This window comes from Eriocheir sinensis, chromosome 33, assembly GCF_024679095.1.
Source record: "Eriocheir sinensis breed Jianghai 21 chromosome 33, ASM2467909v1, whole genome shotgun sequence".
Classification (NCBI taxonomy): Eukaryota; Metazoa; Arthropoda; class Malacostraca; order Decapoda; family Varunidae; genus Eriocheir; species Eriocheir sinensis.
This window is the reverse complement of record NC_066541.1, coordinates 9113374-9185462: the sequence shown is the minus strand read 5'-3', so window position 1 is coordinate 9185462 and position 72089 is coordinate 9113374. Positions and strand designations below refer to the sequence as shown.

Genomic DNA, 72089 nt, shown 5'->3' with positions numbered 1-72089 from the left:
CACTGAAGCATTATTTACTTTTATTTAATTCATCCTCACAGGCATATCCATCGACTTATAGAAGTATCCCTTACATTTAAGTCTTCACGGAGAACGTTATTTTGCTCTAGATATCTTTTTACTACTCTATAGACATTTTTTTTATTCTGTAGAACGTTCTTTTCTCCTACAGAACGTTCTTTTGCTCTACAGAAAACATTCCCATCACTACAACAAAAATGTCTCCCCTACAGCTTCGTCCACAGAGAACGTTCCTTTGCGCTACAGAAAACGTACCTCGCTTGCAGGGTAATACAAACTTAACACTATTTGCTCACTATCGTCTTGTATTTTCAAAGGCCCAAGGGAAGGTTTATGGGTGCGGTAATGGAGGATAGGGAGGGGAGAGGGCATGTAGGCGGTTGGCGTGACAGAGGGAGATAAAAGGGGCGGGAGAGGATGGAAACGGATAACCCACTGAAAGGATCGCAACATGAACAGACGAAAGAAATGCGAATCAACTGCTATGCCTTCTTCTTCTTCTACACTAACTTAATTCAGGATATGTTTGTGTAGCCTAGTAGGAATAAGATAAGATTAATAAAAGAAAAATATTTAACTCACTATCTAAATGTTTTTCCTAGTATATTTAGAAAAGCCAGTACGAAAAGCAGGGTACGCCCATTGCACTTAAATAGAGAGGGGAAACTTAGACATGCAAAAGAAGATTATATATTAAGGAGAGAGAGAGAGAGAGAGAGAGAGAGAGAGAGAGAGAGAGAGAGAGAGAGAGAGAGAGAGAGAGAGAGAGAGAGAGAGAGAGAGAGAGAGAGAGAATAAATACACCAGTAGTTGATATAGGTTATGCATACAAAAATAAATATATATAGGACAAACTCGCAAACACACACACACACACACACACACACACACACACACACACACACACACACACACACACACACACACACACTAACAAAACAAACACGCAATCCATATTCCTACCCCCCATTCCCCCCCTATTCCCATAACCCATTTCTCCCTTTTTTCCCCTTCCATCCCCTCCTATGTTCTTTCTCCCCACACGACCTGAGTTGACGCCATTACGAATCTCTCTCTCTCTCTCTCTCTCTCTCTCTCGATTGCGTGATGTCTGTTTTCTCAAGCAACTCAGCGAAGACGATCAATGTTGCTACGAGGAGGAGGAGGAGGAGGAGGAGAGGGGGGGGAATTGAGAAAAAGGAGGTGGTGGTAGAGGAAGAGGAGGTGGTGGCGGAGGAAGACGAGGAAAGGGGGAGTTGGTGGAAGTAAGAGATGGGGGAGGAGGAGGAGGAGGAGGAGGAGGGAGGAAGAGGAGAAATATACTTAGTGAAATAAACAATAGTGATAAATTGCATTACGAAGAAAGAGAAACAGACTGCAAGGATAATAAACAAGGGGAGAGAGAGAGAGAGAGAGAGAGAGAGAGAGAGAGAGAGAGAGAGAGAGAGAGAGAGAGAGAGAGAGAGAGAGAGAGAGAGAGAGAGAGAGAGAGAGAGAGAGAGAGAGAGAGAGAATACCAGACAGACAGAGATAGACAAAAATTTATGGACAAAACAAGAAAAAAAGAAACAAAGAAAAATGCAAGAGATAAGAGTTGCATAAAATAGGAGAGAAAATTGAGGTGTGACATGGGAGGTCAGAGAGAGAGAGAGAGAGAGAGAGAGAGAGAGAGAGAGAGAGAGAGAGAGAGAGAGAGAGAGAGACTCCTTCCCTCTCTTAGTCTGTCTCTAGGGATGAATATAGGTAAAGCCCGTAAATTATTGTGTGTGTGTGTGTGTGTGTGTGTGTGTGTGTGTGTGTGTGTGTGTGTGTGTGTGTGTGTGTGTGTGTGTGTGTGTGACCTTGTGGACGGATCATAAACTTTACATGTGACTGAATCATTCTTTTTCTTTTTATTTATTTTGTTCTTTCTCTCTATTTTCTTTTTCCCTTTTTTCTTTCATATCTAATACGTTCACTTTCTTTCCTTTTTCCTCTCTTCTCTTTTCTTTTTATTTCGTCTTTCTCGCTTTTCTTCTTTCACATTTTCTTTAATTTCTTTGATCTCCACTTTTTTTTCTTTTTTTCTCTTTTGTTCTTCTTTTTTTCCTTTATGTTTTACTTTCTCGTTTTTGCTTTCTCAATTTTTTTATTTCACCTTTTTCCTTTATCTGTTTTACTATCTCCTTTTCTTGCATCTTTTATTTCTCCTTCACTCCTATTTCTACCTCTCTTTCTTTTTCATTATTCATATATTTTACTCATTTTTTTATTTTCTTTCTTTATCATTCTCTCCCTCTCTGCATTATCATCTAACATCGCTTCTATTTCTCTGTACACTTTTATTTTCTTCATCATCACTTCATTTCATTTCTCTTTTTCATTATATATTTATTTTACTCATTTTTCTATTTTCTTTCTTTATCATTCTCTCCCTCTTCGCATTATCATCTAACTTCGCTTCTATTTCTCTGTACACTTTTCTTCATCCTCACTTTATTCCCTCCATTTGCAATCACATTTAACATTGCTTTTCTCTTTTATTGTAGTTAATTTCTCTTGTCTTCTCTTCACTGCATTTTCTTTCCTTTGTATTATCCTTTGACTTTCCATTTATTTTTCAGTTCGCTTTACTCTTCTTCGTCCTCACTTCATTCTCGGAACCTAACTTGCGTGGATTGCTTTAATGAGAAGCAGCGTTCAGTTTAGCTTCCCCATAAATTTGTCTCCGCCTCATTATTCCTCCTCTTCCCTCTCATTTCCCTAATGGCCCCAATAGGAGAAACTAGAAAGAAAGAAGGAAGAGGGAGTGAGAAGAAGAGGGAGAAGAAAGAAGGAAGAAGGAAGGAAGAAGGAAGAAGAAAAAGAAGAAGAAGAAGAAGAAGAAGAAGAAGAAGAAGAAGAAGAAGAAGAAGAAGAAGGAAAAAAATAAGTTAAAGTAAAAGAAAAAGAATAAGAATAAGCAGAAAGATAAAATGAAGAAGAGAAAATGAAGAGAAAGAAAAAGGAGAAGAAGCGGAAGAAAGAAGAAGAAAACGAAAAAGAAATAAAGGAGAGGAGGAAGAAGCAGAAGAAGAAGTAGAAGAAAAAGAAAACAAAAACAAGGAGAAAACAAGGAAATAACGAACAAGGAGAAAAACAAGAACAAAAACAACAGCAAGAACAAGACAAAAGAGGAGGAGGAGGAGGAGACAGAAGCAGAAGATGAAGAGGAGGGCGAAGAAGTAGAAGTAGGAAGAGGATTACAAAGAAAAAAAAAACTATAGAGGGAAAAAAAACGAAAAAAAACGACAAAGCATTAAAGAAGAAGAGAAAGAGACACAAAATCACACAAACAAAACCAAACACAAACAAACCAACAGATAAACAAACCCACCAACAAAGAGCAAGATAAACAGTAGAGCCAACATGACCCACGACCACCCTTCCGTAACAGCTGTGTGGGAGATAAAGCATGGAGGAGGGGAGACTGAGGGAGAAGATGAGGAGTAGGATGATGATGATGATGAGGAGGAGGAGGAGAAGGTAGAGAGTCAGAGAGTAGGAGTTGACAAGTAGGCTATGAAGAAGAGAGAGAGAGAGAGAGAGAGAGAGAGAGAGAGAGAGAGAGAGAGAGAGAGAGAGAGAGAGAGAGAGAGAGAGAGAGAGAGAGAGAGAGAGAGAGAGAGAGAGAGAGAGAGAGAGAGAGAGAGGTGGAAGTAGAAATATAGAATGTTAAGTAAGAGATAAATCGTGGGAAAAGGTGACTGAGGAAGAAAGGGGAAGACGTGGAGGAGGAGGAGGAGGAGGAGGAGGAGGAGGAGGACGGGGAGGAGAAGGGGAAAGGAAATAACAAAAAGGCTTGGATGAGAAAAATGAGGAGGAAAAAATAATAGGACGAGAAAATGCAGCTTACGAAAATTAAGAGGTAGAAAAGGAGAAAGAAAGTAATAAGTAGGCTAAAAAGAGGAGAAAGGAAAGAAAAACGGACGAGGAGAAAGACGAAGATAAGGAAAGGAAGAGGTAGAAAAGAAGGGAGAGAGACCAACAAGCAGTCTACGAAGAGAAGGAGGAGGGAAAACAAAACGAGAAGAGGGCGGTAACAAAAAAGGGAGAGGCAGAAGAAGCAACAGAAGAGAAGGAAAAAAAAAAAGAGAAAGAAGATGATGACGAAAAATGAGAAGTTTAAGGAAAAGATGATGTAGAAAAGGAATGGGAGTGAGAGAAACAAACAGACTAAGAAGAGAAAGAGATAGGATAAGAAGAAGACGAGAGATAATAAAAGGACGAAGATAAAAACGATGCGAAAGAGGAGGTTGCAAGAGAGAGAGAGAGAGAGAGAGAGAGAGAGAGAGAGAGAGAGAGAGAGAGAGAGAGAGAGAGAGAGAAGAGGTGCGTTTCTTTGATATTTTCTCAAGTGTTGCCACGGCACCTTGGGAACTAAACAAACCTTCACTTTTATAAACCATCTATTTTTTGTTTTATTTTTGTTTTCTTTGAGCGACATGCAAAAGTTGTCCTTGTGTGTGTGTGTGTGTGTGTGTGTGTGTGTGTGTGTGTGTGTGTGTGTGTGTGTGTGTGTGTGTGTGTGTGTGTGACAACTATTCGTCTGTCTGTTTTTCTTTCTGTGTAAGTGGGTTTTTGTCTGTCTGTCTAGCTGTCTATTTGTCTTTTGATGTTTCTTTTTCCGTTTGTCTGTCTTTTTTAAGCATATTTTTTCTGGCTTTAAATGTTTGCTTACTCTCCCACTCTCTAATTCAGCTATCTATCTTTCTTTATCTTTCTCTTTATCTTTATGTTTCTCTTTTAAACACGTATACAACCCTCACACACACACACACACACACACACACACACACACACACACACACACACACACACACACACACACACATTGTCTCAGTCCCTCTTCCTCTGATATATGCTGCCATCCTTGACCCAAATCCTACGTCCACAAAAAAGGAAAAGAAAACAGTGGATCCCAAGACAACGGCGTCCCATAACTCAGCCTGATCACAGCTTTCCGGACTCACCTGGCAATCAACACCTGGCCATCCATCCACCTGTACGGGGCTTATGAAGTGATCCAGGTGAGTAGCATGAGGTTTGGTTTACTATGATTACACCAGTTTCACACATACGAAAAAAAAAATCACCTAACCTAATCTATACGAAAGATCAAACTTACCTGACCCAATTTTTCATTCATCCAAGTTTGATTTGACAGGTGTAGGGTTACTGTGTTTGTATCAGCAAACAGTAATCTAACTACAAGGAAATTCAACCTCACCTGACCCGACCTTTCATTCATCCAAGGTTAAATGTTTGTGTCAAGTAATAAATGGTATAAAGCTCTTCAGTTTATATAGTTGATTAAAGCCTTAACCTGCCATAACCTAACCTAACCTGTATAAAATTCAAAGGAACCTGACCCGCCGCACACTCATCAAAGGTTAATTGTGAGTGTCAGGTATGGAACAATAGGTGTGGGGTAACTCATTCATATCATTGAGCAATAGTCTAACCTAACATAACAACCTATACGTATATTCAATGTAACCTGACTCAATATCCACACACTCTATCCCATCCACACTTCCTTCCCTACCACTGTGTATGTCAGGGAAGGAATAACAGGTGTAGGATACCTTAATTCATATCATTAAGCATCAAACTAACCAAACCTATCCCGTATTTGACCTTGCTTTTGGACACCTCTTTTGTTTCTTTTTTAGGAGCAGCGAGTAGCGGGCTTTTTTTATTATTGTTTTCTTTTCTTTTTTGTGCCCTTGAGCTGCCTCCTTTGTTATAAAAAAAAAACTGTCCTAATGTAGCATATCACAGCCGCCATTGACCTCCCCGGGATTAATTAAGAAAAAAACAAAACAGGTGTATGGTTTCTCCTTTGCTGCCATTAACACAACGACCCTGAACACTTGTCACTAATTGCTACCGACATGAGGCCAGGTAGATCTATAGCACACCTGGGCGGAGAAAGTGTGGTATGGCGTGTGTGTGGCTGTCACTTAACCTCGCTATGTGTTTGGAGTGGACGGTGCAGAACAGGTAATGTATAAAGACATATTTATTTTATTAGTAAGGAAGATTTTGTTTCTCTTTTTATCGCGTTCCTCTTTTATCGCTAGTGTGTTCCTTTTCTATCTCCAGTGTGTTTCTTTCTTATGTGTTTCTTTTTTATGGAAATTGTGTTCCTCTTTTTATCTGTAATATTTTTTTTTCATCACCAATGTGTTCCTCTCTTTATCTTCAATGTGTTATTCTTTTTTCGTAAATGTGTTACTCTTTTTTTATCGCCAATGTGCTCCTCTCTTTATGATCAAGCTGTTTCTTTTCTTTTTGTCCCCATTGTGTTCCTCTTTTACGCCGATGTGTTCATTTTTTATTGCCATTGTGTATCTCTTTTTATCGCCAATGTTCCTCTTTTGTCCCCAATGTTCCGCTTTTATCGCCAATGTGTCCCTCTTTTCATCCCATTCCTCATTTTTTCGTCATTTCTTCCTCTTTTCATTGTTAATTCCTCTCTTTATTGACAATGTGTTTCTTCTTTATCGCCAGTGTGTTACTCTCTTTATCGCCAATGTATTTCTCTTTTTTTATCGCCAAACTGCTCCTGTATTTGCGGCGCGTTGCAAGGAGTTTCAGCTTAAGTTGTGGCACATTCTCCCTCCTCTCCCTCACGGTCTCCTTCACGCCGCCCTGTTACGAGGCCCGTTACGACGCCAGACACCTCCTTTATGAGTCATAACTAACTTTGAACTGTTTCCCGTATGTGCGTATGAGCTTCAGTGTTCCCTTCAAAGGCTACGCCCCTCACCACCACCACCACCACCACTACAACTTTTTTTTTTACAGTATAGGAAACAGCTCAAGGACCATAAACAAAGAAAAAACAAAAGAGCCTGCTAGGCACTGCTCCTGCAAAAGCTAATACTACTAAGGTCATTATTAAACAGTGCAATAGATAGATTTGGAAGAATACAAATGACATAAGTTGAAAATTCTGTAACCCCGAAACACCTATGACACAGATAATTAAGTATAAATAGAATATATATAAAGTAAAAGATAGACAATTGAAATCAAGGTAAGAGAACTAGCAGGATCAATCAAGAAAAGAGCAGCATGAAATAGAAATACGTGAACCTCATTAAACGTGATTGATTTTCAGAGAGCAATGCAGGCTGGGGGTTAACTGCATATGATTAATTCACTTTCGACTTACAGGTGTTAATATTCTCTGCGCGCTGCATATTTTAAGAAGCAACGAGTTCCAGGCATGAGGCAAGTGTGAATAAATGCAGGAAAGGGAGAGACAATTGTAATAGGAAGAGGTAAAGAGAAAGAATAGAAGTGAAGAAGGAGGAAGAGGAAGAAAGTTTGAGTCTCGAGAGGAAGATGGGCATATGAGAAAGAGGGAAGAAAAGGAGGGATAGAAGACGTTGGTAGAAGAAGAAAGCGAGGATAAATGAAAGAAAGGGTGTGAGAAATAAAGAGAGAAAAGGTGTAAGAAGTAAAATTAAAGAAGATAGAGAAAAGACAAAAGGGGAGAAGAAAGAAAAGGAATAGGAGCTTTAGAGAGACTAACTGAAGGACGAGAAGGATAAGAACAGGTAAAGAGAATAAAGAAAATAGAAGAGAAGAAAAGAAAGACAAATCATGAAGAGAGAAGGGGAGCAGGTGCGAAGGATAATAAAGGGAACGGACAGGTAATCCAGGTTCATGACAATTAAGGTGTGTGACGGACCGAACAGGTGGGCGAAAAGGAGGGAGGAGACGTGTAAGGAAGAAGGGAGAAAGGAGGAAAGGATGGAAAGGAAAGTTAAGCTGAAATGACAGGTGAATGAAAGGAGGAGGAAGAAAGAAGGGAGGAAGTGGGAAAAAGAATGACAAGGAGAGAGAGAAAGAGGAGGGAATAGTGTAAGAGAGAAAGGAGAGAAAGGAGAGAAACGGAATTAAAGACAAGGAGGAGGAATGACAGATATGATATGGGGAGGTGGAACAAGACAGGTGTATGGAAGGGAGGAAAGAGGAATGCAAGAAAGATGGGGAGAAGGAATACAAGAGACACTAAGGGAATGAGGACAAGAAAACACGAAAAAATAAGAAATGGAAGAATTTGACGACGGAGAAGGCGAATAATAAAAGATGAGGGAAGAAATATAAGAGACGCTAAGTTAGGTAAAAGGAGGAATGCAAGGAGAATGGGAAGAAGGAATAAAAAGAGACACTAAGAGAAGGAAGACATGAAAAATAGAAGAAAAAGCAAAGGAAAAATAGAAGACATTGAAGATATAGGTAAAAAAAAAAAAAAAGGAGAAGAAAGAAGGATAAAAGCGACGCGAAAGGAAAGAAGACACGAAAGTAAAAGAAAACAAAGGAATGAAAGAAAAAAATTGAAGGCGTGGAAAAAAAAGAAAAGGAGAAGAAAGAAGGATAAAAGCGACGCGAAGGGAAAGAAGACACGAAAGTAAAAGAAAACAAAGGAATGAAAGAAAAAATGAAGGCGTGGAAAGCCAAGAAAAAGATACATGACAAAGTGGAAATGCAGAGATGGAAAGTAATGAGAGACGCAAAGGAACAACAAGAAAAACAAGAAAGGAATGAAAGAAAGAAATTAAAGATGTAAAAGGCCAAAAAAAAAAAGCTACGTAACAAAATGGCACTGAAGGAGGAAAAAGTAGGAGGAGGTGGAGGGGGGGAGAGGGGAAGAGAGGTACCTTTTTACGAGATAATAGGAAGAGTGGACCTGTGCCTAGTAATTGACGGTACTAGCAGCATACTCCTATAACCGGGTCTACTACCTGAAGGCTCCCTAATTACAGGTGTTCCAGAGACGTGCATCAAAGCAAGAATATTTGTCGAAGTAGAATACAATCACAAACACCACCACCACCACCACCACTACTACTACTACTACTACTACTACTACTACTACTACTACTACTACTACTACTACTACTACTTTTTTTTCGTGTTTTCCTTCCTTTAGCGTTTTCCTTTTTCCTTTCTTCTATTCTTTTATCCCTTTTTTTTACTTGCACTTTTTACCATTACTATTACTACTACTACTACTACTACTACTACTACTACTACTACTACTACTACTACTACTACTACTACAACCACTACCAACACCTTCATCACTATCACCGTGCCTACTACCATCACCCTAAACACCACCAATACTCCATTACAATTTTCACATACATCAATACCACCACCACCACTACCCCCTCCACCACCACCACCACCACCAATCATTCTTACCACTTTCAAGGTGACTGAATGAATGTAGACAATTGGAGAGGGAGAGGCAGGGGACGAGAAAGGGGGGTAGAGAGAAAGGAGGGAAGGAAGGGAAGGAGATTGGAGGAAAGGATAAATTGGAAGGAGCGAGGCAAGAATTAACAAAAGAAGGAAAAGGAGAGGAGGAAAGGGGATACATTAGAAGGTAAGGTAAGGTAAGAGTAAGGGAGGGGAGGGAGGAAAAGAGTAAAGAGGGTAATAGAGAGGGGAATGGGGGAGAGGGGAAGGGTATGGGTGTTTATAAGTGGTGAGAGAGAGAGAGAGAGAGAGAGAGAGAGAGAGAGAGAGAGAGAGAGAGAGAGAGAGAGAGAGAGAGAGAGAGAGAGAGAGAGAGAGAGAGAGAGAGAGAGAGAGAGAAAGGGAAAGGTAAACATGACCTCATTGTTGTGTGTGTGTGTGTGTGTGTGTGTGTGTGTGTGTGTGTGTGTGTGTGTGTGTGTGTGTGTGTGTGTGTGTGTGTGTACGGTAACTGAGCAACTGACGGCAACAATTCGCACCTCTTAACAACACACACACACACACACACACGTTGCTAGGGACAAACACGCAAAAAACTGAATAAATTCGTACTCTAAAACACACTAACCTACTCTCTCTCTCTCTCGCAGGTGTGGGGTGTCACCTGCGTGTCTTCAAGTTAAAACGAGGATCACCTGTGCCTACCTATAATTACCATGGAGAGAGAGAGAGAGAGAGAGAGAGAGAGAGAGAGAGAGAGAGAGAGAGAGAGAGAGAGAGAGCGAGCACCAAGAGTAACTATAGCTACGGCATATGTTTTCTTCGTGTGTGTATGTATGTATGTATGTATGTATGTATGAAGTGTTATGTATCTGATCTTCTCTGTATACTTGTCAATGCTTGTCTGTCTGTCTGTCCGTCTTTATGTTTATATGTATGTGTGTCACTATTATGCATGGAGCGGGAAGGGAGGGGGAGGAGGAGGGTGAAATTGGAGGGGAGGGGAGGGGAGAGGCGGGGAGGGGAAGGGAGAGGAGAGGAGGGGAGGGGATGGGAGGGGAGGGGAGGGGAGGGGAGGGGAAGGGAGAGGAGAGGAGGGGAGAGGCGGGGAGGGGAAGGGAGAGGAGGGGAGGGGAGGGGAGGGTAGTGGCGTGTATGCATGTCATAACTCGTTTGCATCCTCGGAAATTCCTGAAGACAAAAAAGGGAAAAAAAAATAATGGTGCGTGCAAGCTTGAACGAAATGCTTGAAAATATACGAGAGAATACGAGAAAATACGAGAACATTGTGGTGAGAAATGACAAAAGATAATAAAACAAACGTGTGGAGTAAGGAATGAGGTTGAAAGAAGAGGAATGAAAGGGGAAAAAAAAGAAGATAGAGAAATTAAAAGGTTTGGAAGAAAGAAAAAAAAAGAGAGAAAGACAAGAAAAAGGTGGAAGTGAAGGAAAAGAAAGAAAAGTGGAAAAAGAAGAAAGTTAGAAAGTGAAAGAAAAAAGAAAGTTGAGAATGGTGGAAACCCGAGATTAAAAGTTGAAGATTAAAAAAAAACTAACTTAATTCTCTATACGGCTAAGAGAGAGAGAGAGAGAGAGAGAGAGAGAGAGAGAGAGGAAATATGTGCATAATTATCCTAAGCTTTACCTCTGCTCTGGCAACACTGATACGGGAGTCAGACACGCACGTACACACGCACATGATCTCTCTCTCTCTCTCTCTCTCTCTCTCATAATCGATTTGGAAGGAAGAAGGAAGGGAGGGAAGGAGGGAGAGGAGGAAGAGAAGGAATGATTAGAGGAAAAACAAGAGGGAAATAATTACTAAAAGGGGAAAAGGGGGAAAGTTGATATATGAAGACAACAAGGAAGACAGGAGAAGAGAGGAAGGAAAAGGTGAAGGAAAAGACTGAGGCAAATATGGATAAAAAGTAAAGGGTAGTGAGAGTGTGGAAAGAAATATAAGAAGGAAAAAAAAATATGAAACGAGGAATGAAAAAAAGCCACACATTAAAAAAAAGGAGAGAGAAAAAGTCGATAAAATAAACTAGAAAGGAAAGGCTGGAAAAAAACTAAAAATACGAAGCAGAAAATGAAAAAAAGACCCAAAGAAAATAAGGAAGGAAAGGAAAGCGGTGAAATAGAGGTAAAAGGAAAACAAAGAAGGAGAAGGAGAAGGAGAAAGAGGAGGAGGAGGAGGAGGGAGGATAATGAAAGGAACGAAGGAGATAAGGAGATCATGAAGGAAGGCATTATTCTCCTCCTCACAGATGCTCCTTGAAGATTCCTCCTCCTCTTCCTCTTCCTCCTCCTCCTCCTCCTCCTCCTCCTCCTCCTCCTCCTTTTCCACCTGCAGCAATATTGACTATGGAGGTAATTTGCTTTCTTGACCTCTTTGGTACACACACACACACACACACACACACACACACACACACACACACACACACGCATACATACACACGTACATTGCCTGACTGCCTGTTTGTTTGTCTGTCTGGTGCAATCTCCGTTTGTTTATGTTTGCCGGGCTATTTTTGCCCCTGAGTGTTTGTTTGTTTGTTTGTTTCGCTGCCTGTATATCTGTTTATTTGTCTGTGTGTTTATATGTCTGTCTGTATGTTTGCCTGTCGAACTCTCATTTTGTCTCTCTCTCTCTCTCTCTCTCTCTCTCTCACCTGTCTCCCCACCAATCAGCCAACCGCACCAGGTAAGTAGGCAATCACAGGTAACCTCTCCCTCCCTCAAAGGCCAAGAAACGAACCAGGAAGGAGATCAAGCAGTCACATAAATAAAAGCAAACCAACAGAATTTCGTTTATCCTTGCACAATGGAATGAATAGAGAAGCAAAGTAAATAAAATAATGATGAGGAACTTACTAGACCCACATTTTTCACGTATCGGGGCTTACGCACCCACAAAATTTTGATAAGGCTTCCATAGGGGTTATGTGTATATATGTGGGTATATAATATAATAATGATGAACTATTTAGACCTATATTCTCCAATTTCGGGGCTTACACTCCTACATTTCGTAAGAGTTTCGTAGAAGTTGTTTGTATTGCCATGGGTATGTAGTTTTATGAGCCTAGTGATACCTTGACAATTTTTTTTTTTGCACCATGAATGTGAAAACCATCATGAGAATCTGTCTAACGTCCCTTGTGGCCCCTGACGAAATTGGTTGTAAGAGTCGAAAGAGTCTGAGGTCGGTGTTTTAAGACACTTTCGCTTCTCACATATCAGTATTTCTAAAGGTCAAAAAGGGAATCAGTTGGGTTCTAGTGAGTGTTTCGGCTCACGGTACAAAGGAAGGGCCAAACTACCACCAGGGTCATAAAACTACTCCTGGAAATGGCCAAAACTCCTACGAAAGCCTTGTCAAATATGTGTACTTGGCTGACGTAATGTTGAGTAATACGGCTGTAGGAACCTGATGAAACACGCAACAATCTATATATATATAAAAAAATCATCGATGTTACAATAAATATTCCTTGTAAGCGTCGAAAGCATCTGAGAATACTGGCTAAGAATTCAAACTTTCATAGGAACCTGATGAAACACGGAAGCAACTATATAAAAAAGATACTTAAAGAATTCAGACTTTCATAGGAACCTGATGAAACACGGAAGCAGCTATATAAAAAAAAATCATCGATGTTGCTATAAATATTCCTTGTAAGCGTCGAAAGCATCTGAGAATACTGGCTAAGAATTCAGACTTTCATAGGAACCTGATGAAACACGGAAGCAGCTATATAAAAAAAAATCATCGATGTTGCTATAAATATTCCTTGTAAGCGTCGAAAGCATCTGAGAATACTGGCTAAGAATTCAGACTTTCGTAGGAGCCTGATGAAACACGGAAGCAACTATATAAAAAAAAAATCATCGATGTTACTATAAATATCAGTGGAAAAAATTACACCATGACATTACGTGATATAGAGAGAAGGCTGACGCAGACGTAATAACGAAGAGAGAGGATAATCTGAAAAAAAAGAAATGCATGCAAGAAAGAAAGAAGGAAGAGAAGGGAATGGTAGGAAGGCTGATGATCAAAGGAGAGGGGATGGAACATGATAATAAACATGCAACAATGAAAAAAAATAGAAGACATGTGATAGATAAAAACTCTCTCTCTCTCTCTCTCTCTCTCTCTCTCTCTCTCTCTCTCTCGAAGGGGAAGGCAGGTAAGACAAAAAAATAGCCCCAAAAATCTAATCACGTGACAGGTGTGGTTAATTAAGGAGCGACAGGTGAAGGAGGAATGGAGGAAGACAGGTAAGGAAGAGAAAATGAAGTGGAGGGAAAGAGGAAGGGGGAGGTAATGAAGAGAAGGGGAGACAAAGTTGAGGAAATGGAGAAGAAGAGGGAAAATATAAGACCAATTAGATATATGAAGGAAGATTAGTAATAGAGGAAAAATAGAGTGAAGGGAAGAAGGAGGAAAGGGAGAAGTTGAGGAAATGGAGAGAAAGAGGAAAACATAATAATCCCCTTTGGAAATATGGAGGAAGATTTGTAACAGAGAGAAAATTAAATGGAAGGAAGAGAGAAGAGAGAAGGAAGGGAAAGGGATGCAAAGGGGAATGAAATGGAGAGGTGAAGAGAAGGAAAAAACCCCGGATCAGAGAAGAATGGAGGAAGAAACGTGAGGGAGAGAAAATGAAGTGGAAAGAAGGAAAGAGGGGAAATGGAGGGGAGTCGAGATAAGGGGAGTAAACAGGAGTGAAGAAGACAGGAAGGAGAAGGACGTGCGAGATAAAAGGGAATTAAATGAAGGGATGAATAATAAAATAGAAAAAAAAACGTCAGATAAGAATGGAGGAAGACATGTAAAGGGAGATAAAATAAAGTGAAGGAAGGAAAGAGTCAAGGAAATGGAGGGAAGGAGAAGTAAGGGAAGTAAACTGAGGGAGGAGACGAAGAAGGGAAGGAAGGGGGAAGGGGATGAAGAGAAGAGAAAGGGGAAGGAGGAGGCAAAGTGGAAGAAATTGAGGAAGTGAGGGAATTAAAAGTCAAGCGTTGGAGGAGCAATTCGAGAGGAGAAGAGGAGAGGCGAGGAAGGAAAGGTCAGCTGAAGGGAGAGAAGAAAAAGAAGGGGAGGAAGGATGAAGGGGATGAAGAAAAGAGAAAGAGGAAGGAGGAGGCAAAGTGGAGGAAAGTGAGGAAGTGAGGGAATTAAAAGTCAAGCGTTGGAGGAGCAATTCGAGAGGAGAAGAGGAGAGGCGAGGAAGGAAAGGTCAGCTGAAGGGAGAGAAGAAGAAGAAAAAGGGGAGGAAGGAGGAACACAAAGGAACAAAAAGGAAAACAAACAACAGCAGACCTGCTGGTCCTTACAAGGCTGTTTGTGACAAGCTACACTAACTATCTAATCAAAGGTTGAAGATGAAGGACAGCAAAGGCGAAGGCTCCTCCCCACCCCCCATCCCTCCAGCCAAAGCTGTCAGGAAAGGAAAAAGAACCATGCAGCATGGAAAAACTGCATGAAAATTATGTAGGAAAGAGGAAAGAACTACCATTACTGCTACCAATAACCGGGCGATAAAAGCGGACAAGGACACCAGTATTCGAAAGAACTTAACGTTATTACGACAATGAGTAATATATTAGTTGCTGGTTGGATTCAAAACACTTGTCTAATCTATTCTTGAAGGCCGTAACTGTTGTACTATTAACGACATCACAAGGTAGAGAGTTCCAAACATTAACAACTCGATTGAAGAAGTGTTTAGCTTCGTGCGACGAGAATCTTTGACCACTTATCTTCAAATTGTGATTTCTTATTGTTCTATTTGATCGATCAATTGTAAAGTAATCTTCCGCATTAATATCACTGAATCCTTTAAAGATTTCAAAGAGAAAGGGGAAGGAGGAGGCGAGAGAGACGTTAATGAGATAAATGGGCGTGACAAGAATACGACACGAGAAAAGTCACACACGAGAAAAGTCACACACCAGAAAAATCATGAGTCAAGATCCTTTTTCGTTTATCCTTTTTAATTTTGTGGGTTAGCAAGATAAAAACAGCAAGTTATGAACCCACTGCTCAGTCCTTTTCACTCTTTTTTTTTCACTCTTACATAAGCCAAAACTAAGAAGCTGAGGTATACAAAACATATAAGAAGAAATAATAACTCAACCGTATCCTTGTAATTCAAAACGCCTTATACGTTAGACAATATATAAAGGCAAATTAATCCTTGAAGTAGACAAAAAACTTAGAGTGGAGAGGAAGAACACAACGAACAAAAGAAGGAAGATGATTTTAAGTTGATGTTGCTTTGAGACTTTGAAAGAACTGTAAGAATAACCTAAATCACAATAGAAAATAATAAAAGAAACAAATGAATACTAAAAGAAAAACTGAGACGCTGGGACGGAAAGAGGAATGGAGAAAAAAATATGAAAACAAATACAGCAATAAACAGACAAATAAACAACAAACAAACAAACATACTCAGAACCAAACAGGAGACAGGTGAGGGGGAAACCAGGTGAAGGGGAAACCAGGTGAGGAGGACACGAGTCTTTCATTCAGGTGTGTTGCAGGTGTGTCTGTTAATCGATACACAGACACGGCTCACACGCAGGGAGAGAGAGAGAGAGAGAGAGAGAGAGAGAGAGAGAGAGAGAGAGAGAGAGAGAGAATGGTTAGTGATCAAAGAATTAAAGAGAAAAAAGGGGGTGATATTTATGTGTGTGTGTGTGTGTGTGTGTGATAACCTTCCGTAATTCATCATTTTTTAATTTTTTTCTTTTTTCTTCTTTCTCAATAGACCTTCTTTGCCTTTCTTGACCGCAAGCTTACATTACACTCCATTAATCATCCTTGCTTCCTTTTCCACAATCAATCTCTCTCTCTCTCTCTCTCTCTCTCTCTCTCTCTCTCTTCTGGACCAATTTCTGTATTATGTTCTTATGGTCCTATGCTAAGGTCTCCATTAAGTTATTACCAACTCAAAACAAACGGCAGCTTCTAAACTGAGCCATATCCTAAGTTAAATTTCACACAATTATCTAACTCTTAATTACTTTTTTGTTTTGTTTGCGATAATTGTAAGGGAGAAAATTGATCTACCTCGGTAAATTCCACATTACTTTAACTTACTATCTTTCCCTGTTTACGATAATGGCAACGGAAAAAAATACTCTATCAAACGCAATCATTAACTTTCAAACGAGGTGTATAGAAAGCTCTAACGTAACGGGGTCTGGCATACTAGGATATTGGAGCTAATCTTAAGGGAATGGTCTAGGGTGGGAAGGGTTGGCAATATTGGCGTTCTTCATTTCTCTCTTATTTTTAGACCTTCTCACCTTGACCACGTGCTAAAAGGAGAATAAAAGCCAAATCCTTGACCTTTGCGTGTGGAGTATTACCCTAATGGAAGGAAGGGAGGGTGAAGAAACAGGACGAGGAAAAGAAATGGGAGAGAGAGGGAAGGGGTGAGAAAGAGTAAAGAGAATAAAAAGAATGGAAGACAAAAAGGGGAAGATAGAGTTTAGAAAGAATAACGGAGACGAATAATAAGACAAAATGGTGAAGGAGGCAGTAGAGAAAGACATATGGACACAAAGACAGATAAATAGTTAGAGGAATAAGGATAGATAGATGTAGAAACAGAGACAGTCAGAGAGAGAGAGAGAGAGAGAGAGAGAGAGAGAGAGAGAGAGAGAGAGAGAGAGAGAGAGAGAAAATAAAAGAAAGAAGCAAAGAGGGAAGAAAAAAAAGGGAGTGGAAAAGGGAGGAAAAGATAATTCACGGTAGGAAAGTGACGCGCAAAGATGAAAAAGAAAACGGAACGAGCAGAGAAAGAAAATTAGAAACTGAAGAAAATGAAAAGTGGCGATAAAAATGAAATAACACAAGGGGGAAAGCAAGTGGATGATGCAGGGCAGAAAACACCAAGGAAAACAAAAAGAAGTAGAAAGAAATAAAAAAATTAAAAAGGTAAAACAGTGCAAATCATTTTTACCCGCAAAGTCACAGAAAAACACACAAAAATAAATAGGAAAAAAAATGAGAAGGAAAAGAAAGCAAAATAATATAAAAAGCATAACAAAACTCGAAGACAAAATAATAAGGATAAAAAAATTGGAAGAAAAAAGAAAACAAAAAAATACTAAACAGAAAAAAAGCAAAACACAAACCTCTAAAGAAAATAGCCATCATTACATCATCACTATAACAAGAAACAAACAATATAACTCTCTCTCTCTCTCTCTCTCTCTCTCTCTCTCTAACAATGAACAAAGTAACACTCACCAAAGTCGTTCTTCTGTAGTCTCCCATTATCGATCGGGGTGACGAGGTCCTTGCTTGAGCTGCACCCCATTTTCTTCGTCCTTCCTTCCTCTTCTTGCCTCCCTCCTCCTTCCTCGCCTCCTTCCTCCTCTCTCCCTCTCTCCTTCCTCCTTCTTCTCAGGCCATCAGTGTCACCTAATCATGTCTTGGTAATTAGTTTGTTCTGTTATTTGCTTTGATATATAGTTTTGCTTGGTGATTATTTGCTTTCAACCTTTTTTGTTACTGTATTTTGTTTTCTTTGATGTTTGCTTTCGTTTCGTTCACAAATCGAGTTTTTGTTATATTTTCTGTATTGTTCTTTTTTGTCCAGTTATGATAAAACATTCACTTATTTTGTTTATCTCGGTTATATTTCCTTCCTTATAAATTACATACACAAAACAGTTATCTTTTTTATATTGCTTGAAGGGTCGGGACGCTAAGCACCACCCTGCTACTTCACCAACTTGTCAATGAATGCAAAGCACGATCAGTTAAAACAACCACTTCAACTGTTTTCCTATTTTCGTTTCTTCCTTTCACTTTGTTTTCGTTTTACGTTGAGTGTCGTGGGCGTCCCTTTCACGCATTTCCTTCGCGGCAACACCCCCGCCTCACACTTCTTCGTTAACCCTTCGTCCGTCTGGCCTCGTTTATGTCTGAGACTCGTGCGCGGCGGACCACTCGTCAGGCGCCATGCTGGGGGAGTGGGAAGGGGGGGGCAACAACTGTTTTCTCGATGCCAGTTACACAGTCCCGTTTCACTTGTCCTTCCACCTTTGTCCGTCAGTACCTGCAGAGGAAGGAAGGTTCAAATGAAAGTCTACATTGATTTTGTTACTAAATACAGGCAAAGTTTTTGAGGTAAATGCATTGTACTAATGATATCCTACACTATCAGACAAGAGAGGTGACGGACGCTGGGAGAGACTCTTTGTTTTGCAGTGGGCTAATAATGGCAAAGAGTGATGATAATGATGATGATGATGTAGTGATTAGGTTCGAAGAAGAAAAGAAATATCGAGTTATAATATTAGTACGTTAAATTGAAAGAACTGAGGAAGGAAGGAAAAGTAAAGAAAGGAAAAGAAAGGTACAGAACAATCCAAAATTAATTGGGGCTAAGGATGGAAATTAAGACAAGAAGCTAAGATTACTTTTAGCACAAAACAGATAAACAAAGACTAAATGACATCCCACCAAATGCAGGCCTTGTATGCAGCCAACCTCCCAATCAAGGTGTGTCAATAATTAGCGGATGACACACACCTGGACGGCATGCAACACCTCGCCACCTCAACGCCATGCAACACCTGGGCACCTCACCACCAGGCAACACTCGCTCCCAACACGCATTGTATAGACCAGTGGCTCCAAAGTGTGCGATACCACTTCCCTGGGGGCGGTGGGAAGATCCAAGGGGAGGCAGTGAGTTCAAAGGGGTGGCGGGGGGGAGGGGGGGGGAGGGCATTAGTATAAAGGGAGCGAGAAAATTTTGCTGTTGTTGATACATGACACCTTCCTGAAAATGATGAGGATATTGACTTTCTTTTTTTTTTCTTTTTTTTTTTTTTTTTTTACAGTAGAGGTAGCAGTTCAAGGGCAAAAAAAAAAAAATCTGTTACTACACAAAAGTTAGATGAATGTTGACGGGAGACTATCTTTTTTATTTTATTTATTTATTTATTTATTTTTACAGCAGAGGTACCAGTTCAAGGGGGAAAAACAAAGCCTGTTACTACACACAAATGTAAGATGAATGATAATGGAAGACTATCTTTTTTTCTTCTTTTTTTTTAATCTAGAACTGACTGTAAAATACTTCCATATATTCATGTCTCCTCTCCCTCAGTGACGAACGGAGATACATCAAACACGACGTTTTTTACAGTCAAGCAGGCAGCTCAGAGGCAAAATATAGGTTAAACTCGTCACTGGTAACACAATCCATCGTAACTTCTTCCAGTATCCAAGCCTATCCGAGGTGGACCCTGAATTCATGACGTTAAAGACAAAGAAAACAACACCATAATGGACTTCAAAGCAACGTTGCCAGATTGTCGTACTCTGTCTATATATTTACCGACTTCCCACGTGCACCCAAAAACTGTCTCCTGGACCCCAATAACGAGATTTACTTATAATTATCGTTAAAATAGTTAATTCCTGATGTTTCTTGGCAATAGTTAGGCGTCAGAAACCGGTAATTACTATGCTCTGAGTACGATAATCTGGCAACGGTGCTTCAAAGGTACTACTTATCATACTGCTAAATAAATATGTTTGCTGCATGGACAATATTTCAGCCGTGACACATACGAATACGCCTCTTTGTAGTGTTTGAAGGTCACTCGCTGTTTTGATCTGCGTAGCGAACCTGATACCAAGGCGGCGGCGTGTGTTTATATGTTGACAGTGGCACCAGGCACGTGGGCAGGGAGCCAAGGGGACCCACCGCATGAACCATTGTAAAACGCTGGACGAAACCGCGTCTTGTTACTATGGCTATGAACCGCGTCACCGATCGATGTATTCTTTTTCTTCGATCAGGTTTTTTTTTCCTACATCAGAGGACGCAGTCAAGGGCAAACACGCAAACTAACAAGCAAAAAACAACAACGGTTAAAAAGACCCGAAAAGAATAATCTGAAACCCAAAGGAAAAGTGATAAAAAATTGAAAAAAAAAAGAAACAGTTGGAAGATTTGTTTTTGTTTTTTCCTCTTGGTTTGTGAGTGACCTTTCTACGACCTGTTTAACCACCTGTGCAGTATCTGGCTACCTGGGCTAATTGGGGGAACGTGGATGTTCACCTGAGGACACCTGGGACAGAAAAAAACTGGTGACCTGGCTATACCTGGGGAGAGTGACTAGTAACGAGTGTACCTGGGGAAACCTGGGGCAAGTCAACTCTCTCTCTCTCTCTCTCTCTCTCTCTCTCTCTCTCTCTCTCTTATCATAATTAGTCAGTCAATAAGGTAATTCACGGTAAAGTATTGCGTGCACATCAGATAAATTTATAGTTCTTTCTTTATCTTCTCTTTATCTCTCCTCTCTTCTTTTATTCCCGCCTTTATCATCTACTCTTCCTTCATCGCCATAAAAGCATTGATACCCACTTCATATTTTCTTCTCCGTGTTTTCTGTCTTCCCGTTTTTTTCTCCTTTCTACACTTTCACTATCTCCAAAAAAATGTTAACTCTCCCAATTCATGTTTTCTTTCCTTCTTTCATTCGCTCATTCATTCCCTTCTTGTATTTTCCTTTCCTTCCTCCTTTCCTTTCTTACCTTTCCTTATTATTTATCCTCCTTTCCTTCTACTTCTTCCTTCTTCTCCTCCTCTCCTTCATTCATTCATTCTTTTCTTTCCTTTTCTTCTTCTATTTTATTTTCCTTCTTCCTTTCCTTTCTTATTCCTTTCTTGCCTTTCCTTATTATTTATCCTCCTTTCCCTCTACTTCTTCGTTCTTCTCCTCCTCTCCTTCATTCATTCTTTTCTTTCCTTTTCCTTCATTTTTTTTCTTTCTTTCCTTCCCCTCTTATTTATCCTACCTTCCTTCAACTTCTCCCTCCTGCTCCACCTACCTTGCCTGCCCCTCCTTCACCCACAAGCAAACACAAACACCCACTTCACACCATCCTTTCCTCAGGTCTTCCTCCCTCTTATCTCCCTCCTCCCCTCCTTTATCCACACGTCCTTCACCTCCTGGAAAAGAACCGGCGCCCCAACTTTGTTATGCCGGCGCTCGTTTACATATTCCTTCCCCCAACACTTACAGGTAACGAGACAGGTGAGCTCTGCAACACCTGTACGTCTTATTACCTGAGCTTACCTGTGGCTTTTTCCTTAGACACACTACACATGTTCTCTCCCTTACTTTTCCTTTCTCATGTCTTCCCTTCTTATTCTTGCACACATATTTTCCTCTTTATTTTCACCCATGTTCTCCCTTCCTTTATGCCCATTTTATTTTATTCCCTTTCTTTCATTATGTCTCTTAGCAATGTCCTCCCTTTCTTCATTACCTTAACGCACTTCCGCTTTTATTCTTGTCTTTCTCTTTTTTTTTCTTTCTTCCAAACCTTTTAATTTCTCTATCCGTTCTTTTTTTCCCTCCTTTTATTCCTCTTCTTTCAGCCTCATTCCTTACTCCCAACATGTCTTTCCCTTCTTCTTTATCCCTTCCCATTTTCTTTACTCTCTTCCTTTATATCCTTTCACTTCCTTTACCAGTTGCCTTCCTTTCTCCTTTAGTTTTGCACAGATTTGCCTCTTCCCCTTCACTTATGTCCTTTCTTTCCTCCTTACCCATTTCCACTTTAATACCTTCTTTCCTTTATAGCCCTTACTTTCCCTTAATTATGTCGTCTGCTTCCTCTTTATCTTCACATATATTTCCCTTTTTCCTCTCTCCCATGTCCTCCACCTTCCTCCTTACCCCATTCCACTTTATTCCCCTTCCCTTCCCTTAACTGTGGCCTCCCTTCCCTTATTCTACTTACAGGTTTCCCTTTTCCCCCCCTTACCCATGTCTTTCTCTCCATCTTACCCCCTACTCACTTAATTCCCCCGTTTTGTTAATATCCCTTACCTTCCCCTTTTCTTGTTCTCTCTTTCCTCCTTACTCTTAACATATTCCCGTTTTCCCTCCTTACCCCTTCACCAGCGTTGCCAAATTATCGTACTCAGCGCATTGCATTGTTGTAGTTTCTGACCGATAACTATAGCAAAAAAGAACAAAACCCATCAATATTTAACAGTTGTAACGCTAACTTTCATTTCCTATCGTTATTTGTGTGGTTACGACAGTCTTGGAACCTAAAAATGATAAATACAATGTTCAGTGTACGACAGTTTGGCAACGTTGCCCTTCACCTTTCTTACCATCACCCACTATGCCACTGAGTCCCCTTGTGTTCTATTCCTTCCCCCCTCTCCCTTCACACCCCTTCCTTCCACCCACAGTACTCCTCCCTACCCCTTCCACGTCTTTGTCTCTCCCCTTTGTTCCACTCCTCTCCCTCTCCTCCTATAAACGGTGGACCCTATTCATCCACCCCCCCTCCTCTCCCCTTTCCCCCCCATTCCTCCCTCATACATATAAACGTCATGAGAACGATAAAGACGGCAGATAAAAGAAAAGGGAACACATGAAAGGACACACACATACACACACACACACACACACACACACACACACACACACACACACACACACACACAAGCAGGTTACTGGGAGACGGTGGCACAGTGTTTTTTTTATCGAAGAAATGGATGTAAGGTCACACGTCCGAATCCCGAGACGCCTTAAAGAGTGATATAGGATAATAGCGGAATGGCAAACGATCACTAACATGCTTCTCATGAGCCCTGACTTCATTGTAACTATGGACAATTTAAACACCAGGGGGAAGGACATATTACAGAAGAGGCGTCACTGTAAACATTCTGCACGTAATGTAGAAAGGAAACAAATACGAAGAAAGCATTGCCATCATTATCTTTATCATTGTTGTTGTTATTACTGTTAGTGTTTGGTCTGGGACACGCACGGGAAGCATATAATGGCCTCCGTGTGTCCGTGGTCTATGCGTGTCGTAAAAGGCAGCGTAAGAGGGCACGGAGGGACGGGGTGAGGATTTGCGAAGTCCCCCCAACAAGGATACGGTTCTCCCCACTTCCACTCCCTCTGACTACTACTACTACTACTACTACTACTACGACTACTACTACTACAACAACAACTACTACTACTACTACTACTACTACTACTACTACTACTACTACTACTACTACTACTTCTATTACAATGTTTACTACTGATAATCTTGTAATCAAAGCATTGTAATTTATGTTTAAGATCAAAGTCACCATCACCACCACAATAAACATCAGTCACCACAAACTCCACCACCATCACCATCTTTCTCCTGTCACCATTCCCAAGACAACGATCGTAACCACCATCACCACCGCTACCACCACCATCAATACCATTATAAAGACAGTCTTCCTTTCACCCTCCACCTCCACTACCACTGTTTTTCTCTTACCTCCCTCACTATCTGCCCCCTCACTCTTTCCTCTACCTCCCCCATCATCACCACCTCTACTCCCCCTTTCCCATAAACCCCACTACCACCACCACCACCACCCTACCATCATTAACACTATCACCATTACCTCCTTCCCTTCTTACAACCATCATTACCCTCACCATCTTTTTCCTTCACCATCACTACCTTCCACCAAGACCATCCATTAGTCACTACCACCACCACCATCACCCTCACCATCCTTCCCCTTCATCACCACAACCATCACCACCAAAACCATCCCTTCGCCACAATCACCACTTCTAGCACCACCACCCCCACTATCATCCTCACCATCTCCCCCTCACCACCACCACCACTAGAACCACTACCAAGAACAAGACCATCCACAACCACCACCACCACTATCTCCTCTCACCACCCCGACCACCACCATCACCACCACCACCACGGGCAGTCTTGATCATCACTGACTCTGGTGGGGGATAATTACAGCGATCGTCCTCATCACTCCCTGCACAACGACCGTAATTAACTTGACCTCTGTGACCTGTTGTCTTAAGGTCGTAATTAGAGCGCCACGGATTCACGGCGGGAGGGAGGGAGGGAGAAGAGACAGGGAGAGATAGAGAAAGAGAGAGGGAAAGAGGGGGAGGCGAGGAGGGAGAGAGAAAATGAAGAGGCAAGGAGGGAGATTAAAGGAAGAAGATTCAGGAAGAGAGGAAAGGAAGAAAAGGCAAGGAGAGAGAGAGAGAGAGAGAGAGAGAGAGAGAGAGAGAGAGAGAGAGAGAGAGAAGGCAGAGAAAGAGGGAAGGAATCAAGGGGAAAAGGCGGAAAGAAAAAAAACGAGGCAGAGTCAAATAGGGATAGAGAAGAGGAGGAAAAGGAAGGGATGAAGACACGAGAAAGAGACATGATAAGAGATTGAAAGAGATGAGAAAGGGAGAAGGGAAGAGGAGGGAGGAAAGAAGAGGGAGAGGGGAAAAGGAAGAGGAAAGAGGGAAAAGAGGAAAAAGGAAAAAAATAAACGAATATAAAAAAACAAGAGTAATCAAGCAAAGACAAAACAGAAAATACAAAATAAGCACCAGAAGGAAATGATAACACTATGTAATATTTTTTCGCAGAGTAAAAGTAGAAAAGTTTAAACAGAGAAAATAGCGGAAGAAAAAGGGAGATAAACGACCATAATATCACGAGCTAAGTAAAATGAAAACAGAGAAATTTAATAAAAAGGAAGGAGAGGAAAAGGAAAGAGGGCTTAATAGTGTGCAATATAAAGAGAAAGATGAAAAAGAAAACGGTGTACTTAGATAACAGACTGCGCAGTACGAAAGATAAGAAAAGAGAAGGGAAGAAGATAGAAACAAAAGAATAATCATGAGCGGTCAGACAAAGGGGCGAAAAATACGAGTCTCCATTACAAAAAAAAAAGAAGAAAAGGAACTAAACGAGCAATTGAATAAAGAAAACAAGAATAACGAGAAATACACAGAAAGACAAGGATAAAAACTACAAAGGAGAGAGAGAGAGAGAGAGAGAGAGAGAGAGAGAGAGAGAGAGAGAGAGAGAGAGAGAGAGAGAGAGAGTTCAAAAGGGTAGAAAATTAAAGCGCATAACAAGGGTACCAAGAATAGACCGCAGAGAGAGAGAGAGAGAGAGAGAGAGAGAGAGAGAGAGAGAGAGAGAGAAGGGGGATAAATGGCACTATTTGACCCTTGACCTTATCAGCATAGGTCAAGGTGGCACTGTGAAGTCAGAAACACTCTTAGGTAATATACATGAGTGCCATCGTAAAGTCTCTCTCTCTCTCTCTCTCTCTCTCTCTCTCTCTAAATCACACACATTGAGAAATCACCTGACGTCCCTGAGTTTGTTTATTAAGTGTGTTAGGTGTGTGTGTGTGTGTGTGTGTGTGTGTGTGTGTGTGTGTGTGTGTGTGTGTGTGTGTGTGTGTGTGTGTGTGTGTGTGTGTGTGCCCCTCTTCCCTCTCCTCCGAACTCGCAAATTATGTAAACAAGAATAACTGGGTCACACACACACACACACACACACACACACACACCTGGGGAAGCAGCGAACGTCTCACCTTCCTTCCTTGTCCAGGGTTCAACTACAACTGCCCGACCCCGCCACTAACACGCACATGCTGCCACACGCTACACCACCGCCACCACCACCACCACCATCACTAACACCATCAACACCACTACCATCTCTATCAGTGACTCATCTACCACCACTACTACTAGCACCATCACCATCATAGCTACCACTACCACAAGCCTTGACATCACCATCAACATCAAAAAAGAATATTCCATGACACCATCTACAGAAACAATACCTTCACCACCATTGCCATTTGCACTTCACCGCCATTACACCAGGGTTGGTTTGATTTAAATCAAATGATTTGAATCGAGTGATTTAAATCGATGTAGCTCAGAGTAAAAAATCATCATTTAAATCAAAATTAAATATACTGTATTTAAAATGATATATGTGTTATATCAAGAGTAAAATATATAATGATTTAGAGTATATATATATATATATATATATATATATATATATATATATATATATATATATATATATATATATATATATATATATATATATATATATATATATATAATAAGGAAGAAGGAAGAACATGTGAACTAGTTATACAGGACAAGTATCAAGCCTACTTGTCCTGTACTGATCCTGTATTGGTCCTGTAGCAATTCAGGCACCAGTGAATCTTTGCCATCTCTTACAAGAAAAATATTCAAAAGAATTAAAAAAAAGTTAAACTATTAATCCTACTTATGATTTTTATGTGAAAACCTCTTCTTGGGTAATGTATATTAAACTATGGTTTCATTTAACATTGGGTAAGTTTGATACAAGAAAAAGGCCTCGTAAGACTGAAACAAATAATCAGTGGAAACAAACAAGGATTAATGCAAAAAGATAATTTTAAAAAAATAGAATAAAAAAAACCGATTTCAATCAAATAAATCGATTTTTTTAAATCATGTTTTTTCCAACTCTGCGTTACACACACCATCACTCAACATCATTAGTAAAACCAATAACATCACACGCCACTCCATTGTCATTCCCAGCAGCAACATCACCAATACCTTAATTATCACCAATAGGCCTACGCGTCATAACTCATCACCTCTGTCACCATCGCCACCACCCCCACGGCCATGGTTCTCCCCTCCCCCCCTCTTATGGTACACTCTACAGGTCGATTACTCTATTCCAACATTTTTAATTAACCTGTGTAGCTGAATAATAATAATAATAATAATAATAATAATAATAATAATAATAATAATAATAATAATAATAATAATAATAATAATAAGAGGAAGAAGAGGAAGAAGAGAAGAGGAGGGGGAAGATGAAAGACCTAGCACTTCAGATAAAATGGCCTAAAATAATGGCGATGTATTTAGCATCATTAAGATATCACAGTGTAACCCTTCTGCAACACACACACACACACACACACACACACACACACACACACACACACACACACACACACACACACACAAACACACGCACAGGAAAGGTTGGATAAATGTAGATACGGAGACGGGACTATTAAAGCTTAGCTCTGGCACAGTAGACTACAAATAGGTAAATACAAATAGGTACACACTCGCACACGAACACACAAGCAGAGATCCGCACTCTTTGCTGGCAACACTTATCATAGAAACTCCATACCACAAATGAGAACCATAAAACTTGAATGCGTGGGTGAGTGCGGTGATTAATTAAGGGCGAAAGCAAGGTGAAAAATGACTGCCACTAAAGATTCCAGCAGCCTTCGAATAAAAAAAAGTAAACTATTGCCATAGCGAAGTTGAAGTGGTGTGTTAGTGAATTAGTTGACATTGATAAAGTGAGCAATATAAAAGGGGGGAGCGCCATAATTCACCCTCTGCTGTACATCACGAGGCCAGGCTGACAAATAATGGAGTAAATAATTAATGATGTTTACCTTCTTTTACCCCGTCAGGCAGTACAACTCCCGAAGGAAAGGTAGGCAGGTAGGTTTGGGTGGCAGGATAGTTAATGACCTCCCAAAGTTAAGCAGGACAGGTAAGTAGGCAGGCGCGTAAAGGGGGGGGGGGGTTGGATAGGCTAGTCAATGACCCCCCAAAGTCAGACAGGGGATTATAATGCCCTTTGAAGTTGAACACCGTGAGTATATAGTTCACAAGTCACACAGGTAGGCAGGTATGGAAGGGGGGAGATAGTTAATAACCCCCCGAAGCCAGCCAAGGGTCAGGCAAACATTATGGGTTAAGTTATTATGGGGTGAATACTGATTTAACGTGGATTTTTCTGTGTGTAATAATGTTATATTTCGCCCCAGCCCGTCATGGCGCAGGCAAATGTTTTCTTATAGTGGCGCCATCTTTTCTTGGCTCGTGCTGTTCCCCGGAGTTCGTTCTTGATTCACTTGGACGGTTTCCTCTAGAGTCCGGGTTGATGGGTGGTCTTCATGAAATGCCAGAATTTGCTCTTAACTCCACTCCCACACGGCCACTGCATGTAACGAAACACACGAGAAATCAATCCAGACAAGGAAAGGTTTGCCGGCACCGGGGATCGAACCCGCGACCAGCGTAACGGGAGAGCCACTCCTTTATCAGTCGGCCAAAGAGGTACCCCCCTAGCTAAGTGGGTTATGGGAGGCTCGCCCATCAGGCAAGTCAGCACTACATTCAGGACAGCATGTGAGTTTTATTAAGCCACTCGGTGGTGACTGAAAAATTCCAGGTAGTAGCGGCGGATTCAAACCCGTGTCGTCCATCACGCGGTGAAAGCGAGGCCCGCACGCTAGCCACTCAGCCACCGCCTACCCAAATTGAGAAATTATTAGACGATGTCGGAGAAAACATACCCAACGACACATGAAACATCTTGTACCGAATGTATCTGATTCCTGTGGTACTCCTACGCGTCTCCACTCTTAAGTCAACCTGCTGATCGAGGCTGCTCAGCAGTTGTCAAGAAACGCTCATCTGAGAAAGATCGCGTCACTGCCAGCCACTATTATATTAATTTACATAGGTAAGATAATTGCATTTCCTTCGATGGGGCCATGCACAAAGAGTAATAATAGCCTACCTGACACTTGAAACCCTTCGCACAGCTCCTTTCAAACACTACACAGGTTAATTAATAGCAGGGGCCGTCCTTTGAATGTTCACTCCGCGTGCCCGCCACACACACACACACACACACACACACACAGGCGCCTGGCAACGCTCATTTGTCTCGACACAAGGATTTTATTTACCTTCAAAATATATGATAAAACCGTTCACAGGCTCCCAGCATTGACGCAGGATTTCTGTGTGATTTTGTGCAAACATTAATTTTGTTCTCTCTGTCATATAGAGGTATGTGAATTAAGTAAAATATTTACCGTAGACTTACTTCGGCTCGGAGAGACAACAAAACCACTATTACCACAGCGGTAAACCAACATTGTCCAATATATGTAAAAGAAAAAAAAATATGAAGAATTCCTTTATAGAGACATTTTTCATCACCACATGATACATCTACGATACAAGGCAGTATGTAAATACAGGACGAAAAAAGTTGATTTCTAATTTGATGTCTCACTCAGAAATTATGTTTGATACATACCAGAGATGGCTATGAGTTGTTTACATATTAGCTGATACTATGGTGGACTTTCTATTAAGATGAGGTTGTCATTAACCAGAATAAACAGCAAAATTTATCGGTGCCGAACCCTGTCGCTGCTGCAGTGACGTCACGAGTCACGTGACTCTCGGCACATCAAGTTCGAGGGGGAAAACAAACGAGGCGGCGGCGGCGGCGGCGGACCCCTCAAACACTGAAGAGGAAGCACCGGCGGCCTTACTCTTACTACAAGTCTTTGACTGTTACTGCTGGTGAGTATATAATTATAAAGGAAAGAACGTCTGAGGGCGAGGTCATGAGGATGGTGTATGAGGCGTGCTGGCCACACCAGGCCAGGGTGGTGGGGCGAGGTTTGTCTGGTGTTTCGGGGGTCCCCGCAGCAGCCACGGACACCTTGGGTCGTGAGTGTAATGATCCGCGGTGGCCGCTGTGCTGGGGTGCAGATGTGCCGCCGCCAGCCAGGCTTGGTGCTGTCCATCCCAGGCACCTCAGGGCAGGAGGGGGTGCCGCCAACTCAAGTGCTTGGTTGCCTGTATTGTTACTTATGGCTGTGGCCCGCTGGCAGGTGCCATGACCTGGGGTGTGCCAGTGTTCACTGTGACCCGGTGCGCACAGTAGACAGCTCTGTTTGGTGAGCATGTCTGTCACGGTTGCCTCCCTGCTGTACTCCTGCACGGCAAAGTATGCCTCTTGTCGCTGAACACTGATTTTTTATATCTTAGTGTAGGTTCCAGGGGTAAAGATTCGTTTTAATACCGTGCCAATATGTCATTACCTACCTTATGAAACATTAGCTCTTCATATATCTTTTCTACAAATGTTCAACAATCATGGAAACGCTTTCAAAATCCAATTCAAGTACTATTTATTGTTGAAAATAGGGGATAATATATTCACGAAGGCCGTAGCCTCCTCTTGTGGTAGCCGCGGCAACGGTGCAGCCGATGTTGCGAGAAATACCTCCTGGCAGAAATAAATCGCATATACATGTGGGGGGTGGGTCCAGGGAGGGGGGGCACAGCCCCCCCTGGTTAGAAGGAGGGGTCCAGGGGGGCAAAGCCCCCTCGTTAGCAGGTCGTAAAGTTCAGTTGGAGTAGTTTAAATATGCTCCCCCACTCTAAACCTTCTGCGAGCTATTTTGCAGCTGTGGCGGCGGCACCGTTGCTGCGGCCGCCACCAGAGGAGGCTACGCTTTCATGAATATATTATCCTCTATTTTCAACAATAAATAGTCCTTAAATTGGATTCTGAAAGCGTTTCCATGATTGTTGAACGTTTGTAGAAAAGATATACGAAGAGCTAATGATGTTTCATAAGGTATGTAAGTAATGAAATACTGGCACGGTACTAAAACAAATCTTTACCGTTCCAGGCAGTGATATGTTCTATTTTGGGTTGAATTAGACCGTGTATGCAATTTCTGTAACTTTTTTGCTGCAGTCACCCAGGGTCTGCCTGATGAGTCCTAGAGAGTGAGATGCCTTTGAGCTAACTTGTTCTGCATGAGTGTTCCACTTCAGTCCTCTGTGTTGGTCATTCCCAGGCTCTTCTGTGGCACTGCCTGCCTGTTGATAGTGAAACTGTAACTTAGAGGACTCTATTGCAGGGTGATACATTAATGAGTGCATCTGGGTAAGATTACAGAACTACACTCATCTTAAACTGGTGGACAGAACTATTTTTGGGGGAAATTTTGATGTTTTCAAAGAATTGGCTAATTGTTTCTGCCAATGAGTTAAAGACACTTAGAAATACATATGTCCTATGGCTACATTTGCATGAAGTGTTGTGGTAAAATCAACATATTTAAATTGAAAATTTGAAGGGCTGGTGTACCTCATGTGTGTAAAAGCTGTTTTCTGTTTTCACATATAAATGATTAAACATCAGAAGAAGAATTATCGATTTTTCTTGTGCAATCAAGTGAACACGGTATGTCTGGAAGTGGTTTGAGTCATTCATCATACAGGTGGGCAATGATGTGTGTTGGGTAGGAGCTCAGTGCTGTGAGAGCATTCTGGACATATTTTTTGCACTAAAAGTGAAAGTTTTTGGTGCTTTTATAACAAAGTTAACACTTTCGCATGCACCCTCCCATATGATTTTCTTGTCCAAAACGCACACCTAACTGGCTATTGGGAGGCCTGATTTTGGTACCTAGAGCGCACAGTATAAATTTTTTCAAAACTCACTTATTGAATCTTTTGCACGGTTCACTTATGAAATTACATACATTCCACTGTAAATTGTAAGCTCTTTAATATAGAAAGAAAAAAAAGTAATGTTTGTTTTATATTTTATTGAGATATCGTGAGTTGAAGTGACGCGAACTGATTTCTGAAATAAAAAACTCACATTTTGACATAGAAGGAGTAAAAATATAACAAATTGTGTTCTTTAACAAAAGAAGCAGACATTTATGAGCTAATTAGTGCAACAAATGGAATTTTGATACACCAATTATACGGTCATAAATTTGAATTTTTTTTTTTTTAAATTCACCATTTTCCACTTATCTCCATATCTGTTATAGTTTATTTTTTTATGGTTTCATCTTAAAGAACAGATCATTACCTATACAATGGTAGTTTCAAATTTCTTATATGATGTATAGTTGATGAGTTAAGCTTGAAAGAAAAAAATATTGAACCCTGCCCCCTGCCACATACTAACCAATCTGCGACCGCTAGAGAGAGTCAACTGAAGAGATTTTCTGTTCGCGTCACCAGTCACCCAGGAAAATTTCCCGGCAAGAAGGGTCTATCAGCTTACCTTGAGCCGACATGTGCTAGCCTGTCTACAGACCAAATATCACACGTAAATGAGAATTACAGAATTTTTGGTGAATTTTTTTTGTCCCCATGATGCGACAGTCGCGTCAATCAGAAGCCATGCTTTTTGACCAGACAATTATAGTGATTCGTATGTCGCGTCCACGTGCGTGATAGTGTTAAGGTGGTGGAGACAATGCCACCATCCCATTAAACACTCAAACTTTTCCTTGCCAAGATACCTTTAGAATAGCTGGAGTACATCTATTCTGTTTACTGTGACTTGACCTCATTGGAATTTCTTGGCAGATCTAAGGATAGATACAGAACCCAAATGAGGCCCCAAACTCCAACACTGGCTGAAGTGTCTTGAAGCCAAATTTTCTGAACTCCACAAAGTGTAGTTTGAGTCTCAGATGACCACCATGGAGCACAACTTTGGGTATGTGAAAGGTTCCAGAGTCTGTTTTTATTATTTACTATTTTAAGTTTGCCCCCAAACTAGTAGTTTCAGAACTTGTGATATTTTTTCATCACATCACCGTCTCATCACGTCGCTTCACCATTCCGTTACAATTTCTTCCACGTAATCCAATGGATCTGTTCACACCATACGTATCGTCACCATCACACACTTGGCTTAGCACTATCACGTCACATCACAGTCTCTGAATTAGAATATTTTGATGTGACATGATAGTACCGAGATGAACTGCTGTGAAGTAATTTAGACTTTGTATCATGGATGAAACTTTGATTGGATTCTTCGTGCATGTGAAGAACTTTATGATATGTCAAACCAGAGGTGGTGACATTATGTATAATGAAAAAATATGGAATTGTAAAGAGCTAAACAGACCAGGTAAGAATCTTAAACTTTATTACATTATTAATATCTGTGATATAATCTCTGGAATCAAATTATTATTGTCCTTTTAAATTATAAGTGCCTAAAAAAAATTGAATTTGTTAACTCAGGATTAGGCTAATGTCATCATCACTGGAAAAAACTGCATCATTGGACTCAGTTCTGGGCTACTGCCATGACCACTGAAAGAACTTGCATCTGTGACCTCAGGGGTAGGCTACTGCCAAGATACTGCACTAGAAGTATTTTTTAAATCTATGAGACTCCATGCCTACTCAGAGGATGAGTGGTAATTGGACAGAATCATGATGGATGGTGTGAAGACATGCACTGTTTGGCAGAACGGTGATGAAACGGTGACGTGATGAATAGTGGGAATTGGCCTTAAGGGGTGCATAGGGGGTCCAAAGTTTTAGTCCCATGACTTTGATTATCTAATATGCTTATGTAGTGATGATCATATGTAGGTTTCATGAAATTTGGTTCATTACATTTTGGTATAGGAGTTAAAAAGGAGTGATTCACAGCCTGTAATTTTCAGTCTATTGATGTGAAATAAAGGCCATAGAAAGATAATTGAAATTTCAGCAATTAATATCGATGAAAAAGCTTGAGTATTGCTTCTGATAGAAAACATCTCTTCACATGTCAAATTTTACGTTGTAATAATTTTTCTTTACTGAAATATTTGATATTTTCGTCAGTTCAAAAAATGACCTTTAATTGCTCTTTCAAGTGACACAACATAGACTCTAGTAGCATTTGTAGTTTAGGTGGAGTAGGAGTTGAAAGCCTAACATCCACTTTTAGAGTTAATGACTGAAAATCCATTTCAGCCAGAAACAAATAAAAAAGTAGAGGTTGGGGTTGTGGCGCCAGCCTTGACCACTTCATGCTGTCATGATACTTATGCCATGGTCATAGAGTCCAATCAATTAATCACAACATGCTGGCTGAGATGCACTAAAGGGGTGAAGCTCTTGCCATAGAGTGAACATTATTTTTGTCAGAATTGCTGGAACAGGCTATTCTACTACTACTACTACTACTTTTCTAAGAGGTTAAATTTATTCTTAAAAGAACACCTTATAGCTATAAGGGGTTAACTGCTGCATGAGGTCACCGTTTACTGAAGCATGTATGGTAACTTATTTAACTAAACTAACTGCCTTAACAATATTTCAGAAACCAAGACTACTTTCTCCAGAGTACCCATTTCAGAATTGGGTATTTCATTCTTCCTTGGACTTAACTTTCCTACTTAGTTAATTTTCGTAACAAACCCTAACTGTCCAGCACTACCCTGGGATAAAAAAAACTCATTCTCCAAGACATCTGTACAGTTAGCTATTTTCTTCTTCCTGACTGAAACTCTTCCCTGCCTAACCAACTGCCCTAACCTAAGTTTTCCTAACATCACCTCCGGAAACAAAACATATTCTCCCAAAACATATGCACAGCTAGCTTTTTCCTCCTTCCCATGACTCCTCTTTCTTATCTAACTAACCTCCCTGACCTAACTACTTATGGTGCCATGAAAAAATCACCCTGACCTAAAACAGAAACCGAGACTTCATTGTGAGGCTTTTGTAATCAGGTCTTTTGTCCTGCGAATAACTTGATTTTTTCAACTGACTCTTCCAACCTGATGAACATGCCCAGCCTAAATCCACATTGGGAGAGGAGACTTCCTTTTCCTGAGAGCTCTTTGTACAGTCCGGTATTTTGTCTTACTATGACTTGAACTCTTTCCAAACCTAACTATTTTCTGACTTAGTTAATGTTACCAACTTCACCTGAAACAAGACTTCCTTTTGAGAGACCTTTTCCTGTCTCTGATGTTCCTGTTAGAGGTCATTACAGTGAATCTCTGTCCCCTTCAGCTTTCTCTGTCATGCCAACTGCCTGAATGTTCTTCCTCACCACATCCATAAACCTTCTCTTTAGTTTTCCTCTTTTCCTCTTGCCTGGCAGCACCATATTAAACATCTTCCTCCTGTACATGTCCAAAACATCTCAATCTCGACTCAGTGTGACCCCTTATTACGTTCAGATATACATAATTAGTGATGTGTATGTGTACATTTGTAGGATTATGGAAGGTGAGTTTATAGTTTAGTTAATTATTTTGGATTTAATTCTGCCGTGGTAGATCTTGCAAAATCCTAGTTGGAGACAAGTCAAGAGAACTAAGAAGGAACAGTCACGCAACAAGATTACCCATTCATGTCTTTATAATTCTTTTTCACTTCAGAAATTTGCTTCCAAAGAATGTTATCCAAGTCCTTTTTTGCAGTTATATGCCTTATAGTTTCATGGCAGCAAAATCCTTAACATAATCATCATCGTCGTTTCGTTTAACGTTTGCTTTCACTTCCTGAGCAGTTGGATGCTTTATGGCTCTCCTCCATTCTTTGAAATTGAGGTATTTTCAGTTTTTGGTGCAAGATTTTCCAGGTGCATGCCCTTGCTTACTCAACCACCTGTTTTAAGTGGTGGCCCTAGCCTTTGCCTGAATGAAAAAGGCAAACCCTACAAGGCAGCATGGGGCTATGAGGTTTACCACCCACTATTTCACCCATAGCTGGAACTGGATGGCCATTGACTCTGATAAACATGAGTTCATCTGCCCTTAGAATGGTCTTGATTTTAATCCACCTGGGGGTCCAGCACACCCTCCTTACTGGTCCAAGACAAAACTAGTGGGGTCGCCGGTTTAGTCGCAGAATACCCGATAATGCAGCTGGTTGTACTGGGTTACATGTTACCAGTAGCAGAGCACTACCATAACTGCCCTGACCAGACCAGAGAAAAATCCTTAACATGAATTAATAAAAAAATTAAAAAATTGATGTTCATTTTATACTATTTCTTGTTATGAAGATGCATAATGTTATCACAATGTTATCTCAGTCACCTGCCCTCGCCACTCTCTCCACTATAACATTTTTTAAGGCAGTTATGCAGCATCATTTGAAGATTTGTAGCATTGTTTGAAGTCATTTTTGCATAGACATCCATAACACATATGCATGTTGAGAGTCGTGCTGCTGTTCACCACTCTGTAACCGTGAACAGTTCATGAGGTGTGCCTGACTTTTGGGAGTGATTGTACCATTTCAAGGCTAGCAGACAAGATGATTTAGTTGAGGCATATCATCACCACATCACATTTAGAATCTCGCCCCACAAATGTAATGACAAGCAAAATGGTGTATAAAAGAGAGGAGGTACGCTGACATGTATGCCAGCACATAGGCAGTTGATGGTTTTTATTTTCATAATTAAAGGTAGTTATTTATAAGTTTACATATTTGGTTTGTGTATCTTCCATTGTCAGAGGTGATACATCCTCCAAGGGTAATGACAAATGATCAAGATGATAAGTGGAACATGGAGGAGTAAGAGGTATGCAAACATCGCAGTTGGTCTTTTTATTATCATTGTTAAAGGTATGGATGGTCATGTGTATTCATTTTCACAAATGGTTGATGTATTGTCTCTTTTGACGTATTCGTCTTCCCTCTCCAGTAATTACAAGAAAGAAATGATAGTCAAGTGGTTGGCAGGGAATTAGTCTTGGTAAGGTCTAAGTCTGGAGGCCCATTCCTAAGTTACAGCAAGGGTGTCAGAGAGGCTCATACCAAAACGAAACCTTGCAAGGAAAGGACCTCCTCTAAAATTGAAAACATTCATTTGTTTGATTTAGATATTATTTAAAATCATCGATCCTGAGAAATTTGTTGACTGGGGAGATATTTTGAGGCCTCTGCCATACCTCCCTCTCTCCTGGGTGGTGCCATTGAGGGGTTACATTTAAATAATCAGGAGAACATGGCCCCCTGCTGGTGGTGAAATTATCCACCAACAGTAAATTGCCTCCCTGGTGTAGTGGTTAACACACTTAACTATGGATCCAGAGTTCACATCTCAGCCTAGGCAGTCAGTGTGCAGCCCACCCTGCTGTTCATCCTCCCTTTTGGGCCGGTTAATAAAATGGGTGCCTTGGGAAACTAGGGGAAGGTAAACTATTGTAATAACCCAGATGTTACACTTACTCCGTGTCCTGGGGTAGTGGGTTGTCACCTGCCACTGGTTCAAGGGCCAATGAAACAAAGATTAGCATCGAGACCATATACAGCATTATTGTAAGCTCCCAACAGTAATATTAAGAACCCTAAATGGGCATGCCAGACACCAACCCTAATTTGCATATATGTATCTGATATTTAGAGCTCAGAATAATTGGCCCTTGGTCTTCAGAAAAGGCCTTAAGTCAATTGTCTTGCTCAAAATAGGGGTGTATATACTATGAGACTTTTTATGAGTCCCCAAACTGTAGCTTACTTACCATATGCCCAAGTTCAGCAGTATGGGAGGGTAAGAGGGGACCTAGGCTGGGATTTGAATCTGGACTAGCAGATTCGTGGCTAGGCACACAACTGCACCATGGATAAGTTATAAGTATGTCTGTTTATTTGGTTGGGGAAGACTATCCATTTTCACCTGTGTCCTTCCACAGGTGTAGTGGCAATCCAGAGGACAGTTGAGAGGAATGAAGAAAGGCAGAAGTTATACCGTTTCTAGGCACTCACCCTGCCCAGCCCAGCCCACCCCAGCCCACCCCACCATCACCACTACTGCTACCAATTGCTCTCTGCATGTCTGACTTCTTCCATTACTTGGCAGATGAGTTTTGGTGGTGTGAATTATGCTGTGTGTTCAGTGTGTATTTTCGTTGTGCTTGCATGGTTGTGATGCAGGGTAGCAATGTATCGGATATCTGCCTCCGCCACCTTCTCTGTGGAGTCTCCGCTGTGAAATTAATATCTGCATTACAATCTGCATCTGTATTTTCAGACAACAAAAGCTCCACATCATTATCTGCCTTTGCTTGTACCACATGCATGACTAAGTCACAACAACCATGACTTCAGGAACTGTTACTATAGTCTGTTCACTTAAGCTAGATTCCTGGCGCCTAGGCAGGTTGGTAAGCTTGCAGCTGATTGGCTGCTCCGCTCTCCCGCTAACACTCATGTCAGACCACATCTTGCATGCTCGAGTGAGACATGTTTCTTTATTATATGCCATAGCTCAACTCATATACGAGCTAGCCAGTTTTGGTTGACACCATCAGACTCAGCAGTGACTGTAGAATCAAGATGTATTGTAAAAACTCGACACAACAAAAAAGAAAATGGTATTACGATGAGTTGAACCGTGAAGATGTTAAAAAATGTTTATAATGTTTTAATTATGCTCACTATTTTAAACGGTTCATTGACTGCAAAAATATATTATTACATGACGTAGGAAAATCTCTCATGAACACGATAGTGTGATCAGAATGCAGATGAAGCTCCACATATTGAAAACACAGGGTTGTTTATAGCAACATGTCACTCGCCCCAACCATCATGGCGCGCACGACACTCATTTTTTTTAACATCATCACACAGGGTGTCTCGAGCACCGGGATGGTTGGGGCGAGTGAAATGTTGCTTTAAGTGAACAGACTATAGTAGTGCCATGTGGATTTTTTCTTTTAAGAATCTAGTGACAGTGCTCAGTGTCTACTGTGTAACAAATTCTGTTCATGAAAAGGACGTGGAATCACTAATTTGAAAAACTATTTAATATCTAAACACAAAGAACAATAGGCTGAGTTGGTAGAAGAAGAAAAGTGCAGAGAAAAAAAGATTCGGTAAAAACTCCTTTGCAGAAAGTTGTCTGATTTTAGACAGAGAACAGTTGAGGAGTGTTTTACAAGTGTTGAATTGTGGGACACGTCTCATTCTAAGAGCAAAGAGATAGACAGATATATATCAGAAATGTTAGTGATGGATGGTCTCCCATTCAGCCGTGAGGGAGATGTGGAATTTATGAGGTTTATGTCCAAGGCTGTCCCTCAGTACAGACTGAAATAACAGAATTTCTTCCCCAGAATGATTTGCATGGACATTTATGGTGGTTTGTGTGGTCAAATGAAGACAATGCATAGTGATAGTACAGATACTCTGGGTAATAGTGTTTCATCCACCACAGACATGTGGTCGGACACCCGGGCTGGTGTTTCATGCTTTACCGCACGTGTCATCAATTTACTGTAATTGTTAAAAAAATCCGGAACCTGGACGTGGAGGTAAAAATAATCCGCAGTTGTGTCCACATCCGCAAAAATTAATATCTTGACTGCAGTTTTATCTGCAACTGCATTTTATGAAAAACAGATATCTGGCTCTGCCTCTGTGGTGCTCTTAAATTTGGTATCTAGTACATCACTAATGCAGGGATTCAGTTTGCTTGGCCTATATTTCACCTCTGGATTGCACAATTAATTTTATTACTGTTTGATTGCTCTCTATATCCTCTAATTAGGTTGTCTCCATTTTAGTTTGCCTTTTTCTTCTTTAATCTTTCTCTGACCTTCACAACTAGTGCACTTACCTTGCTTCATTGTGTAGTGGTTAGAATGCCTACCTACTACTCAGCAGACTGACTGGGTTTGATGCTGGTCTGGGTAGTCAGCGAGCAGCCCACCTAACTGTTGTCTCCCATTTGGGCTGGTTGATAAATGGTACCTGGGGAAACCTAAGGAAGGTAATTTGTGGTGACCCCAGTTGTTACCTTTGCTGTGTCCTGTGTCAGTAGGTCCTTACCCACCACAGGGTTGAGGACCAAGGTGATGGAGATGAGCACCGATGCAAAGCAAAGCTATAGTGTATGACAGCCCATTCATTATACCTAATTTCCCATTTTATCTTATTAATTTACTTCGGTCTTTCTTGTGTTCTCATTGCTGTCATAAACTTCCTTAGATTCTCATAGCTTCTCACTGCTTTCATCTTTAATTAGGAAAGGAAAGGTAAAGTGATGTTTTGCTCAGCGTCTTCACATTGGCCCTTCAGGCTGTGGTGGGTAATAACCCATTATCCCTGGACACAGTTCAGTGTGACATATGAGTTACCGGTTTCTTCCCCAGGTACCCATTGACCAGCCTGATAGGGTGGGCTGCATGCTGACTGCTCAGGGCGGGATTTTTCCCCAGGCATAGGAATTTGTAGTTAGGATGATTATCAGGTCTTTAGTACTACTGTTGTACTTTTCTACATCCCTTGCCTCATGCTGCTACCACTTTACTTGGCCAAACTTTCATGGAAAAGGAAAACAAGTTCTGTATTCTTAATTTATTAACATGTGCTCTGTACAACTGAGCTGTGACATACTCGTAGATTTGTACCTAAATACAAATTTCCAGATTAGTTTCTTGATATGCTTACTATGTACTATTCACTTTAGCTGGATCTTTCCCAGTAGTGGCTGGATCCCTAGCTGAGGAAGTAGGACACTGCTGACTAGGCTGTTGGCAGGCAGGATGTCTGAAAATCTCACCTAACACGTGTAGTTTAAAAAAATATTCACATTTTTTTAACTTAGTGCATCTGTTACACAAGATAGGTATGGTATTTTTTGTTGACACCATTGTCTTGAGCAATCATTGTACAATTCTAATGTGGTTTTCAAAACTCAATAGGGTAAAGGCCCGTCCACACGATCAAGCAGTGCCCTCAGGCACAGGCAAGCTGTCTGCCCGTCGATGGGCTTACCGCTTGTGTCAGCTGAAAAACTTCCTTGTGCCCGCTGAAAAACTACTAGGTTTTCAGCGGGCACAAGCGGTAAGCCCAGCAACGGGCAGACCACTCGCCTGTGCTTGAGAGCACTGCTCGATCGTGTGGACGGGCCTTAATACAATGTGGTTTTCAAAACTCAATAGGGTAAAACAATAATGTTGAATAGCAGTCAGAGAATAACCTTTCATGATCGTACAACTTTGTACAAGTCGTTTCTTGTCTACTCATGTATCACATTATCTAATATCAAAGTACCATAATTTTCAGGAGAATTTCATGCACAAAAACAAATATTCTATTCTATTTGTGCTATAATTGCTGCATATTTGATTAGTAAAATGATGTCTAAGCACTTACATTTCTTTACTGTTTTCTCTGACTTGAATCTATTCATCATAATTTTACCTTATTTTTTTACACAGTTTTGAAAAACGTGTTATAGTTGTACAATTACTGCTTTTTCCGTGTCAAAATTTGTGTACTTTGTAGAGAAATGTGAATATTTTCTGAAACTAGGCTACCTTGTTGGGCAACAAAGACGTCAAACACCCGTCTGCCAACAGTCAATGAGAAGTGTCCTTACTTACTCGGCTAGGGGACAGGTATCCAGCCCAATTGAATGGACTAAAGCTGAAACTGTATGGAGGTGTCAACATAGCCTGCCATGCATATGTAAAGAGTGTGGCATTGATATGCCCCTATTAAGGCAAACCATACACAGGTGTACTAAAATGTGATTATTTATAATCAGCTTCCCCTCTGCTGAACAAAGATTCTCTTGCAGAGGTGCTAGGCAGATGGGAGACTAATTGGATGGCAGACACTGCCTTCACCTGCAAGAAGAGAATCCAAGATTGAAGTTGGTCTAAGTTAGGAATTCCCTTCTTCACCAAAGACCAAGGAGTGTCCTTTGGCTGCACTTTCTCACAACTGAAAAGGAGGGATAAATAGGTTACTTACATCTTCCTACCCACCATGATATTCATTCACATCAGTTAAGTTCTCTTCACTCATTTCCGTCCATTCTCTGAGGACTTTCCCCCTTCCCATTACTGACTTTTTTGGTGCCCTACATCTCTCATCCAGTCCACGTATGTGTTTCTGCATATAAAAAGAGCACTCACCACCTTATTACTAACCCTCTCAAAGCACTTATGAGATTGTTATTAAGTCTTCTGATAACTCCATCCACTATAAATGCTCTTGATCTTTCAGTGGCTCTCATGGCAATGAATGAAGTGACCGCCAGGCTGTCACTTCATTCATTTCCATCAGAGCCGCCTGAACACAAGTGTTCGTAGTGGACATTTACCAATGACATGTCTTGTAAGTGGCTTGATGAGTCCAGCCTCCTATTCCCTATCCTGCCTTCCTCCTCACAGCTAGTTCCTCTAAATACACACCAAGAAGAATAAGAGTGTACACATACTTAATTGTTTTTCATCTCTCTTGCTCCTCACCAGGCTGAATACTGCATGCACTTGTTCCCCTGTATTCATGGATTCCCTCATTCGCAGATTTTCAGCCACTTGCACAAAGGCAGCTGCAAAGAAAATTTTGTGGCACCATTTCAAACATTCATGGTCTGCCTGCTGAGGATTAGGGCATTCTTAAGGAAAGGACAATGTATGCATGCATAAAGTGGCATAGAATACCAAATATCATCATTCATCAACTATATGTACTCTAAATTGTACTGTATTTTACATAAATCTTACAAATACATAGTCATTGAAATTTAACTTCTCTATTAGGTTCTCACCACAAAGTCCACCAGTTCTTTCTCATTTTAAGGTGCATATTATACCATGTGATTATCTACCAATGGATGTTTTCTATAAAATATCTGGTAATGAATATAATATGAAACTGGTAATAAATTGGATCATAACTACAAGCAGCTGTTAAGCTGATCACAAATGAACAGACGATCTCTTGGCAGGGCTGAGGAGATAGTGGTACTAACAGTTACCAGACTGCTCAGTACCTGTGTAGATGGTACTGTTGTACCAATACCAGTACCTGTCCAGCCCCACCGCTGTGCTGACATACCATCTGTTTCTTTATGATCAGCTGAACAGCTGCTTTTAGTTATGATCCAGTTTTTATCATCAGATTCACATTTTTGTGATCTGATTTTTATAGAAGTATTCATCAATAAATAATTTGCAAGATTCGCTATGCTTAAGCACCTTAAGTTGAGAAAGAAAATGGCAGAGACTTCATGATGAGTACCCAACAGTAAAGCGAGATTTTAATGACTGTATTTCTAAGAAGTTTACATATTTTACAGTACAGTTTATGGTATGTAGAGCTGATATGTATACAGCATACTTTCATTAGGAACAGCTGGACAGATCATAAATGTTTAAAGTGGTGCCACAAAAATTCCTTTGCGGATGTCTTATGCAATTTGGGAAAATCTGCGAATCTGTGAGTAGTGAACATCTGAATGTGGGGGAAAGTGTATTCTGTTAATATTTATTTTCCTTTCCATCTCCTCTTTTCCAATACCAGCTCTTACTCCTGTCCAATTTTGTTACTGCAATTACATTTCTAAATTCCCCATTCATCTCATCTACTGGTGATCTCACTGAGCTTCATCCCCACCAAATCTTCCTTATAGCTCTCCCAATCAGCTTCTTTTATCTCTGCTCTTACCCTCCAACATCCTCTCATCACTGATTTCCTTTTTAATCCTGATAAAAGTCTATAGTCTCTTCACTTCAACTGGATCCCTTGCTTCTAGTTGTTCATTAACTGCAGAAATATTTTATTACATGTAGGAAAATCTCTCATGAACACGATAGTGTGATCAGAATGCAGATGAAGTTCTACATATTGAAAACAGGGTTGTTTATAGCAACATGTCACCTGCCCCAACCATCATGGCGCGCGCGACACTCATTTTTCTTAACATCATCATACAGGGTGTCTCGACGCCGCGATGGTTGGGGCGAGTGAAATGTTGCTATAAGTAACCCTGTGTTTTCAATACGTGGAGCTTTATCTGCATTCTGATCACACTCGTGTTCACGAGAGATTTTCCTACGTAACGTAATAATATATTTCTGCAATCAATGAACAACTGTTGAAAACACCGAGCATAAGTAAAACATGTTATAAACATTTTTTTAACATCTTCACAGTTCAACTCATCGTAATACCATTTTCTTATTTGTTTTGTCGAGTTTTTAAAATACATCTTGATTCTACAGTCACTGCTGAGTCTGATGGTGTCAACCAAAACTGGCTAGTGTATATGAGGTGAGCTATGGCATATAATAAAGAAACATGTCTCACTCGAGCATGCAAGATGTGGTCCGACATGAGTGTTAGCGGGAGAGTGGAGCAGCCAATCAGCTGCAAGCTTACCAACCTGCCTAGGCACCAGGAATCTAGCTTAAGTGAACAGACTATAGCAGTGTGGCCGATTTTTTATTTATTTTTTTTTTTTTTTAAATTAGTGAATCACTATAATTCAGCATTTATTAGTTGTATGTCTTAACTAAATAAATATACACTGCAAAGTTTGCTTGTCTTTAAAACTTCACTACTGCTAGTGTGGTTTCTACGGTTATACCTAATAATACTCTCCGAGGTCTGGCAACTGGGGTCCACAACACCAGTGCCAAGTCAAAATGTGGCTCTGCTCAGGAGTACAGACTGGAAAGAGGGACATTGTTTGAAGGGAGAACAAGCAAGTGCATCCCTTAGTTAAGAGCAAAGCAGTTATCAGGGGTCTGTTCCTTCCTGACGCCAATGCACCTCACACAGGATTGACTACGGCCATGGTCCTGCAGGATACGTCTGTCAGAAAGGTTGCCTTACTCAGGATGGTCTCACTTGCCCTCCCTTCAAATAATGTCCCTCATATCCTGCTAACTGTCTCAGCAGAGCCCTGAATCGCTTCTGCTGCTCTTGTGACCCTGATGACTATGACTAACTCATTAAAACTAACTGGTCAAGGTGGGCAAGGAAAAGCTTGAGGTTATGCACAAATAAACAAATTACTTTATCTAAATTTGGACACTATACTTGCATCATTAATGGCAGTATCTGCCTGTAGCTCTAATGGTCTGCTCCCTGCAGGGATTCCCTAAATGCAGGGTAAAAGCAATTCCAGCCTTCCCCGTTCCTTCTCTCCCTTAATGCATCATTAACACTTCCTTCCTGCCTTGTGTGTCTCCACTGACTTGCCAGGGTCTCCCAGCCACCCCCTGCCCTGCCTGTACATCTGACAAACAAATCTTAAATGATTACTTGAAATGAAACTTTTTAAGGGAACAGAAGCATAGGTAAGGTGAACCAACCTTGGCCAGTAAAAATAAAAACTTATTACACAAAAAATACCTGACCGATTGGTGACGATGGATGACTACACGAGCTCTTCATGTCATGTCTTCCCCTAAAGCTGTGGAGGGATTTTCTTGGGGCTTAAGAAAGAGTGGAGGGGATGTGGCTATGTGGCTGGTGGCTCCACATCACCACAAACCTGCAATCATACAAACTATTAGTACAAAGTCAAACACATCTAGAAGCAAAGAAACTGTCCCCTCTTCTTTTCAATGATCAAGAGAAAATGGGAGAGGGAGAGACAGATACAGTTGATAATTGTAAGCTAAAGTAAGGTAAAAAAAACGATGTAATTTCATGAAAATGTCCAGGATGTGCATTGCAAAACTTAATGCCTTAAAAAATATCATTCCTTTATTGAAATTAATTATCTTAACATCTGGAACACTACATTAATTTTTTTCTTAACATGATTATCAGTTAGATGGACTTTATAATAAAATAGTTCATATCATGTACAGAACTGCCATCAGATACTAAGCAACCCAAGTGCAGAAACAGGTGGGAGAATGAAACTACAACATTTGTTGGTGGATGATGAGGTAATTTAACATCTGACAAGAAGGTAGACGACCTTTGGAAAGGCCTTTGTCCTGCTGCTGGGGCATAAAAATATCCCTTTTTTGAGAGAAAAAAAAACTAAAACTAGAATTTCAAGACAATTATTACTTTAAGGGAAAAAATCTATAAAAAAAATAAAATAAAAATAGGCAACACTGACATGACGTAGAGAGCAAAGCCTGTCGAGGTGCGATTTTTTCTTGGTGGTGTAGTTTCTGGACCCGCCGCGTGATCCACAGATGAATAAGACCGTGCCAAAACTACACGGTGTTGGCTGGGATGCACTAAACTGACGAGACAAATGTACAGTTAATGTTGACCGGCGCAAGGCCTACCTGATCCACTAACCTTCTAGACTTGGATGTCATTAGTCTAATTTACCCTTAGCCCCCATGGAGGGAGGTAGGCGCTTCACAAAAAAAAAAAAAAAATCCTTAACACAATTTTGGGTAAAGATTCGTTTTAGTACCGTGCCAGTATTTCATTACCTACCTTATGAAACATCACTAGCTCTTCATATATCTTTTCTACAAGCGTTCAACAATCATGGAAACGCTTTCAAAATCCAATTCAAGGACTATTTATTGTTGAAAATAGGGGATAATATTCACGAAAGCGTAGCCTCCTTTGGCGGCGGCCGCGGCGACGGTCCCGTCACCGCCGCAGCCGCAAAATAGCTCGCTGAAGGTTTAGGGTGGGGGAGCATATTTAAACTACTACAACCGAACTTTACGACCTGCTAACGGGGGAGCTTCGCCCCCCTCGACCCCCCCTTCTAACCAAGGGGGGGCTGGACCCCCCCACATGTATATGCGACTTATTTCTGCGAGGATGTAGCCTATTTCTCGCAACACCGGCTGCACCGCCGCCGGAGCCGCCGCCAAAGGAGGCTACGCTTTCGGGAATGTTATCCCCTATTTTCAACAATAGATAGTCCTTGAATTGGATTTTGAAAGCGTTTCCATGATTGTTGAACGCTTGTAGAAAAGATATATGAAAAGCTTGAGGTTTCATATGGTAGGTAATGAAATACTGGCACGGTACTAAAACGAATTTTAACCATTTTTGTAGAGTAATAATATGGCGTGACATTAATCAATCACTAATTACACACAATAATTTTCAAGGAAACAAGCACTTTTTTTTTAACCGACCGGGCCTCTACTATTCATTCCGTCCGCTTGCTCGGTACTTCCCTCTTTCCCTACGGAGTGGTGCCCATCTGTACACGACACACTTCAGCGGTGCTCTTACTCGATCACCATACATCTCGCACCAGTTTACATACCTAACCAGTGCTGGGGCCGTGCCGTCCTCCACCTTGGATGCCTTTATCCCGGCTATTACTGCAACGGGGGCGGCAGCTGCAGTTCCGTGCAGCAGCACGGCACCCAGACAAACGTCTTGCCTCACGCCTATGCAGTATCTTCTATCGTAATTCTCTGCGCTAGGAAAGGACTGAGCACCAGCCTAAAACCTCCCTGCCTGCCTGGCTGTGCCTCACTCACTGACTGGTCTGCCACTCTGAACTGCGCGGCTCAGAAACCATCGAATGAAACATTCGAATCTCTGAAGCAGGATCAAAAAGGTCTCTCCTCTATGTACTATGATGATGGTTTCTATTGATATTTCGTTATCCATGATATACATCAGACGTTCATGTCATTACCAAATTTCTTTATTTAAACTGGGAACATCTTTTGTTTCATAAACACACAAGGAGATTCAAACGATAACGAGTGTGCGAACTAATTTCTTACACATCCGGATCCCTCCGGATGTCTGCGTTGCATGGAAAAAAGTTACATTTTCAGATGATTACAGGGTACGATTCCCTTTCCAGTCTTCTAAACGAACGAGGTACCGCCGAGACGATCATAATTTTAAACACTTTTCACGGAAGCATGTCCTCGGATATTCCACATCTTAAGGGATTAAACGTCGGCACTCGTTTAAATAATTCTTTCTTTCCTCCTCCTCCTCCTCCTCCTCCCACTCGTTTTCCCCTCTTTTGAAGAATCCCTGGCACGCGCTGGATATTGCCGGGCTCTTCGGGAAACAAATTAAGCGTGTTGGTGTTGAAGACTTCATAACTGGGAGAAAAATACAACAACATGGAAGAAGAGCGAGGAGCCTCGGGAAGGAGCGCCGAGGGACTGTTGAAGGCTGCACACACGCCGCCCGGATTAGTTGAGGACGTGTTGGGGGTTTTACGGAAAATAAAGGATCCAGGGCGGGATTTTTAACTCTCTCTCTCTCTCTCTCTCTCTCTCTCTCTCTCTCTCTCTCTCTTGCCGTCCATACATAATCTTAGCTATAACGCCTTGCTAGTTTTTGTAACCGTGCAAACTACCACACTATAGTTGCCCTCTGAAAGATAGTTCTATAGGCTCTAACTAGCGAGTATCAAGTCACCTCTCCTTCCGAAACTGACCTCCTCTTCTGGCCACTCGTGCTGTTTTTATTTTATTTTTTTATTTTTATGAAGGAGCAGCGCTTATTATTTTTTTTGTTTAGTTTTACCCTTGAAGTGCATCCTTTGGTGTTAAAAAAAGGAGAAAATGGGAAGTCAAGGTCGTGGTAGCGGGGCTTGGAGGTTCCATACATAATCGTTACATAATAACCAGTAATCGGCGTGCATTCATTCATTACCTGGGAGTCGGAGCGAAAAGTGATTAACGTTGGGAAATGACGTTCAGTTCAAACCCTCGCTAGGTCCTTTATAGGTGTTGACAGGCGGTTAATTACATCGCGAACTAGATTACGAGGGGTTACCATAGGCCGCTTGCTGCACGCCGTTCCTTCTCCTTAACTATGTATTTGTGGTTTAGATGTAAATCCCTTACCTGGAACACTGGTCCGACTGACTAACCTAGAGTCCTCAAGGCTGGCTCTGACGTCCATGTTCCCAGAATCTACCATCTCCAGGTTTCCCAGGTACAATTAGCCAAGGGAGTAAATCTCATCCTTGATCATCGTCAGGTGAAAACGGAATAAGACAAACACCGTTAACAGTCTGTCCATCCTTCACTAACTATTCCTTTCTTTTCGGTGCTATGGTTTATGAGTTGGTCGATGATTTTGAGGCTCATTTGTTTGCACGTCGTGAAAGTGGCGCACAACCTTCATATCGATGCTTGTCCCTGTGTTTAAATGGCAGAAGTCTTCGTCCAGCGTCTCACATCCTTACGTCCTCGAGAGTGAGACTGGATCTGCTCCTCGACCAGCCTCATAAGACGGACAAAACACCTAAATTATCTATGTCCTTGAGCTCTTGTGGAGGACAAACACCTGAATTATTTATCCTTGGCCTGTGTGGTGTCTGTCGGTACACGGATTCGAAGCTAAATATGTTTCTCCTTTGGCCACTCATCTATACTCTCATTTATAGGATCAGTGATTTGTGGGCTTTTTCTCTCATTTATTTTTGCCTTTGAGATACTTTCCTTACTGTAAAAAAGTGAACAAACACATGAATAATCTCTCCTTGACCTGTGTGGTGATTCGCTTACAAGGATTCGAACGGAGGGTCAAGGATTAGAGGGTCGGCGGGCAAACCAGCGAGCAGCAGAGGAGTAATGAAATAACTGGCAGGGAACTCAACGGCAAACAAAGCGTCCGAGTTATGTGAAACAATCCGGCGGAAATTAAAATTCTCGCAACTACCAACGGATCCATTAACTCGCGTGCGGTTCGGCGGTGCTTCATCAAACCTCGACCCGCCCGCCGCCTCCCAGAAGCCAATAATAAAAACATGACGCGGGGAGAAAGTCACAACGCCACACCGCACGCATGAGAGCCAGTTCACTTCTCACCTCGTTACAAAGAAGAGGAGGAGAAGAAAAAGAAGAGGAAGAAGAGGAAGGAGGAGGAGGAAATGGAGAAAAAGACGATGAAGAAGAGGAGGGAGACGACGAAGACGATGATAAAAAGAAGAAAAACGAAAAAGATGAAGATAATGAAGAAGATGAAAAAGAAGGAGAAATAGAAGAAAATTATGAAAAAAAGAAAAATAAGAGGAAAAGAAGGAAAAGAAGAAAAGAAGACAAAGATGAAGAAGAAAAAAGAAAAAAAGAACAAGAAGAAGCATTCAGTTATTCCGTATCTACCGAATAACCAACATAAAAAAACAATCATAGCAGGGAAAAGGTCACAACACACACACACACACACACACACACACACACACACACACACACACACACACACACGAGAGAGAGAGAGAGAGAGAGAGAGAGAGAGAGAGAGAGAGAGAGAGAGAGAGAGAGAGAGAGAGTTTATTCCATAACTCTATAAATGGAAAAATAAAACGTGCATCTGTTCCTTGTGTGCAGCAACAAAAATCAGAAACACTCAAAGCAGGGCAAACATGACACGCAAAAAGTCCCCACACGCAAAAAGTCACCACACGCAAAAGGTCACCACACGCAAAAGGTCACCACACGCAAAAGGTCACCACACGCAAAAGGTCACCACACGCAAATCCCCCGAAACCACAACCCGTTAAGGAAACTGCGAAGGGAACAAACCGACAAACAACAAACCAGCGATCAACAAGAAAACAAAAAAAGTAAACCGTTCCATTTATTGTCAAAACAAAAGAAAACAACAACAACAACAATAATAACAAAAAAAAGTGACACCGAACATGACACACACGAAAGACACGACGAAAACCTGTTCAAAATTCACAACTTGTCAAGGAAAATAAAAGGAAAAGAAAAAAGAATAAAAGCTGTATCACGTATATACAAAACGGAGAATATTGCACTTTCCATGTCCATTAAAGACATGGGAAGATAGATAGATAGATAGAGAGAGAGAGAGAGAAACACTTTCCGTACCCTCTCTGCAAAACAAACACAAACACAAACAAACACAAGGGAAAACGAAAAAAAAAAAAAAACGAAAAAAAAAGGACCAACGAACAAGGAACATCTAATTAGCACCGGGAACGAGAACAGGTGTAATGCCGCGCGCAGGTAAAAGTTTAAAGGCATCTCTCAGCACTACTCTTGTAATGCACCTGGGCCATTAGGATTACCTGCTCCCTGGCTCCCTCCTCGCCGGCCAGGTAGACCCAATAAAGGTGGAATCGACAAGCCATTACGTGAGTGGGTTTAGGGGAAAGCGAACTCCACTGGACCCGCTGGACGCCTACTTGTGTTTGTGGACGGTGTTCTCTCTCTCTCTCTCTCTCTCTCTCTCTCTCTCTCTCTCTCTCTCTCTCTCTCTCTCTCTCTCTCTCCAACTTCTGTGTTTGTTGACTGCTTCTACGAATTACACTCCCCCCTGCTCCTTCTCTCTCTCTCTCTCTCTCTCTCTCTCTCTCTCTCTCTCTCTCTCTCTCTCTCTCTCTCTCTCTCTCTCTCTCTCTCTCTCTCTCTCTCTCTCTCTCTCTCTCTCTCTCTCTCTCTCTCTCTCTCTCTCTCTCTCAGGAATGGCGTGCCCTTCTCACAGTCATCTTCGCAACTCTCGTCAGCGGAGAGAGAAAGAGGGGAGAGAGGGGGGAAGGGTTGAAGTGAGACAGAGAGGCAGGGAGGGAGAAAGGAAGGCCAGGGAGGGGTCGGAGGGCCAGGAGGGAGGGCAACTGAACCTTTCTCCACCAACCAGCGACAAGGTCAAATCTCAGGGGTGCCCGAAAGCCATTTAAGTCAATATTTACTGGCCGAGGTGTCGCCCTCCCTCCCGCCGGGGCCACGAGGGGCTGAAACTCACTCTAACTCACTCCCCGGAGAGAACTTGCCCGAGAACCCTCTTTCGGTGCGGTGGCTCGTCGGCCCCTGCTGCGTGTGTCGTCGGCGAAGAGGAAGAGGAAGGAGGAAACGAAAGGAAGGTGGGCCGAAGTGGAAGAAGGAGGAGGAGGAAACGAAGGAAAGTGGCCGAGGAGGAAGAGAAAGGAGAAAACGAAGGAAGGTAGGCCAAAGTAGAGAAGGAGGAGGAGGAGGAGATGAAGAAAGGTGTGTCGAAGAGAAGAAGGAGGAAACAAAGGAAGGTGGGGTAAAGAGGAGGAGATGAAGGAAGGTGGGTAAAAAGAGGAAGAAGAAGGAAATGAAGGAAGGTGTGTCTAAGAGGAAGAGGGAGGAGGAAACGAAGGAAGGTGTGTTTTGGTTTCTCTTTTCAGTGATTCTCCCGCACGTGACCCAGTTTGGCGGCGGAGGATATGTTTGCTTGAGTGCTCCCCCTCTCTCTCTTTCTGTCTCTGCCACTCGCTCTTCCTTTCTCGTTTTTATTCGCTTTCTGAACACATGAACACCAGGTATGTAGGTCAGGACGTGTCGCGTAAATACTGTCATCATATACCAACTGTGCATGGCCTACCTGAGTGCTCCCCTTCTCTCACTCTTCCTCTCTCTTCCTTTGTCGTTTCATTCGCTTTCTTAACACATGAACACCAGGTATGTAGGTCAGGACGTGTCGCGTAAACACTGTCATCGTATACCACCTGTGCATGACCTACCTGAGTGCTTCCCTTCTCTCACTGTTCCTCTCTCTTCCTTTGTCGTTTCATTCGGTTTCTGAACACATGAACAACAGGTACGTAGGTCAGGAAGTGTCGTGTAAATATCGCCACGTATACCACCTGTGCATAACAATCTCCACCTTTTTCCTCTCGGTTTCCCATTTCGGGGACGCGGGCGAAATATACACACGCGAACGTTGTTGACAGCGGGACATTGTACAAGAATACGTGTGAATGGAGGAGGCGAGGAGCGGCGATGATGGACGCAAGACAGCTGCAGGAGGAATGATTGGCTGCGGGGGAAAATATTTATAGGGCGGAATGCATGAACGACGAGTGAACGCAATGTCTTATGTATACGATCTGTTACGACACATCAATCAGTCTGGTGTTCATCGTTTATGTAGATATCTCATCCATGTTTCCTGTAACCCGCTCGTGTAAACATTGCATCCATTACTGTGTTATGCGCCGAAGATGTAAGAATATCAATGTATTCATATATTTACATAGTCTTAGGGTTGCAAGCTGGCACTGACCTCCTCCCTGCTTTTCGTTTTATTAACAAAAACGGAAATAACTTAAGGGCAAAAATATAAAAAAAGGAAAAGAAAAAGACCACGAAGCGCTATCCCTGTCAAAAAAAGTAGATAGTTTGAGTGGCCACAGGCAGGTTCATTGTTAATTCGCTTACCCTAATAGGACTAAAAAGAAGCAATGCATCTACTTTTAACGCCCTGGAAAAAGTGTATAGTTTTAATGGCTATGAGACAGGGCCATCGTTGATTCCCCTACGATAATAAACAAAAGCAACGCAGTACTGTTAACGTCACATATTGTCTCTAAAATCATGGTGAGTTATGGAACACCTCACTCTGATAGTCCGCATCTCGGGGTCTGAGGTCTGAGGCGACAGGACGTGAATGAAAGTTAATGGCGTGTGAGTGCGTTGTGCGGCCCATTGCCTTGAGTGATCCTTCCTCCTCCGAGTGTAATGATTTCCTTGTTTCTCGGGGTTTTTCTTCATCCATCACTCCGGCCACGCGACGAATGGGGTGTGTGATGATGATGAATGTAGCGACAATAACAGCACAACGGCCACTGCTACAACTGTTACTCCTGCTGCTGCCACCACTAATGCTACTACTACTACTACTACTACTACTACTACTATTACTTCTTCTTCTTCTTCTTCTTCTTTTCTCCTAATCCTCCTCCTCCTCCTCCTTCTTCTTCTTCTTCTTCTTCTTCTTCTTCTTCTTCTTCTTCTTCTTCTTCTTCTTCTTCTTCTTCTTCTTCTTCTTCTTCTTCTTCTTCTTCTTCTTCTTCCTTCACTTTTTCTTTTTTCCTCCTCCTCCTCCTCCTCCTCCTCCTTCTTCTTCTTCTTTCTCTTCATCTTCTTTTATTTTTCTTATTTTTATTCTTACTCCTGCTAACGACTTGACCTCTTTCAAGTGGAGAGCATCGAGACATCTCTCCATCCGAAATAGACCACTCTTTTGGCCACTCATCTATACACTCTTTTATAGGGTCAGTGATTAGTTCTTTATTTTTATTTTTTGCCCTTCAGCTACTTCCTTAACTGTAAAAAAAAAATATATATATAGTCTGACAAGGCCTTTGCACCATAAACGCGTAAAAAACAATAATGAAAACCCGACTAATCTCCTTTGTGGCCTTTGGAAATATATAGTTGTTTTGAGAAAGCGTCTGAGAATACACTTCCGGCGATCACACCACCACCACCACCACCACCACCAGCCCACACACCCGGCGGCCCCTACAACCCATCCAGGCCCGAGGCAGATGGTGGCTTTGGGCTGAGCGACGTAGCAGCCCCGACTCATTGATTATGCCTCGCTAACTTCCTCCACTCCTGCCTATCTTTCCTCAGCTCTCTTGTGGCCTCCTCCCCACTCCACACATTTTTTCACCTGCTCCAGTCACCTCGGTCTTCCCTGCCAGCTTTCCGCACCTCCAAACACACGCTCATTATATTCAGCTGTCTATATGTGTTCCACTTTGCCCCATCTTTCCTCAGCTCACCTCCTTCCTACTTCACATTCTTTTTTTTATCGAATCCAACCATATTGTAAGTCATCTCCACCGGTTTTACGTAACGGCCTCCTTCCCTTTCCAACCCTTTACACACGTCTATCATATTTAGTCATCTATTTGTGTTTCACCGTGGCCTATTTTTTCATCTAACCTCTTGTGGCTTCCTCCCTACTTTACACCTTCCCATACTGTCTTTCTTATACCCAAACATCCACGTCTTCCACTGTGGCTTATTTTCCTCTACTTTCTTGTGTCTTCCTTCCAAGTAGACAGCACCAAACACTGTCTTTCACTTAATTCTACATCTACGTCTTCCACTCTGGGCTTATTTTCCTCTACTTTCTTGTGTCTTCCTTCCAAGTAGACAGCACCAAACACTGTCTTTCATTTAATTCTACGTCTCCGTCTTTTACTCTGGCTTATCTCACCTCTGTCCTGTTGCTGGCTATCTACTTCTATTCCACACCTTCACACACTGTCTGTCATCATACCCATACATCTACGTCTTCCTTACTGGTTTATCTATATTCTCTGTTCTCTCTTTGCTTGCTGTTTACTTCTCTTCCAAACCTCTTCAAACACTGTCTTTCATTATACCCATACACTTACGTCTTCCTCTCTGGCCTATCTCTCCTCTGCTCTATTGTGCTTTCCTTCCCACTCCACACTTTCACGCACAGTCTTCCATCCTGCCCTGCCACCCACACCTCTGCCTCACCACTAGCCAAGCCCCTGCTAAGCCCCCTGATATAGCTGATGTAGCCTCTCCTCACCGTTCTTGTCCGTTCTCGTCTCATCATTATTTCAGCGGGTCCGTCACATCGCCTCAACACAGCTTTCCCGCTCAGACCATCAGCCCACCGACGCATCTCACACCTTCCCTTCGCCGCCTTTTTCATCTCCCGGTATTCCCAACACAGTCCTAAAAAAAGTAATTACCATTGCCCTCACCTACCTCTGACCTTTCCTGCTTAGGCTACCTGTGTGATTTGTCGTCTGTTCCCTACAACGATGTCTGTTTTTTTTTTCCCCTCACTTTTCTCTGATTGTTAGGTTGAGCTCTCCTGGTATATTTTCCCTCCTTTACCGCAAAACAAAAGATCTTTCACTTCTCTCCGATCACAGGGTTCATCTCTCTTTAAAACACTCTCACCGCCGCCTCAAGGGACTCTCCATTAGCTTGAATGTTACAGTTTGTCTTTCCATTACTCTTCGCTATCGCCTCCCGCCTCCCGCCACGGCCTCATATCATGCGTCCACACACCTCCGCGGGGCGCCTGCCGTGCCTAAGGAGAGCCGCCTCAGATCGGCTCGAAGGACTCCGTAATCCTCGTGCATTAAGTTTAGGATGCCCTTCACCTTCCTGCGCCTCGGTCCAACACGCAGGCATTCGCACGTCCGTCTCAATGGATTTGCTGTTAACATGGTAAGAAGGAAGAGAGGAAGACCCAGGACGAGATGGAAGGACTGTATTGTGGCGGACGGCAGGGAGAAGAACTTGGACCTTGAAGTGGCGGAGGACAGGGTTAGATGGAGGAGACTCATCAAAAACAGCGACCCCGAATAGAAACGGGATAATAATGCTGCGGAAGAAGAAGATGGTAAGAGATTAAAGTGAACAGACAAGAAGACATAGCTGTACAGTAAACTATATCATACTCTTTTTACGCCTGTTAGCCTTATTTAATTAGCTGTGAACATGGTAAGAGATTAAAGTGAATAGACAAGAAGACATAGCCGTACATAAAACTATATCATACTCTTTTTACGCCTGTTAGCCTTATTTCATTTACTGTGAACATGGTAAGAGATGATAGTGAATAGACAAGAAGACATAGCCGTACAGAAAACTATATCATACTCTTTTTACGCCTGTTAGCCTTATTTCATTAACTGTGAACATGGTAAGAGATGATAGTGAATAGACAAGAAGACATAGCCGTACAGTAAACTATATCATACTCTCTTTACGTCTGTTAGCCTTATTTCATTAACTGTGAACATGCTGAAAGATTAATAGTGAACATATGAGACACTACCTTACAGAAAACCTTATTTACTCGTGCTCTATTCTACGGCCGTCCCCCTCATTTCATAAACGGTTAACATGCTAATAAATTTATACTGAACAGGGAAGGAGACATTACCCTATCAGCCAACTATATCATATTCTTTTACTTTTTATTCTTGCTTTATTTCCACCTGGATCTGATAGGAATGTCTAACACTTCCTTTGGTTCACATGGCATTAATACTGAACAGAGGAGACATTCCCATGCATCAAATTATATCGTATTCTTTATCAGTATATCCTTCTTTACTTTCTATCTGGGTCTGGCAGTAACCTCTAAATTTTCCTTGGCTCCCCATCTCCATCATTGTATCCTTCTTTACTTTCTATCTGGGTCTGGCAGTAACCTCTAAATTTTCCTTGGTTCCCCATCTCCATCATTGTATCCTTCTTTACTTTCTATCTGGGTCTGTCAGTAACCTCTAAATTTTCCTTGGTTCCCCGTCTCCATCATTGTATCCTTCTTTACTTTCTATCTGGGTCTGGCAGTAACCTCTAAATTTTCCTTGGTTCCCCATCTCCATCATTATATCCTTCTTTACTTTCTATCTGGGTCTGGCAGTAACCTCTAAATTTTCCTTGGTTCCCCATCTCCATCATTATACCTTCTTTACTTTCTATCTGGGTCTGGCAGTAACCTCTAAATTTTCCTTGGTTCCCCATCTCCATCATTATACCCTTCTTTACTTTCTATCTGGGTCTGGCAGTAACCTCTAAATTTTCCTTGGTTCCCCATCTCCATCATTATATCCTTCTTTACTTTCTATCTGGGTCTGGCAGTAACCTCTAAATTTTCCTTGGTTCCCCATCTCCATCATTGTATCCTTCTTTACTTTCTATCTGGGTCTGGCAGTAACCTCTAAATTTTCCTTGGTTCCCCATCTCCATCATTATATCCTTCTTTACTTTCTATCTGGGTCTGGCAGTAACCTCTAAATTTTCCTTGGTTCCCCATCTCCATCATTATACCCTTCTTTACTTTCTATCTGGGTCTGGCAGTAACCTCTAAATTTTCCTTGGTTCCCCGTCTCCATCATTATATCCTTCTTTACTTTCTATCCGGATCTGGCAGTAACCTCTAAATTTTCCTTGGTTCCCCATCTCCATCATTGTATCCTTCTTTACTTTCTATCTGGGTCTGGCAGTAACCTCTAAATTTTCCTTGGTTCCCCATCTCCATCATTGTATCCTTCTTTACTTTCTATCTGGGTCTGGCAGTAACCTCTAAATTTTCCTTGGTTCCCCATCTCCATCATTATATCCTTCTTTACTTTCTATCTGGGTCTGGCAGTAACCTCTAAATTTTCCTTGGTTCCCCATCTCCATCATTGTATCCTTCTTTACTTTCTATCTGGGTCTGGCAGTAACCTCTAAATTTTCCTTGGTTTCCCATCTCCATCATTGTATCCTTCTTTACTTTCTATCTGGATCTGGCAGTAACCTCTAAATTTTCCTTGGTTCCCCATCTCCATCATTATACCCTTCTTTACTTTCTATCTGGGTCTGGCAGTAACCTCTAAATTTTCCTTGGTTCCACACACACATGACTTGCCACCACCATGAAGACGCTGCCCTGCTATGAACAGTCTAATCCTATTTTTTTTACAGCAATGGAAGCAGCTCAAGGAAAAAGAAAAGAAAAAAAAAACAATAAAAAAATCCGCTAATCACTGCCCCTATTTAAAAGAGAAAAGAAAAGTGGTCGGAACAGAGGTCAATTTCGGGAGGATAGATGTCCTGATACTCTCCACTTGGAAGACACACACACACCGTAACATTTCATTTTTAAATCTAATAAAAGTTTTCAGAACTCATGAAAACCAGGACCATTATACTGTTCTCCCATGGACGCACCCTCTCAGTTAAAATTCCGGCATGTCAAAATATATACTCATCTCAACGAAAAGGCAACCATTTGATACGTTGTACTCTAAGTATATTCCTTCTCGGCTAAGTCTGATTTAAGTCTTAGGATTCATGAACACCAATTTCGATATACTGCTTTCTTCCCACACATCCCCACATGACAAGGAATATCTGGTCCTCTCAGGAACCTTATCATTAGTTATCACGGGTACACTCTATCGCCGCAGGCCAAGACCAATCAACTGTTTCTCATACACGCAATGGTTCCCGCATAACAAAACACCAATTACTTTAGGGATCAGAAGACGGTTCATGGGATTACAAACTTACAGGCACACACACACACACACACACACACACACACACACACACACACACACACACACACACACACACACACACACACACACACACACACACACACACACACACACACACACACACACACACACAAAGAAAGATAAGCTCATAACACGCCATCAAAATAAGAGAAAAACAATAGAGAAAGTTGACGGGAAAAACAAACATAAGCACATACACAAACACAATAAAGAAAAACCCGTAACACGCTACCGAAACAAAGAAGCAAACACAAAGGAGCTTAATTAAAGACACTATCAATTTCGTTCTAATAATCCTCTTCCCCTAACCTCCACGTCTTCCTGCACCGCTCTCCTCAGCTTAGCAATCCCTCTCTCTCTCCCAGACAATGCATGATGCGGTTCCCATTATTAGGGAGCGTCATGCAGCCGGTCAGCCACCATGCAGTCTTCCCGGCGGCCTCACCTGATCCTCACACATGCACAAGCCCTTCACCAGAGGACCCGCCGCCCCTCGCTCCTCCATGCTGAATAATTTCCCTGTGAGCCCCGGCCGCCGCCCCTTCATGTCTCCCTCTTTTTAAAAACGTGCTAACTGCCTTCCGTATTCCACTCATGGATATTATGTTTCCTGGCCTGATCTTCCTCTTGCTCGCCTCTCCACTCCACGTCCAGCATTACTAACACGACGTCCATACTAATGATACCAATGAAATATCACTCATGGCTACAACAACAACAGCAACAGCAATACCATCAGATCCCTTGACATACGGAGATACACGAATGGTAATAACAATATAGCCAACAGCAAAAACAACAACAATAACTCCACATATCCACCGAAAGCCTTGTAAAATCCGCGCCTGTGCAGATGATAACAACACGAACCATAACAGTAACTTGCCCTAGAGCCGCGAAATTGTACGGCTGAGGGCTTAGGTTTATTTTTGTCCCCTCGCCAATAAGTGTGAGCCGAGGATTAGCGGCGTTAAGGGTGGAGTTTGTGGAGGTGGAAGTGGAGGTGCTGGTGGTGGAGAGGGAGGTGGAGGTGAGGTAACCCTTCTCTTCCTCATTCACAACTGTTCTGTTTACTTGATCTCATTCCTACCTCATCTATCTCTTTCTTTTTCCTCTTCCGTCGTTTCTCCTGCTCTCCCTTCTTATCTGTTTCCCTTCCTCTTCCTCTTTATCTTCTTTCTTCCTTCTCACCATCGTTTCTCCTGCTCTTCCTTCTTATCTGTTTTCCTTCCTCTTCCTCTTTTTCTTCTTCATTCTTTCTCCTCTTCCATCGCGTCCTCTTCTCATCTCTCTTATCTATTCCTCTTCCTCTTCCTCTTCTTTTTTCTTTCTCCTCGTCCACCGTATCTCCTGCTCATCCTTCTAATCTGTTTCTCCTCCTCCCCATCTTTTCTTCTCTTTTTTTCTCCTCTTCCTCCTTCTTTATTTCCCCTTAAGCAATTACTCTTCCCCTTCTTGCTCTCTTTTATATTCCTTCTTTCCCTGTTTTTATCTCCTCGCTTCCTTCTTTTCTTCTTCTTCCTTCCTTTTCTTTTCACTTCTTGTTTTGTACTTAATCTTCCTTTCTCCTTCGCGTCTTCTGCTCTTCCTTCTTATCTTACCTTTATCTATTTCCCTTCCTCCACCTCTTCTTTTTTTTCTCTCTCCTCTTCCTCCTCCTTTGTTTCACCCTCAATCATTTCCCCTTCCTCTTCTTCTCCTTTATTTCCCCGAATCAATTAATCTTCCTAATTTTTTATATTCCTTTCATCCATCTATCTTCCTCCTTCCCCTATTTCTTTCTCTCCCTTTATTTCCTCTCTTCTTATTCCTCTTCCTCCTCTTCTTCCTTCCTTCCTAGTCTTGTATTCCTCCTTTCTCCTTCTTTATTTCCCTTTCCTCCATTTCCTTTCCCCTGCTCATCCTTCACCTCCTCTTCCTCGTCTATTCACCCTCCTCCTTCTACTCCTCATCTTCCTCTTCCTCCTCCTCCTCCTCCTCCTCCTCCTCCTCCTCCTCCTCTTCCTCCTCCTCCTCCTCTTCGTCTTCCCGTATCCTAATTGCCTTACTTCACAATTACCTTTTCCATAATCTAATAACGTGTTAACTCACCTCTTTACCTCTCTCTCTCTCTCTCTCTCTCTCTCTCTCTCTCTCTCTCTCTCTCTCTCTCTCTCTCTCTCTCTCCTTTTCTTCTTTTCCCCTTTCTTCTTCTTCCCTTCTTTAGTCCATCCATCCTTCTCTTCTCTCTTCGTTCCTCCCTTGCCCTTTCCACTTCAACCATCTCTTCTTCGAACTCTCTCTCTCCTTCCCTCCTCTCCTCCTACCTCCTGCTTTCCTTCCTCCTGATATCCTACCCTCTCCCTCCTTCATCCTTTCCTCCCTCCTCCTCCTCCCTCTCTCCTTTCCTCCTTCCCCTACTCCTACCCTCCTCTCTCCCCTCTCCCTCCTGCTCTCATTCTCTCTTCCTCCTTCCTCCTCCTTACTGCTCTCACCCTCTCCTCCTCCTCCTCCTCCTCCTCCTCCTTCCCTATAACCTGAGGCCCTGAGTTGGGATCTGCGAGACACTTTGATGAATATTGATAAGATGTATGACAAGCCCGAGAGAGGGAAGGAAGGAAGGAAGGAAGGAAGGAAGGAAGGAAGGAAGAAGGGAGGGAGGGAGGGTGGGAGAATGAAATGAGGAAGGAAGGAAGGCGGGATGGAAGGAAGGAGGGAAGGGAGGTAGGAAGGACGAGGGAGGGAAGAAAGGGGTGGGTAGGAAAGGACGAAGGAAGGATGGAAGGAAGGAAGGAAGGAAGGAAAGGAGGAAGGAAGGAGGGAAGGAAGGAAGGAAAGGAAAGGAAAGGAAAGGAAGGAAGGAAGAAGGGAGAGATGATGGGTGGGAGAATGAAATGGGGAAGGAAGGATGGAGGGAAGGAAGGCGGGAAGGAAGGGAGGAAGGAGGGAAGAAAGGGAGGGTGGGAAAGTAGGGAGGAAGGAAGGAAGGAAGGAAGGATAGAAGGACGGAAGGAAAGGAGGGTAAATGGTGGAATGAAGGAAAGGAAGGAAGGACGGAAGGAAGGAAAGAAGGGAGGGAGGAAGGAAGGATGGGAGGTAAAAAGGAAGGAAGGAAAGAAGGGAGGGAGGAAGGAAGGATGGGAGGTAAAAAGGAAGGAAGGAAAGAAGGGAGGGAGGAAGGAAGGATGGGAGGAATCAAGTAAGAAAGAAAGAAAGCAAAAATATAATGGAAAGAAGAAGGAAGGAAGGAAGCAACAAAAGTAGGAGAAAACGAGGGAAGGGAAAGAGAGAGGAAGGAAGGGAGGGTAAGATGGAGGTACGTAGGAAGGGAGGGAGGAGGGAATGGATTAATGAATGGATGAAAGAACGGACAGGGAAATGGATGAACGAATGAATGAATGAATAAATTTGTAAACCAAGGGAGTAAGAGAGGAAGGAAGGAAGAAATGAATGCAACAGTGGAAGAAGGAAAAAAGGAAGACTGGCGTATTGGAAGGAAGGGAAAGGAAGGAGAAAGGAAAACATACGAAGGAATGAAGAAGAGAGATAAGAAAAAGAAGATGAGGAAGAAGAAGAAAGATGTGAAGGAGAGGAAATAAATAAGGAAGAGGCAAATGGAGGTGGGAGAGGAGGAAACAGAAAGAGAAAAACAAGATAAATAGAAGAAGGAGCAGAAAAGAAAGAGTGAAAGATGGAGAGAGGAAGAGATGGAGACGGTACCGAAGAAGAAGTGGGAGAGAGGGAATGAAAAGTGGTGCAAGGGGGGTAATGAATGAGGAAGGGAGGAAGAGAGATAAGAGAACAAAACAAGGAGGAAAGAGGGAGATTGAGATGAAAAAAATACACAAAAAACAAGGAAGATAAAGGGAGGAAGAATAAAAGGAGGAGAGGAAAGGCAAATAAAGTGAAGATAAATAGAGAGAAAAAGAGAGAGGGAGGAGAGAGAAAAGACAGGAGGGAAAGGACGAAAATTAAGAGATAGATGGAGGGAGGGAGGAGGAGAGAGAGAGAGATGGGGAGATAAAGTTGGAGGGAAATGGAGGAAAAAAAAAGACGGAGGAAAGAAGTGAGGAGGAAAAAGACTGGTGAAAGAGAGGACAGGGGAGAGTGAGGGAAAATCAAAGAGGGAGATAAATGACCAGAAAAGAGAGAGAGAGAGAGAGAGAGAGAGAGAGAGAGAGAGTATACGAGATAAGTGAAATAATGAATCCGGGGAAAAGAAACATATGATAAAATTGGGATAAAGGAGAAGGGGATGGAGGGGAGATGAATGGATCAGGGAAAGGAAAAAAAAAGAAGAATAGGATCAGAGAAGGAAGGACGAGATAGAGGAGGAGGAGGAGGAGGACGAGGAGGAGGAGGAGGAGGAGGAGGAGGAGGAGGAGGAGGAGGCATTATAAGTCTTACTACTCGTGCCAACTTCACACTCTCAATAGACTCTCTCTCTCTCTCTCTCTCTCTCTCTCTCTCTCTCTCTCTCTCTCTCTCTCTCCACGTGTACATAATGGAATGGCCGGCAAAAGTTTGGTTCCTGTTCGTATTTCATGTACCACTAAATTTCCTCTCCTTTCTCTCTATCTTCCTTTTCCCCTCATTTTCTGCCTTCCATCTCCTTTCCTTCTTTTCTCTTTCTTCCCATTCCTTTCATTTTCTTCATTCTCTCTTTTTTTTCATTTTCTTCCATCTCTCATCTTTCTTTTCTTCCTTCCATCTCTTTTCCTTCTCTTCCTTTCCAATCCTGTAATTTTCTTTCTTACTCTCCTTTCCTTCTCTTCCAAACAAGCTTTTTCTTCGTTTTATCTTCTTTCCTTTTCTTCTCTCCCTCTCCTTTCCTTCTCTCCTATGCGATCCTTTTTTCTTGCCCTCTCCTTCCTTCTCTTCCTGCTCTCTCCTTGCAATTTCTTCCTTTTCCCTCCCTTCTTTTTTTCACTAATCACCTTTTTCTTCTTTTCTTATCCCCTTTTCCTCTTTTTCCTTCTATGTTTCCCCCTTTCCCTTGCTATCCTTTATCTGCCTTCCTTCCTTTCGCCTTTCTATCCTTTCCTCTTTTTTTCCCTTTCCTATCATCGAACTGCCTTATCTTTCTTCCCTTTCCCTTTCTCCATTTTCCATTCTCCCCTTTACCTCCCTTCTGTTCACTTCTTTCTCTACCTTTCCTAACCACCCTCTCCTCCGATCTCTTCTTCCTATCATTCTTATCTTCCTTTATTCCACACCATCATCACCTTTTATCTCCACTCATTCCTTTCTTCTCTCTACTCTTTAATATATTCCTCTATCCCTTTTTCCCAGTTCTCCATCTTTTTCTCCCTTCTCGTCTCCCTACCTTCTTCCTACTTCCCCTTTTCACTCCATCATCTTTCTCTCCTCTCTACATCTCTCCTTCACCCCTTGACATCTTTCTTCCATCCCTTTCTCCTTCTCTCTCCTTAATCTCTCACTCCATCACTTCACATTCCTTCTCTCCACCCTTTCATAACTCATTTTCACCCCTCCACCCTTTCTGCTTTCCTTCCATATTTCCTTCCTCTCTTGTTTCCTTCCTGCACTCGCCTGTTTTTACTTTTTATACATTATGGTGTGTAATGAGAGGAAGGATGGGAGGAGTAAAGGAAAAGAAGTGGAAGAGGAGGAGGAGGAGGAGGAGAAGGAGGAGGAGGAGGAGGAGGAGGAGGAGGGAGTCACATAATTAAGAAGAGGGGTTTAGAAACAGGAGAGAAGGAGACGAGGAAGAGAAAACTGGGGAAGAGAAAGACGAGGTAATATATGGAAGGGATGGAAAGTAAGAGGAGGAGGAGGAGGAGGAGGAGGAGGAGGAGAGGAGAATGAGAGGAACAGGAGTAGAAGGGAAGGATACGAGTGGAGGAAGTATAAGATGAGGGATAAGAGATAAAGAGAGGAAATGGAGGAGATAATGTGATAAAGAACGAGAGAGAGAGAGAGAGAGAGAGAGAGAGAGAGAGAGAGAGAGAGAGAGAGAGAGAGAGAGAGAGAGAGAGAGAGAGACCAGACAGAGGAGGGGGCTGAGAGCTAGAGGGGCAGGAGGTAAGAGAGGGAGGGGGGGGGGTGAGAGGGTGAGGGGGGTGATCAGGTGAGGTGTTAATCAGGTGTTAATGAGGCCTGACATCACCTAAGTACTCTTAATGACAACACCTGCCTTCCCCCCAATCACCACCACCACCATTACCACCCAGACACACCCTCTTCCGCGCCCCCCCCCCCCCTTCCTCCCACACACACACCAAAAAAAAACTTAATACCTGCATCATAAACACAACACGAGGAATTACTGTTTCAACGATTATTATTATTTTTTTCTTCAGCATAAACTCAATGGGAGAGAAAATTTTAGAGCAGTCATCATTTTTTTTTTTTTTACACTGAACGGTTTTATGGATCTTTTTTTTTTTCGGGGTGGGGAGGAGGAGGATCAGGGGGCGGGGGAGGGAGGGAGGGAGGGGGGGGGATTAGGGTAAGGGGGGTTGGGGGGGGAGGGGCAGGAAAAATAATGTAATTCCGTTCGCCTCTTCCGCTTATAAATGATGCGAGCGTTCGTATTTCGAGCGGCGGGCAGGTGTTTGGGATTAGCAGGTGATTCGTTGTTATGTGAGATTCGATTCGGCGTTACGAGCGGCCCGGCGCGAAACAAAATATAAAGGAAAATCTTCTCGTAAACCAGACGCGTTATTCTCAGGCGGGACGAGAGACGGATAGATAGATAGATAGATAGATAGATAGATAGATAGAGATAAATGGATAGATGAATAGACAGACAGTGAGATAGATGAAGGTAAACAAAACGTACTATTCTCAGGCAGGACGAGATAGATGAATAGATAGATAGATAGACAGATAGAGAGATAGATAGACAGAAATGGATAGATGGATAGACAGACAGAGGGATAGATGAAGGTAAACAAAACGTATTAGTCTCAGGCAGGATGAGATAGATGAATAGATAGATAGACAGATAGATAAATAGATAGACATAAATGATAAAGCACACTGGCGGAGATATAGACAGATAGATAGATAGGTAGAAAGAGGTAGATAGAGATAAATGATAAAAGATGGGAGATAGATAGATAAATGTAGACAGACAGGCAGATAGATAAACAGATAGAAAAGCGAGGAAACATGGCTAGATAGATAGATAGATAGATAAATAGATACTGATAGATAGATACGGAGAATTGACGTGATAGAAAGATAGATAGATGGATATATAGACAGAGATAGAAGTAAAACGCACAACAGGACAAAAGACAAATAGTTAGACGAGCAAAAGCAATGAAAAAAAAGGAAAAAAAACCGAGAATAAAAAAAGGTGAGGTCAGGAATAAATTAAACCTTGGCGCGGAGTTTCCCGGATGAATATTTTTTTGTTAGTTTCTTGTATTTCTTCGACACCTGTTCGCATCACCTGTTCTCGATTCGTCTGCACCCCTCTCTCAACAGGTGTAACGCGCACCTGGGGGAATGGTAGAAACAACAACAACATATATTTAAGTGGTTCAAATTGAAGATAAAGAATTCAAACCTCTGGGAATGGTTGTTGTTGTTGTTGTTGTTGTTGTTGTTGTTGTTGTTGTGGGTGGTACTGTTGTTGTTGTTTTTGTTGTTACGGTTGTTGGTGGAGGTGATGGTGGTGATAGTGTTGGTGGAGGTAGTGTTAGTGTTGTTGGTGGTGGTGTTAGTGTTGGGGGTAGTGGTGTAAGTGGGGCTATTGTTGTTGTTTATGTCATTTTAGTGATGATGGTGGTGATGATAGTGCTGGTGGTGATGTAAGAAAGGTGAGATACAGATAGATAATAAATACTGATAGATAGATACAGACAGAGAAAAACTAACAACTACTATGAAAACGAAAACAATAAACGTCACTAAACTAAACATACTTTCATAATAAAGGAAAATGAAAAAAAATGACGGAGAGAAAAAGAGAAAACGGCGCCACGCACAAAATAAGAAAGAAAGAAAATGGATGAACATAAAATGCGACACTAAAAAAATTAAGAAGAGGCTCAAAAAATTGGATAAAACGTAAAAGGGAGAAAATGAGGAAATGTAAAAGAGGACGAGGGAACAAAACGCCCCCCCCCCCAAAAAAAAAAACAAAAAAAACACAAAGAGGGAGGAGGAAGAGGAAAAAGAATACCAAGCCAAACGAATCGCTGGAATAAAGAAAGAAAGGTAAAGAGGAGGAAAGGAAAAAATAGGAGGAAAAAAGGTGAATGATCAAACGAGGTACCCAAAAATACCGAAAAAAAAGCAAAACACAAAATGGAGAGAGGAAAAAAAGAGAGAAATGAGGAAAAAGATAAAATAGACCATGGTGAGACTCCCTCCATATTGCACCCATCACCATCACCGCCACCACCACCACCACCACTACCACCACCACCACAGCCGCCGCCACCCGAAGAAGACAAGGACGTATCGAGAACAGGACGCGGTGAGTTACTGCGACTTATATTTATCAGTCCCCAGATAAAAGCCGCCTTGATCACTTCCAGGGAGTGAAAGAAAGGGAGAGAGGGAGAGCAGGAGAGGAGAGGAGAGGAGAGATGATGAAAAGAGAGAAAAAGAGACGAGAAGAGATAGGAGTTGAGGCGAGGAGAGTTAAATGGTGTGAATTAAAGTAAAGGAAATGAAAAAAAGAAGACAGGGATGAAAAGGAAAGGAGGCGAAAAAGTAAAGGAGGAAAGGAAAGAGGAGTAGAAAAGAGGAGAGGAAAGAGGAAAGAGAGGGGGAGGAGAGGAGAAGGAAGAAGAGAGAAGAGGAAAGAGGATGAGAAAATAGAAAAGAAGAGGCGAAGAGAGTTAAGTAATGTAAATTAAAGTTAAGGGAATGGAAAAAAGGAGAAAGAAAAGAAAGGAAAGGAAATAAGAGCAAAGGAAATAAGATAAAAAGGAGTAAAGTTAAGTAGAGAAAGGAAAGTGGAGGAGTTGCGGAAAGTAAAGGAGAGGAAATAGAAGGAGAGAAAGAGACAGGAGTAAGATAAAGGAGCAAAAAACGAAAAAAAAAAAAACGAGAGAGAGAGAGAGAGAGAGAGAGAGAGAGAGAGAGAGAGAGAGAGAGAGAGAGAGAGAGAGAGAGAATAATTGGGTCCGTCCAAGACAATAAGAGGAGCAGGGCGCCGCGCAGTCACTCCCGGCAGGTAATAAGATGCAGGTGAGGGAAACAAGGTGATGCGGCGACTCAATTTCCTTCACGAATTAAACTCAGCGACGGACCCACGACGAAGGCAAAAACAATGATAGTGATAATGATGCTGATGATGATGGTGATGATACTACTACTAATGATAACAATGGTAATAATAATGATATGAGAAAAGGAGATAAAGAAGAAGAAGAAAAATAAAAGATCAAATAAATACAGAAATATAAATAGAGAGAAAGAAATACATGCCTAATAATAATAAAGAAAAGGAGAAGCAGCAACAACGACAATAACAAGAACAGCAACATAATAATAATAATAATAATAATAATAATAATAATAATAATAATAATAATAATAATAATAATAATAATAATAATAATAATAATAATAATAATAATAATAATAATAATAATAATAATAATAATAATAATAATAATAATAATAATAATAATAATAAAAATAATGATGATATGTAAAAAGGAGGGAAAGAAAAAGAGATTAAATAAATACCCAAAGAAAAACAGGGTAAAAAGAGATAGATAGATAGATAGAAAGACAGAGAGAGAGAGAGAGAGAGAGAGAGAGAGAGAGAGAGAGAGAGAGAGAGAGAGAGAGAGAGAGAGAGAGAGAGCGCGCACGGGATTTGTTTAGACATATATTCGCAAACGGATTACCCAGCCTAACGCCACTGGATGCGATTTCAAGTATTGGTGATTTTTTCGTCCTGTTTCAGCGCAACGAGGGAGACTTGCCGAAAAGAGAGAGGGAGAGAGAGAGAGAGCGAGCGAGCGAGGGAAAAGGCAAATATTTGTTGGAAGCGCAAAGGGACCGGGACTGAACGAAAGCGAAAATAAATAAACAGAGAAATAAACAGATAAATAAATACACCCGCAAACAGGCCAATCGCATACTTTTGAAGCGATTAGAACAAAAGAAATGAAAGAGAAATAATAAAAAAGTAAGGAACACCCACAAGCGAACCATTGAAAATTAATAAATAGATAGAGAAATATTGAAGCAAACAGGTCAGCCGTATACTTTTGGAAAGGTCAATGAAAGAAATAGAGAGAAAACGAAAACCAGAGGGGAGACACAAGAGAACCACAAAACACCGGGACTAAAGTAAAGAGAAAACGTGAATAAACAGAGAAACGGAGAAATAAGTGAATAAATGAAGAGATGAATAAGTAAACAAACTATTCAACCATATAATACTTTCGGAACGATTTAAAAGAGAAATATAAGAGAAAACGATTAACAAGGCGACCACAAGAGAACTACAACAGAGGGAAAACATCAATAAACGGAGAAAGAAATGAAGAAATTGATAAACGGATATACAAGCAAACAGGTCAACTATATATAATTCCAGGGCGATTAAAACAAAACAAAACAAAAGGAAAAAAGGAAAACGAAGGAGAACCACAAAACACTAAAGGGAAACAAGAATAAACAGGGAAACAAAATGAAGAAATAGGCAGAGAAATACGCAAACAAACAGGTCAACCGTAAACACTTCTGGAACGATTAAAACAAAGGATTGGAAGAGAAAGCGAAAACCAGAGAACACATAAACTAAACCAAAGGGAAAACATAAATACACAAAGAAGAAAAAGGAGTAAATAGATAAATCGAAATATATAAAACGAAACAGGTCAACCATTTGCATTTCCGGAACAATTAAAAGAACAACAAAACAAGGGAAGTTAAAACGAAAACCCAAACAGAACACACACACACACAAAAACAGAACCACACGAATGCAAAATCACAAATGCAATAGACAAGAAGTGAAATAATAATAACAGTGGACATGACGAAAAAAAAAAAAAATCCCCAAAACAAAAAACGACCCCACCAAAAAAAAAATCAGGAAAAGGATGAAAAAAAGGGGGAAAAAAAGAGAGCGAGGAAAAATTGCCGTAGTAACAGAGTATCATGCAATGCAGATACAGTAAAGTGTGCAACATGTGAACATTTACGAGAGAGAGAGAGAGAGAGAATAAGGATAGAATAGATAAACAGAAAAACAGAGACGAGGAAGAGGAGAGAAAACAAGACAAAATAGAAAGTGGAAACGATAAAAAGATAAAAGAGAGAGAAAAAAATCGCAAACTCTCAACACACTCACCTCTCCCCGCACCTTGCTTTCCCCTGCACGAAAAACACCACACTCGCAACACACCTGAAACACAAACACACCAAGATTTATCCCTCACTTCCTCCTCCTTCTGCAGTTTGCAATACAATTTTCCTGACCTTGCCTGACCTTGTTGCCTCAATGTCTCCTTATCCTGTTTCTTGTTTCTCTCTTGCTAAACACCTTTCCTTTGTCCCTTATTCTGTACCTCCTTTGCCCCCTGTTTCTCTGTACACTATTCTTTACCCCTTCATTCACACATCCTTTCTGTTCTCTCTTTCTCCCTTTTCCTCCCTCCTCCTATATCTTTCTCCTTCCCTGCTACACTCCCTTATCCCTCGCTCCCTGCTTTACGTTATATTCCTATTTTTTATATGTCTCCTTGTCCTATATTCTCCCCTCCTCCTTTTCCTGCCTATTCCTCCTTGTTCTGTTTCCCTGTCCACTGTATACACGCCTGCTATCATCTCTTCCTTCCTTTTACCCTACCTTGTTCCCTCTACATGTTTACTTTCACCTTCAATACCCCCCTTTCCTACACTATCTAAGCCTTCTCTATTCCACAAAACCATTCCTCTCCACCCTTAAATTCTTAACTCGCCCTCTCGCTTCGTATTTTCCAGCCTTTCTCAACCTCAAATTCTTCCCCTTGGTTCTTTTATATATATTTTCCCCTCCAGTAAAGCATAGTTAGCCCCTTTTACCTTTCTCTTTCCCTGTTGTGCTTCCTATTTTTCCACCCCTTTAAATGCCCTCTCCCCTTCATAATTCCATCAATGATTACCACGACCTCAAATTCTTCCCCTTGGTTCTTATATATATATACTTTCCCCTCCAGTAAAGCACAGTTAGCCCCTTTTACCTTTCTCTTTCCCTGTTGTGATTCCTATTTTTCCACCCCTTTAATGCCCTCTCCCCTTCATAATTCCATCAGTGATTCCCACGACGCCACGCCTAATGTCCCCTCTCAGTATCCCACTCCGCTCCCGTGTACCCCTGACCAGCTCTTTCCTCCCCACAATTCTTCCTCAGTCTCACCATGCCATCAGTCACATCCCTCTCTTTGTCTCACCTCCACCTGTTAGTCTGACCACTCTGCTCCCCTTACACGTGCAAAGTCCCCCCTTACCCCCTCTTTTCCTCTCCACACTTGCTCCTCTCCCCGTCACCCCACTACCCCCTGCTGCTCCCCTCTCACTACCTGCCTCCCTCGCCACCCCCTCTAACGCTCCCCTCATCACCCCACTACCCCCATCTTCTCCACTCCCAACACCTCCCTCGCTTTCCAACCCCGTCCCTCCTCAACCGCCTACCTCACCCCCGCAATACCCCCTCATCACCTGCCTCCCTCGCCATCCCCTTCCCCCTTAAGCCTCACTCCCTCAGTCGCCCCCCTCATCCCCCCACTTCCCCCCGCCATGAATTTAGGATGTGACGCTCTGGGGTGTTGATAATTCATGTGGGGACGAGGAAAAGCCAACACCGACGGTTATCGCCAATTTGAGAGTAAAGGGAAAGCGATAAACGGGGATGTTAAAGTGTGTAGCGGTTGTATTATTGATGGAAGGTCGAGATTGATACTGTTTGTGTGAAATTGTAGATGCCTCAGGAGGGCAGAGTATGCGATGCTTCAGTTATGAGGATGAAAGAGAAAACAACGAGGTGGTAGTGGTGAAAAAAAATAATGATGGTAGAGGTAATACTGAGGCAATGTGTGTGTTCGTAATGAGTCAACGAGAGAAAAATAATAATAAACTGGAATGTCATGATTGTTTTTCGATTTAAACATGATAATTAGATAGTTGTTGTTTTCATCGTGTGTTGTTTTTGTCATTATGTCATGTTTTTCACTAACGCGCGCACTACAATCTCTCCCTTCTCGGCCATTCCTTGAGATCAGTTCCAGCGATACCAATGTGCCAGACTCTGTTAACTACATGCTTTCTACGAACCATTTCTACGTGCTAAAGCTACAGCCATCAACTTTATTTTCTCTTTCTTAGTTATGGCAATTCGCATGTACGTCAAGAAAAAAAGTACTAAAGTGAAATATGTGGAAATGAACGACGACGAAAAAGATAAAAAAAGTAACAGGTGAAGGATGTGGAATTTAACGAAGACGAAAAACAGGTAAAAAACAATAAAGGGAAGGATGAGGAATTTAACAAAGACGAAAAACAGGCAAAAGAAAAACCAATAAAGGGAAGGATGAGGAATTTAACAAAGACGAAAAACAGGCAAAAAAAAAAGAAAAGAAAAACAATAAAGGGAAGGATGAGGAATTTAACGAAGACGAAAAACAGTTAAAAAAAAAAAAGCTGTAGTTGGACTTTGAGTTGGTAATAACGAAACGGAGGGGAGCACAGCCGCCACGCGCAGCAATAACGTGTATATACCTTTAATACCCCAAATCTCTTAGTACGGCAACGGTTGGAACATGGCAGTAACTTTTATTTTTGATGCTGAGAGGAATCGCCAATCCACCCAAGTCAAATGGTC

General features: G+C 41.7%; 3 long non-coding RNA genes across 6 annotated transcripts; 1 reads left to right on the top strand and 2 right to left on the bottom strand.

Moving 5' to 3' along the window:
• Positions 1 to 17864: 17864 nt before the first annotated feature.
• Positions 17865 to 25724, bottom strand: LOC127006857 (uncharacterized). The gene is made up of 2 exons (XR_007759788.1): positions 25683 to 25724; positions 17865 to 18353 (listed from the first exon to the last, which is right to left on the bottom strand). It is a non-coding gene; the product is annotated as an uncharacterized LOC127006857 (long non-coding RNA).
• A 3586-nt stretch (positions 25725 to 29310) lies between these two features.
• On the top strand, positions 29311 to 37834 carry LOC127006697 (uncharacterized). The gene is made up of 2 exons (XR_007759703.1): positions 29311 to 29565; positions 37476 to 37834. It is a non-coding gene; the product is annotated as an uncharacterized LOC127006697 (long non-coding RNA).
• A 2529-nt stretch (positions 37835 to 40363) lies between these two features.
• Positions 40364 to 47207, bottom strand: LOC127006696 (uncharacterized). Of its 4 annotated transcripts, none has more exons than XR_007759699.1 (4): positions 46793 to 47207; positions 44941 to 45082; positions 42017 to 42130; positions 40364 to 41517 (listed from the first exon to the last, which is right to left on the bottom strand). It is a non-coding gene; the product is annotated as an uncharacterized LOC127006696 (long non-coding RNA). The 4 variants fall into 4 exon arrangements; XR_007759701.1 differs by having other exon boundaries at positions 40364 to 41420; XR_007759702.1 differs by having other exon boundaries at positions 40364 to 41420; positions 42048 to 42130; positions 46793 to 47206.
• Between the last annotated feature and the right edge of the window lie 24882 nt (positions 47208 to 72089).